Consider the following 64,272-nt stretch of genomic DNA (forward strand, 5'->3'; position numbering starts at 1 on the left):
GCTATTGAAGAAGAGACATTTTATAAAAGAAATAAAAGATGAGTAATGGCTAATTTATCTTATGAGGATAGTCAGTTGCACCCTGATGGTTTTTCTTTTTTTCTTTATCTTTTTGCCTCTGGTGCTCAGCTGCCGCCAGTCTCTTAAAGGTAATGCCAACCTGTGTTCTGTTTTTGTCCTTTTGTTATTATTAAAGCTTGCCTGACATTCACCTTCTCTGAAGACAAATAGACCCCATAATAAGATCAACATTTACATTGTATCCATAAAGCCTGGTTAAATAAGAGAGAGAGAGAGAGAGAGAGAGACCCTGGAGGCGGAAAAAAGGTTGTGTGTTTGCAGGGACGAATAGGGTGAAATGTGCTGGCTTTTTCTGCAGTAGGAGGTTGCATATTGGAATTGCTAATTCTGTTAGTTAATTATTTTTGAAAACCCTAATTTAGTAGCTAGGTGGTCTTTATTTGAGACTGACCCTCTGCTGCTTCCCATTAAGGCCAGATCTAATTTTAATTTATTTATTTTTTAAATGGTGGTACAGCTGGATCAGCCTTTGGCAACACATTTTGAGCAGAAGTTGAAGAACCAGCCAATGTGTTGCCCCCCCCATCGCCCCCACTGACTCCACCCATGCTATGACACAGTCAAAGGACTCTTTAACCCCTTCCTCTCCTGTGTAAGCAGCAGCAGAGGCTTTGGTAGACACCTTCCTTCTCAGGCATCCGCTGCTATTACCACATGCCTTGGTGTGTATATATAGGAATTGAGGAAGTTAGAAGTGGGCTCAGCTGGAAACTCTGCAGACTCTCCAAGGCAGTGATTTTCAATCTTTTTCATTTCACGGCACACTGAAAAGGCAGTAAAATGGTCAAGGCACACCATCAGTTTTTTAACAACTGACAAGGCACACCATGCTGTCAGTGGGGGCTCACATCCTCCATTGGCCCTACTAATAAATGATCCTCTCCCAAATTCTCGTGGCACACCTGGAGACCATTCATGGCACACCAGTGCACCATGGCACAGTGGTTGAAAATGGCTGCTCCAAGGTTTCAGACAGTGGTCTTTCACAGCTTAATGTGGAGATACCAGGAATCGAATCGCAGATCTTCTGAATGCAAAGGAAGTGCTTTAACGTGTTCAAAGGCTCTTTGCCCTGCCAACATTCTTGTGGGAGCAAGTAGAGGAGGTTGTGTAACAACAGAGACCCTGTGATGGAGGTTGACATCTGAGTCCAGATGGACGTCAGGTCATCGGTTGCCTATCCCACAGTGGCAACCACCACCATTTTGTTTTCAAACAAGGAAGAATTTCTCAGAAATAGCCACCATGCAGGACTTCTTGGGTTGGGTTTCTTCAATGTCTTAAATCTTTGGCCAACAGCCTATTCTATAATTGTTTGGCAGCGTTTTTAATGGGTTTTTTTTTAAATGTCTCCTCTTGTAATCATCATACATTTTAAGTAGTGCATCATTTAATCCTTTTTAAATTGTTTATGTGCAATCATTTCATTTGTTTCCTAAATATCATGTTTTGGGATGTTTTATTTTGTACTCCAGCACATGCCCAGTATCTTCTATTACTGTTGGTAACTTGGATGACGTTTAGCACTTCCATACAAAGCTGTCTTTAGGTGTGGGTGATAGAACACGTTGGACAGAGCTTTCATGCATGGCTGAGAGTATGTTTTACCATTGACTTGGCATGATCTCCAAAAACGAAACAGTGAGGCCATTCCTGAACATGTGCTTGCAATTAACAGCTAACAGTGTGCAGGGATTTCATAAATTCCTATTTTCCAAATAAAATCTTGGCATTGAAATGAAGTCCAACTTAGCTCCAGAAAGATAAGTTTTATAGTGAATGTCTTGGGATTAGATACTCGTATTTATCTACAGGAGGTTACACAACGATTATGTCTTTCACAATCACCTGGTTGTATCTATCCATCCATAGCTCAGTTGCGTAGCAGGCTTACAGCACAATCCTATGTACACTTAGAAGTAAGTCCCATTGTTTTAAATTGGGCTTACTCCAGTGGTGTCATTAGGGTTTGCATCACCCAGTGCAGGAGGCCAGTACGTAACTCCCGTGACGGAACTCCTCCCATACAGTGGGTGGGGCAACACCTTGGGCGGTTGACATGGTGATGCACCATCACCCTGCTCTCAGTCATTTTTTGGTTATAACCTTTGATGGAATTGAGGTATTTCAACATGGTTTGTTTCATTGCATCCTGGATGAAATTACATATCAATTGATGTATAACATGGTGGTATTATTAAAAAATACCAAGGTTTTAAAAATTTTGGTCAGTAGTGGTGTCACCCCCCCCCCGTGTGTGTCACCTGGTGCGGCTCACACCCGCTGCACTCCCCAGTGATGCCACTGGCTTACTCCCAGGAAACTGTGTATTGGATTGTAGCCTTAATGAATGAAAAAAAAAAAAATAGGGATGCTGACTAAACATGGACAAGGACTAGAAAAATTCAAGACTTCTGAGTTTAAACCATCGGTTTATCAAGTTTAGTATTGTTGACACTGACTGTTGTTGACGCTGACACTCTAAGGTTTCAGACAGGGATTTTTATTGCCCTACCTGGAGATACCAGCAATTGAATCTGGGGCTTTTGGCATGACAAGTAGAAGCTTGTTTATTGAATGATGGTCTCTTCCTTAAGAAAGTAGAGCCAGTCCTTAGTGAGCATTGGAGTTACTACTCTCATGGCTACTTTGCCCCCAAGTGCTGTTCTACAGAATTCTACTCCATACCACACACACAGCAGATCTAACAATGGAGCTTGCACAGGGTGTAGCAGTGATAGCAAAAGTTAAGAGTGCCTTGAAATTGGTCACATAGCTGCATTTCATGAAGATGTTCATAGCGAATTGAATTCCAAAGCATATTTTACCCTGAGAAAATACCCATGAGAATTGAGCCTATGTTTTTTGCCAGCATTGGAAAGAATTCCTTGAAGATTTAAAAGATCCCCATGCTATTATTGACAGACCAGGACAGAGCCTTGTAGGTGAAATTTTCACCATGGAGAGAGGTGAAAAGCCTTGTAGGGCAATTTTCACAATGGAGAGAGGTGAAAAGCGGTGTGCCCCAAGGATCTGTCCTGGGACCGGTGCTTTTCAACCTCTTCATAAATGACCTGGAGACAGGGTTGAGCAGTGAAGTGGCTAAGTTTGCAGATGACACCAAACTTTTCCGAGTGGTAAAGACCAGAAGTGATTGTGAGGAGCTCCAGAAGGATCTCTCCAGACTGGCAGAATGGGCAGCAAAATGGCAGATGCGCTTCAATGTCAGTAAGTGTAAAGTCATGCACATTGGGGCAAAAAATAAAAACTTTAGATATAGGCTGATGGATTCTGAGCTGTCTGTGACAGATCAGGAGAGAGATCTTGGGGTGGCGGTGGACAGGTCGATGAAAGTGTCGACCCAATGTGCGGCGGCAGTGAAGAAGGCCAATTCTATGCTTGGGATCATTAGGAAGGGTATTGAGAACAAAATGGCTAGTATTATAATGCCGTTGTACAAATCGATGGTAAGGCCACACCTGGAGTATTGTGTCCAGTTCTGGTCGCCGCATCTCAAAAAAGACATAGTGGAAATGGAAAAGGTGCAAAAGAGAGCGACTAAGATGATTACGGGGCTGGGGCACCTTCCTTATGAGGAAAGGCTACGGCGTTTGGGCCTCTTCAGCCTAGAAAAGAGACGCTTGAGGGGGGACATGATTGAGACATACAAAATTATGCAGGGGATGGACAGAGTGGATAGGGAGATGCTCTTTACACTCTCACATAATACCAGAACCAGGGGACATCCACTAAAATTGAGTGTTGGGTGGGTTAGGACAGACAAAAGAAAATATTTCTTTACTCAGCGCGTGGTCGGTCTGTGGAACTCCTTGCCACAGGATGTGGTGCTGGCGTCTAGCCTAGACGCCTTTAAAAGGGGATTGGATGAGTTTCTGGAGGAAAAATCCATTATGGGGTACAAGCCATGATGTGTATGCGCAACCTCCTGATTTTAGGAATGGGTTAAGTCAGAATGCCAGATGTAGGGGAGAGCACCAGGACGAGGTCTCTTGTTATCTGGTGTGCTCCCTGGGGCATTTGGTGGGCCGCTGTGAGATACAGGAAGCTGGACTAGATGGGCCTATGGCCTGATCCAGTGGGGCTGTTCTTATGTTCTTATGTTCTTATGGAATAAGTGGAATCAGATTAGGCCTCTGTATTTGGGATCATTGGGGGGGGCAAGGAAAATTTAAGGGCCATATCCTCGTAGAGAAAGCCTTAAGCACAATCACAGATGCAGTGGGTATGGGCACAAATAAAAGACTTCCAGGATCTTAACTGTAGATATCATTACATTACTAGGGTCCTGTCCAAATCTGACAGTCTAAAAATGCCACAGAAAGCTATTATCTGAATTTTGAATGTGTGATGTATCAAATATTACTTGAATGTTTGATGAATTTTGAATGTGTGATGGTTCAACCCCCTCCTAAATTTTGTCTAGCTCTAGGAACTATAAATCTGTATTTTCTGTGTGTTTCTTTGGTTTTGTCATGGATTTTAATTCCTGAAATGCAAATATTAGAACTGGCCTCCCATAAGGTAATCCCATGTTACTTGAATTGTTTCAGAGTGTACTTGTTCTTTGTAGGTTTTGATATTCACCTCATTTAGTTCATTGATGCTCCATGAGTGGCTGAGCATCAGTGCACTTAAATGGAAAGGTATCGTACAATTCCCAGTAATTCAGCATAGTGGAAGTTCTTAAAAATAATTGTTTGATATTGAGCAGAGTACTCTTCGTCCTTCTAAAGAAAGTTTAGGGAGAGAAGAACTGGATCACTGTAATGCTCATCTCTTATTTGAGGCAAGTGTTACAGGTGCCTGAGATTCAAGTTCTAAGCCAAAGAATTATGAAGTTCAATGACACCATTAGTCAAGGTCAATTAACTCTTTCTCTTGCTTTCAGTGTTTGTCTGCTAGTGATAAACAGTTTTCTTTTGCACTGCTCTCTTAGGCCTCCGTAACTATTCATCTTCTAGAAGCCAAGAATAAATGACTACTCATCAAGCTTTCTCATTAGATGGCTAATAAGGAGGCCCCACATTTACAATTAAACCGTACTATAATGATTTATGACGGCAACCAACTGGCTTTTTCCACGCTATTTATTGTGTCATGGTGCAACAGCTGGGCTGGCTTATCAAACATTTCCCAGTAGACCAATTGCTGATTGCATTTCAGAAGACATGCCAATATTTTTTAGCTCACTTTCGGCAGGCTTGCAATACTTAGAGGAGGGCCTTTGTTAGAAACTGTGTTAGGAGAGCAGCGGTCATCTCCTTGGTGGCGGGAAAGGCACACTCAAGCCATCTCTGATGACTGAACCATTGGCACTCTGTGATGTAGCACATCTGTGTCTCTTTAAGTACATAAAATAAGCCATGCTGGATCAGACCAAAGGTTCATCTAGGTCAGCATTCTGCTTTCCACAGTGGCCAATGATGCCTCCTGGAAGCAAACAAAGAGGGTACAAAAGTAACAGCCCCTTGCCTACTGTTCCCTAGCAACTATTCAGAGATGTATTCCCTCTGGATTTAGAGGTAGCATTCTACATCATGAATAGTAGCCATTGATAGACCCGTTTTCTCTGAATTTGCTTTGCCAGTTAGGATGGTAACGATCGCCACATTTTATGGCTGTAAATTCTTCCATTGCAAAGAACCCAACACCTGTAAAACACCATGCTTTCTCAGTGTTAGCAACCTTATAAATATCTCTTTGAACCCCCAAATGAAAAAGTCATAGGTCTAGTTTCAGCAGAATGGTGGCTTCCATCAGTGCACATGGTTGACCCAGCTCTCAAGCATACATGCAAGTGTGGATCCTCAGCGAGATGCATGGGGACTTGGCTTGCATCCAATCACTTGCATTGGAATAATTGGCAATGGCTATACTGGAGGGCTGTGGCTACGTATCACTCTCCCTCTCAATGTTGGTGGGAATTTACACTTGCATACCCTGATACTGTAAACGGTTTTTCTGCATTAAATTCTGGCTTCACAAGAGAGGGCCATGTGCCTACCTGAGATGATGCAGACGCGTGTGGCCTCTGGGAACCAAGTGCCTCTGGGAACTAAGTGCCAGGTAAGGCACAAGAGTTTAGCATCTGGGCGAGGAGAAGGCAAGGAGACCTCTGAGTTTTGGAGAAGGAGAGGAGGAGGAGCAGGAGGAGGAGGTAAGTGTACTCATTCTAACGCTTTGTCTTTCTAACTCCCTGTCTTCTAACCTTAATCTTACCTTTAAAGCAACCTTAAATCAAAATTGAAAGTTAGCACCTAAGGGAGGTACATAGGGCTACTCGTGAGTAGGAGCAGAGTCCTACTCGTGAGTAAGAGCAGAGTCCTACTCGTGAGTAAGAGCCCAAGGGTCAGGCATTTAAATCAAAGTTGAAAGTTAGCTGCACCTAAGGTAGCACTTAATCGAAGGAAGGGAGGAGGATAAAGTGGAAAGCAGGTTTTTCTACTTGTTTAAATTAAACCTATACTTAACCCAGGTTAAACCTAATCTAAGTTAGAACATAACCTAAACAGGTCAGTAAATTGGGACACAGGATCTAGAGAGCAATAAATAATTAAACAAACCCAAATAAAAACTAGCTTGAGGTTACAAAAACAGTCCAGCCTAAGAGAACAGAACTAGGAGGGAAAGGACCTAGGAAGGGCCAATTCCCAACCCATTAAGAGCCCCATTAGGCTAATCCAAGCAGTCCATTCAGGAGCCTGCAGAGTAGGTCACGCCCATCAGCAGCCATTTGCCTTCCTGAGCTTTAGTAAACTCACCTGGGAAGGCCAGCCCCCTTTCAATCAGGAAGGAAGGAGGGGGGAGGAGCCAGCCAGGAGTATAAAGCTAGGCGGGCCATCGCGTGAGGCTCTCTGCAGACGCGTGTGGCCTCTGGGACCAAGTGCCTCTGGGAACTAAGTGCCAGGTAAGGCACAAGAGTTTAGCATCTGGGCGAGTTCAGCAGCAGGGCGAGGAGGCCAGGGCCCCAGACACTGCCCTTTCTCTTCCCTAGAGAAAAGGGCTGCTATCCAGTGTACGGTTTTTAAAAGAACCCATAAATAAAACAACAACAACAAAAAAGCTATGCAGTCAGACAGCCAGCAGCAGGGTGGGGGCTATCCAGTGTTCTGCATCGAGTGCCACATGTATGATTATATGCCTCTGGGGCATAAGTCATGGGTGTGTCCTCGGTGCAAGGAGCTCCAGGCTCTCAGGGAACGCGTCCGCTCCCTTGAAGCCTTGGTGGCCGACCTGGAGAAGCGCAGGCAGCCAGAGGAGGACCGTGGGGAGACTTCCGGGGACGATCAGGCTTTGTCCCAACCTCAGGCGTGCAGCTCCTCGGCTGCCCGGGTGGGAAGTCTCGGGACTGGAGGACGTCATCCTGGAGAGGAGGGAAACAATCCCCTAGGGGGGATCCCTTCTCCAGGGGATGGGCCCGTATCCGAGCGCACTCGGGATACTCCTCGGCGGGAGGGGGGTCGGGGGCTTCTTGTAGTGGGGGATTCGATTATTAGAAACATAGAGAGGGGGGTTTGCGATGGATGTGAGGACCGCATGGTGACTTGCCTGCCTGGTGCGAAGGTTGCGGACATCACTTCTCGTCTAGACAGGCTGGTAGACAGTGCTGGGGGAGAGGTAGCGGCTGTGGTGCATGTCGGCACCAACGACGTGGGTAAGTGTAGCTGGGAGGTCCTGGAGGCCAAATTTAGGCTTTTAGGCAGGAAGCTGAAAGCCAGGACCTCAAAGGTAGCGTTCTCTGAAGTGCTACCTGTTCCACGCGCAGGGCCAGCTAGGCAGGCGGAGATCAGGGGTCTCAATGCGTGGATGAGACGGTGGTGTAGGGAGGAGGGGTTTAGATTCGTTAGGCACTGGGGAACGTTTTGGGACAAGCGGGGCCTGTACAAGAGGGACGGGCTCCATTTGAACCAGAATGGAACCAGACTGCTGGCGCATAACATTAAAAAGGTGGCAGAGCAGCTTTTAAACTGATCCCTGGGGGAAGGCCGACAGGAGCCGAGGGGCATCCGGTTCGGGACTCCTCATCCCTATGGGATGAGGATGGGGAGGTTAGAGAACAACAAGACAAAGGCAGGGTAGGAGAAGAAATTGGGAAAGGTAGGGTGAAGGGATGTGATAGACGGTTTGGCACAATGAGAGGATGCGGGGACAAAGGAGCAAATAAGCAGCCCATCCTGGGGCATTCCGTGTATAAATGCTTTTATGCGAATGCCCGAAGTCTACGAGCAAAGGTGGGAGAACTGGAATGTCTGGTGACAAGGGAAAATATTGACATAGTGGGCATAACGGAAACCTGGTGGAATGCGGAGAATCAGTGGGATACCGCAATCCCGGGCTATAAACTCTACAGGAGGGACAGGCAGGGGCGTGTTGGAGGTGGGGTGGCCCTTTATGTTAAGGAAGGGATAGAATCCAGCAAAGTAGAGATTGAAGGTGGGTCCGACTCCACCGTAGAATCTCTGTGGGTTAAATTACCAGGCTTGTGCAGCGATGTAATACTGGGGGCGTGCTATCGTCCTCCAGACCAGAAATCTGATGGGGACCTTGAAATGAGGAAACAGATCAGGGAGGTGACAAGGAAGGACAGGGTTGTAATCATGGGGGACTTCAATTATCCTCATATTGACTGGGTCAATTTGTGTTCTGGTCACGATAAGGAAACCGGATTTCTTGACGTGCTAAATGACTGTGGCTTAGATCAGCTAGTCAAGGAGCCCACCAGAGGACAGGTGACTCTGGATTTAATTTTGTGCGGTACACAGGACCTGGTTAGAGATGTAAACGTTACTGAGCCATTGGGGAACAGTGATCATGCTGCGATCCGTTTTGATGTGCACGTTGGGGGAAGAATACCAGGCAAATCTCTAACAAAAACCCTTGACTTCCGACGGGCGGACTTCCCTCAAATGAGGAGGCTGGTTAGAAGGAGGTTGAAAGGGAGGGTAAAAAGAGTCCAGTCTCTCCAGAGTGCATGGAGGCTGCTTAAAACAACAGTAATAGAGGCCCAGCAGAGGTGTATACCGCAAAGAAAGAAGGGTTCCACTAAATCCAGGAGAGTGCCCGCATGGCTAACCAGCCAAGTTAGAGAGGCTGTGAAGGGCAAGGAAGCTTCCTTCCGTAAATGGAAGTCTTGCCCTAATGAAGAGAATAAAAAGGAACATAAACTGTGGCAAAAGAAATGTAAGAAGGTGATGGGGAGGCCAAGCGAGACTATGAGGAACGCATGGCCAGCAACATTAAGGGGAATAATAAAAGCTTCTTCAAATATGTTAGAAGCAGGAAACCCGCCAGAGAAGCGGTTGGCCCTCTGGATGGTGAGGGAGGGAAAGGGGAGATAAAAGGAGACTTAGAGATGGCAGAGAAATTAAATGAGTTCTTTGCATCTGTCTTCACGGCAGAAGACCTCGGGCAGATACCGCTGCCCGAACGGCCCCTCCTAACCGAGGAGTTAAGTCAGATAGAGGTTAAAAGAGAAGATGTTTCAGACCTCATTGATAAATTAAAGATCAATAAGTCACCGGGCCCTGATGGCATCCACCCAAGGGTTATTAAGGAATTGAAGAATGAAGTTGCAGATCTCTTGACTAAGGTATGCAACTTGTCCCTCAAAACAGCCATGGTACCAGAAGATTGGAGGATAGCAAATGTCACGCCTATTTTTAAAAAGGGAAAGAGGGGGGACCCGGGAAACTATAGGCCGGTCAGCCTAACATCCATACCGGGTAAGATGGTGGAATGCCTCATCAAAGATAGGATCTCAAAACACATAGACGAACAGGCCTTGCTGAGGGAGAGTCAGCATGGCTTCTGTAAGGGTAAGTCTTGCCTCACAAACCTTATAGAATTCTTTGAAAAGGTCAACAGGCATGTGGATGCGGGAGAACCCGTGGACATTATATATCTGGACTTTCAGAAGGCATTTGACACGGTCCCTCACCAAAGGCTACTGAAAAAACTCCACAGTCAGGGAATTAGAGGACAGGTCCTCTCGTGGATTGAGAACTGGTTGGAGGCCAGGAAGCAGCGAGTGGGTGTCAATGGGCAATTTTCACAATGGAGAGAGGTGAAAAGCGGTGTGCCCCAAGGATCTGTCCTGGGACCGGTGCTTTTCAACCACTTCATAAATGACCTAGAGACAGGGTTGAGCAGTGAAGTGGCTAAGTTTGCAGACGACACCAAACTTTTCCGAGTGGTAAAGACCAGAAGTGATTGTGAGGAGCTCCAGAAGGATCTCTCCAGACTGGCAGAATGGGCAGCAAAATGGCAGATGCGCTTCAATGTCAGTAAGTGTAAAGTCATGCACATTGGGGCAAAAAATCAAAACTTTAGATATAGGCTGATGGGTTCTGAGCTGTCTGTGACAGATCAGGAGAGAGATCTTGGGGTGGTGGTGGACAGGTCGATGAAAGTGTCGACCCAATGTGCGGCGGCAGTGAAGAAGGCCAATTCTATGCTTGGGATCATTAGGAAGGGTATTGAGAACAAAACGGCTAATATTATAATGCCGTTGTACAAATCGATGGTAAGGCCACACCTGGAGTATTGTGTCCAGTTCTGGTCGCCGCATCTCAAAAAAGACATAGTGGAAATGGAAAAGGTGCAAAAGAGAGCGACTAAGCTGATTACGGGGCTGGGGCACCTTCCTTATGAGGAAAGGCTACGGCGTTTGGGCCTCTTCAGCCTAGAAAAGAGACGCTTGAGGGGGGACATGATTGAGACATACAAAATTATGCAGGGGATGGACAGAGTGGATAGGGAGATGCTCTTTACACTCTCACATAATACCAGAACCAGGGGACATCCACTAAAATTGAGTGTTGGGCGGGTTAGGACAGACAAAAGAAAATATTTCTTTACTCAGCGCGTGGTCAGTCTGTGGAACTCCTTGCCACAGGATGTGGTGCTGGCGTCTAGCCTAGACGCCTTTAAAAGGGGATTGGACGAGTTTCTGGAGGAAAAATCCATTATGGGGTACAAGCCATGATGTGTATGCGCAACCTCCTGATTTTAGGAATGGGTTAAGTCAGAATGCCAGATGTAGGGGAGAGCACCAGGACGAGGTCTCTTGTTATCTGGTGTGCTCCCTGGGGCATTTGGTGGGCCGCTGTGAGATACAGGAAGCTGGACTAGATGGGCCTATGGCCTGATCCAGTGGGGCTGTTCTTATGTTCTTATGTTCTTATGCATGGATCTTGGCTAATTTCTGAATAAATGCCAAAGTGATGGCACACTATAGCCCTTGAAGGACTGATTTGGCATTCCATGTTTTCTTAGGGGTTAGTCCTGGGGGTGGGGAACAGAAGCAAAATGCCAAGGATATCTGATCCAAGCAGGAAAGATAGTGTGAAGACATCCAAACCATCCAGCCAAACACTGCAAATGAAAACCACCCACCCTGAAATCTGGCCATTAGGACAACAAGTACATGTAACTTTAAGTATGGCCCACAACTGTTTGTTCATCACTCCCCAGCTGGAATTTTCCATATGCAGTTAAAAGCAGCTGTGTAAAGCGTGGCTCAACTTGGAACAAGAATTGTGGAGGCCAGTGGTACAGGTGTCATGCAAAGCTTAACCTTGCCATAATGTCTGTCTGTTTTTGTGCTTTGTAGTTGCAGCTGTAAGCACTTCTGGCATTGCTCTGCTACTGAGAAAAAAAGAGAGGTTTCCCACTAACATGGGGGTCATGCTGACCCTCTGGAAGGAAGCCTGAAAAGGGGGGGCATGGTTCCCCAACTCACCAGCGAACTGGCACAACCACCACATAAATGAGAACCCCCTTTTTTCTTGATGGTTGCACAATCCTGGCAATGCCATCGCCACTGTCTCTGCAGGTCACCACTCCCCTTAAGGGGAAATTCAATGTTTCCAGTTGTTTAAGGCAGTCATGATCCCCAGGTTGGGAAACAATGACCTAGAGATTTTCTGGTGGATTCCAACCTAACTTACACCACCTCTGCTTTATCCATTCTTGGCTTCATGGACTGGGTGAATCTCTGTTCAACTTTGCAACATGACAGCAACTGTTACCCAGTACATGCCTGATCTCGTCTGATCTTGGAAGCTAAGCAGGGTCAGGCCTGGTTAGTACTTGGATGGGAGACCGCCTGGGAATACTGGGTGCTGTAGGCTTATACCATAGTCTTTCGAGACTGAAGGTTGCCAACTACTTTGCAACATGGCAAGGTTGCAATGTATACTGTTGCAGTAATTCACGCTACTCAGTTTTCCCAAATGCCCCGATTAACAAAACATTTCTGGTGCTCGCAAGTCAATGATAACCTGGCTTGACCAAAAACTTTAGGACAACTCCTAATACACACCGATCATGTTGTGGAATCCTTCAGCAGTCTTTTGGTTTTCAGTCGTACTAACCGCCTGCCCTACTATTTAGTGTCCCCCCCCCCCCGATCAAGTTATTTTAAAAAAACACCCAACACCCAAACAACAGTCCAAAAGAAAACCTGCAATGCAAAGTTCATTGGTACAGAAGATACTCTTTATTTGTGTGTGTGTTTGTGTATCAATGTATATATACCTCTTTTTAGTGCATAATTCTATGTCAACTTAAATAAGACTCTGTAACACAGTACTTGAATAAATCCTCACATTTACGGCGCACAACTTAAAACTGCCTCTTATTTACACGGATTCACAGGAGGACAGAAGAGAAAAAAAATAAAACAACATGAGGACAAGTAACTTGACACATGACAACATGAATACAATTGACCAGAGCTTCACATCACACTTATGTCCATAATGATATGATATGTAGTGACTCCTGGTTCCATACCTTGTGATAAAGATATGGCCCCCCACTGTCTTGGGTGGGGTGGGGCTTGGAGAGATAAGAGCATGTGTGTGTATGACCCTTTTCAGACACCCAAAGTATTAACAGGGTTGGATTTATAAAAGGGATACCATCAATGGCTGCATATGCAGCTTACTGAAATAAACTGAAGGCATTAAATTTCACTTCTACTCCCTCAAATAGGTGTTGCTCCCCCTGCTTTGATTCTAGGGTGCCTCTGAGAAGTTCTCCCTTGATGGCAACTGAGCTCAGAGTCAACTCTAAATAAATATAAGCACCACTCTATATTTCTGGAAACAGCACACTGGTGCTTCGGAAGATCTCACAACTTCCACATGGTCCCCATAGCCCACTCTTCCACCTCCAGTGATCTGCACATATTTATGATATTTTGTAGCCCACTTATAGAGTTTGCGGAAGTTTTAAATGTTGCTAATTTTTGTATTTATCCTTATAACAACTCTATGAGGTAGGATGAGAGCCAGAGACTTTCCTGAAGTCATCCAGTTTGCTTCAAGCCTAGGTGTTCCCAAGCTTATTCTCTCTCTAATATAGCATAGTAGGTGCTTTGGTGAATATGCAGGAGGTCTTCCCCATTCATTGCAACTGAAGAACGGAGACCAAATCGGGACCTTCTAGTTAAGTGAATGGGGTCTTCTGCCTTCAGGGAGATCTGTGTGCCATTTGAGCACACAGATAATTAAATATGGGAAGCTACATAAAAGTGACAGCTTGTAATTGGGGGTTCTCCCGTTTCACTTACACACAATTCTGTACAATAAACTTACACACAAAAACCCCCTCTGATTTCTTGAGAATATAGACAACAAACACACAAAAGACTCCCTCTATGAGATTAAGGCAGTTTTGGAGAATATTGCACTACAGACAAGGATGACATGGATGCAAAATTCTCCTTTTATCACATTACATTGAGAATAAGAACATTCAGCCAGACTGCAATAGACTGGCTGATCGGAAGGACTTAGAATGGACAGGTGGGTTTGGTGTGAACTATCCACATAAAAGCTTCAATGTTTTGTTTTACAATATACATCTTTTTTTCCTTTTTGTGAAAAAATTAAAAAAACTGATAAAAATATTCATATACACAGAGGTACCCTTATTGAACCTGTTGCTATAAAAAGGCATTAAAAATTAAGGAAAAATGTTGGCAATAACCAAGTAATTTCTAACTATAAAGCTCATCTCAATAAGGCAAACTTGAAAAGACTGTACTATAAGATACTTGCTCAATGGTTGCAAAAAGAGGCTCCTTTTTACCATGAAGTGCACAACTGATAAACACCCAAATATAATAAACTCATGAATTAGGGTCCAAAAAATTAGGCTGCTATCTATGCGCACCCAAGGGGGCTTTGGATATCTGTTTCAAAAACTGCTCCTCCACTTTTGAAATTGAGGGTCATTTCAAAAGTATGTGGAATGAGGTATGAATGCCTGCTAGTGCCGGGGCTTTAAAAGAGTGGGGATGATTTCCGCAAGCAGTTTTGCCACAAGCAAAATGAGTTTCTGTTTCAGCTATTGCTTTCTACCCCTTTGCAAAAATGGTACACAAGGATATGAAAAAGACCTTGCTGGTAGAGACCAGAGCTCTGCCTAATCCATCTCCTACCTCCTGCAGATGCTTGCAAGCATGAAACTCTCCTCTTTGGGGATACTCTCTCCCCAACTCTGAGCATGGAGTTTCTAGATAGGCACCATAGCTAATAGTCATTGATAGTTCTATCCTTCTCATTCAGTGAAACCAAACAGAAGTGAGTTGGTGTCAGAAGATGAGGGGACATCTTCCCATTGCCAAGACAATGGGAGTGATGCTTCTTTGTGGCAAAGGGATGTGGCATATAAGGCAACAAGTCATTATCTGTGACTACTGTGCTGTGCAGGGGGGAAGAGGAAGAGATGCCTATACAGTGCAGGCATGCCCCATGTCCGCAGGGGGTTTTGTTCTGGAACACCCTGGGGTAAAGTGAAATGGCAGATACAGGCGAACGCCTTCCCAAACCTCCTAATCCCTTATAATCCCTTATAAGGCATTAAAAATGTCACTTCCGGTCATCAGGGAGTTGATGTAATTGTGTCCAGCCAATTATAGATTCTGGCCTCCACCAAATATAAGGATGTTTCTTTGGGGGGGGGGGGGGTTGGTAATATTAGAGGTGGAGAAACACTGCAACTGCTCAGAGAGCCAATATGAAATTGGGGCTTCAGATACAGGCACTGCAGGCAATCAACTTGACCAAACTACAACTCTGAATTCCTTTTTATCTGAATTTACATGCTTAAGGAGCCAGTTTGGATTATACTGTTGGATGTTTAGAGACGTGCAGGGGCAGGTCTCCCTCCCCTTCTCCTAAACACATGGAGGACAGTTTATCTGATCTGTTTTAAAGCAGCATTTAACATGTGCATTTGGACTCCCCCATACTATTAAGATAAGGCATGGTGGGAGGGGAAGCAGGAGGATGGCAGCTCAGACAATATTGACCTAACTAGTCCAGAATCTGCAGGTGGCAGAGAGTAAAAGAGAGCAAGCAAAGGGCATAGAAGTGGTCACATGATAAAGTCTGAGAGATCAGCCTTTATCATGTGGTTCACGGAAAGAACCATAAAGCAGTTTGTCAAGGAGGAGCAAAGCAATCTGTACAGGTACCTAACACAGAGGATGAGACATGGTGAAAACAGGGGAACCAACTCAGCTCAAGCTTAAATGCCAAACAGAAGCTAGAGGAATAGCAGCCAAGGGTGAACCTAGCTGGTGAGGGATGCTTAAAAAGCATAAGAGCTTCCAGTGGAGAGGTGCTTCACATTCCAGTACCTTAAATTGGGGGTGGGACATCTTACTAAAGAGTTGATTGAGAAGAACTGTTGGCAGTTTGCGTGAACTGAGTTGCTTGGCCTTCCTCAATAAGAAAGCTACACAGAAGTCTAAGAAGATGCTAATCACTGTTTCTTGTCCCTCCTCAAAAGACTTCAGGGTGCCATTTTAGCCTCACAACAAACCTGCAAATTAAATTTGGTAGAGGGATAAAGGGCACTAGTGCTCACTGAGGTAACAAACCTGTGTTGGGCTATGCTTCAGATCATAGCTGGAGTCTATGATGGAATGCTCCTACTTGGAAATGAATAAAATGAATATGTAATTTCAAACAGATCTTGCAGCAAAGAATAACTAGAACTATAGTGTTTTCTTTACACAAACAAGTTATCACTTAATGTCACAATTAAGTGATGTCTGCACCTAAGTGAACTTTGCCCCAACACATCCACCTCTTTGAAAGCTAGTTATCACTTGCAGAATTTGGTTTAAATGAAACTGTGTCAGGCTTACTTGTTTGTTTCTTTTTTCTTAAAAAAACAAAACCAAAAGCTTGAAATATTACCTTGGTCTCTCTGTTCCATACAAGGCAGCTGTTTAACAAATGCTGCTTATTCATTTATCCACCACCTTCACATTTCTCACTAGCAACACTGACACTTTGGTTCAAGACTGATGCCGGCACACCAAAAGCTAGTTGTTATAAAAACAACACAAATAAACTGAAATGAGAAAAATGAAAGCCGTCTGGGAATGTCATTGGAAAAACCAAGTGATCCGGTGGTAGGGAGTGGAAGATGAATCTTCAGCCAAAGAAATGTGGAGATGGTCTTCTGAGTCTGCCAACCCACTAGGACCAAGCTTGATCAGGAGCTTTGACAGTGACTTCACAGGTATTCCCAACTTTGTTTTACTGTGTATTGGCTTTTCCCTTCATATTTCTCTGACATCATATCGTTAACCAGTGCTGGAGCTGAAAGATGAAAAAAGATTATTCTGAATCATACAGTATGTGTGTTCCATATCCTGAAGTTTTTTGAAACTACTGCAACTTCTCCGGAGAAAAGATGTGACTCATTTGGGACCAGAGGTGTATCTATGGTGTGGCAGGTAGGGACACATGCCCTGGGCGCCCCTTGAAGGGGAGTGCTACTGAGCAGCAGCTTCCTGGTCGACTTCCATCTTCTGCTGAGCCGCAACAAAGCTGATTATAGTGCTGTGTCTGGGGGCTTGGCAGAAGCTATGAAGCAGTTTTAGAAGGAATGCGGGGGGGGCAGCAACATTGTGAAGCCACTGCCGCTCTCTTCTGAACCTGGTAGTGATGTCACTGCATCATGTGACATCACCGCTCAGCACTGCCCCTCTATTACACCTCTGTTTGGGTCTGATTGCTATTTGGTTCCTCCTCTTTTCTGGGAACAACACGAGAACTATTTTACAAATAGCATTTATTTATTTGTTAACAGTCTCAACAATTCTTTTAGAACAAGGTGTAGCTACACAAATCCTTGGTCTTTCCTTGATAATAGAAGTATTACACTATAGCAGAGTGAAGTGCTTGAAACATCAAATGCATTAAGTAAATATACAGAGGGACCCCATATCCACAGATCCTGTATCCATGAATTTAGTTATTCATCAAATCAGGACTGGGACTGCCACCCACTCGCGCACTCACATGTGCACCCCCTCTGGAGGACAGCTTTGCTCCTTTCACCTCTGAACGGGAGTCTGAGCTCAACAGAGGTCAAGAATGTCTGTCCCCAGACTTTGCCAGGCTCAGACGGAGCTGTATAACTCAAAACTTGTGACTTCTGGTTTCTCTATGAAACCAGAAGTCATGTGTTTTGAGCTATAACAGCTCAGTCTGAGCCTGGTAGAGGCAGGGGACAGATGTTCTTAGCCTCTGCTGAGCTCATACTCTCCTCCGGAGGGGAGGGGAACAGAACTCCCCTCACCTCCAGAGGGAAGGGGCAACCCCTGGATCACAGGGATGGGCATTCGCCTGTATCCATGGTTTCAGGCATCTCCGTGGGGGAGGGGGCACCCTGCAGTTAAGGGGGTATGCCCGTATATGAAGACCTAACTTATTCTTATGAATATTGTCAGAATGTTGACATCACCAAAGGGGACAGGAAAATACAAACCTTAAATTGTCTCACGTTCCCTTGCGTTACAAGATGGTGCTCATTCTCTGGCGTGATACAGTAAGCAATTCTCTGAAGGAGAAAAGAAAGTCCGTTTAAATAAATTATGCCTAGGGGCATGCCAGAATTATTATTATTTTTTAGTCCACTTGTTATTAAAAACTCATCTGAGTCAACTACTCATTTCACTGCTTCACACTTCAGTTGAAACAACTTCTATTGATCTAGCAGATAACAAATAATAACTTAAATAGAAAACTTTGGACACATACATTCTATGACATCACAGCAGCTCAGTGAATGGCTGGAGAATATCCACAGAGGTAAAGCAGCTGGTGGGCAAGCGACAACTGGTTGTGAACTAGTTTTATAGTACACTTGACAGTGAAATCAGAAATGGAGAACGTGGACTGCTTGTTGAGCTCTCTCTTTTTCTGAAAGGCTGAAACAGACTACAGGAGTTTTGTCATAAAGCCTTGCTTTGGTGGATTTCTTAAAAGCACAGAGAAGGAGGCTTCACGACAGCAGTGACACGGAAATTAATATGATCACACATTGTAAACATGCACAGTTCAGAAATAACTGGGAGTGCAATTGTAACATACAGTAATGCTAGACAGTTTGTTTTTCTCACCATAGAAACCAAGGACATCTAAAACTGGTTAACAGCATGATTTTGTATTTAAAAAAAATATGTAAACCATATATGTACAGATTTTGGAACCAACACCAGCATGTTCTAAGAAACTGTACCTCCTTTTCTTCCCTAATCATGCATTTAGCTGGCCAAAATCATTTGGGCTTTGGCAGAAGGGGAGATGGTTCAATGCCTTCCACCTTCTTGATTGAACTAGTAGTCCCCATATCTATCTTGACTTCAAGAAAAACAGTGCTAGCGCCATGTTTGTGGGGACTTTGGGGCAAAACCTGCACTGAGATGCCCTTGTTCACCCCCAGATAGCTCAACGAATAAGCCCACTGCCACCAATACTAAGGGTTCACCAGTTCAGCAGGACTTCTGGCTGGTATTGGTCCTCAGCAAAGCTCTATCATTTATGGATAGACCCTTGGAGAAAAAAGACATTGGTAGAGCTGATCATTGCCCCTCAAAGCCATTTCTGTCCAACGTTGCATATATGCAACAGGGACCAAATGTGTACACTTGTGGGCCGGGCAAAAATGGGTTAACAGGAAAGATTCTGAGTGTTTTGAGCACTAGAACTTTCAGCACAGGAAGTGGAGGTGAGTATTAAATCCTTCCTAGGAACAGCAAATCATTTCAAAGCCATTTCCAAAAGGTCACCTACCCACAAAAGCGGTGGTGGAATTAAAGAAAGCAAACTCTTAGCTTAACTCGGGCGATTTTCATTTCAAAAGAACATTTCTATGACATTTCATTAGTTGGCTACTCACTTGTTTAAAGGTCCCTTGAACCTTGAGTAATTTATAGACAATGTATGCAGGCACGAGGATCATTGACGAGGATGCTACCACCCATCCAACTGTATTGGCCCAGGATGGGAAGACATATTCATCGTAGGTCAGGGGCTTGAAATTGATAACACTTACTATTACCACAAACTGTTGGAAGAAGAAGAAAGTAAAGATCAGTTCTTTTTTAGCTACAAGTTCATCCGAATCAGAAGGAAAAAAAGATACTTCAGCAAAGGTCTTGCAGCATTGCAACTGAATGGAGCATGTGAAGATCGCAAGACATTTACTGGTCCTACATTCGTGCTCACTTCTATTCTCTAGACCAGCGGTTCTCAAACCTTTAAGCAACAGGACTCACATTTTTTTGAATGACAACCTGTCAGGACCCACCAGAAGTGATGTCATTAACCTAGAAGTGACATCACCAATTTAGGTTTCAAACCTAAACCGCATCAACCAAAGGTCCCATTACACAACACACTCATGCTGTTATTTTGCATAGCTTGGCATTCAAACATTCTAGCTCAGAAGTCAAAGCAGAATGCAGACCTGGATCCTTCTCTAACCACACAGCCCCTAGCCCCCCTCTAGCATTTCATCTCCCCACCTATTCAGGGCAAAACACCATGCCTCTCTCCCACCGGGAGCCCAGCAGCTCTGTACCCTATAATATCAGCTCTGTATTTTCAATGGCAGCTGAGCTAGGTGCTATGCAACCCTCCTGAAAGTGGCTTGTGACCCACCTTGTGGGTCCCAACCCACAGTTTGAGAAATGCTATTCTAGGCAAGGGGCCTAAGGAAGACTAGAAGAGCAACCTGCCAAGCCTTGAAAAGTGCGATACATCAGGCAAAGCTGCAAGGTACCAAGATCCAGTGCAAGTTCATTAGAGTTTAGTAGCTGTATCCAGTACCAAAATTCCAACAGTTTCTACGTTTTAACCATGGCATTCTTATTAAAAGTCAAAACACAAGCATGTAAATGGCAACATCTGAAACAGACAAGTCCCCAGCACAGAGAATTGTTTAATATTGATCGTCCAGTTAAATGCTGCCATAAAAGAAAGCCCAAAAGGGCTTTTTATTTGCCTATAATGGCAGTTATTAGGCCCATCATTCAGACATCGAATCCAAAGGTATTAGATCCTGAACTGACAGATTCTCTGGCAATGCACCATTTTTGAAAACAATGATAGAAGTCTAGGGCTGATAATGAGCCGAAGTCCACCTTCCCAGTTCCCCCCCCCCACTGGTAGATCAGAAAATGGGGGTGAAATTATCACAACAGGGAATGAAATTCTTTCCACTGAGCAGCTGCTGCCTCAATTCCCCTTTAAATGATATCATGCAGCATCATTCTGAGGTCACACCGTATTTTGTGGTTGGATTTTTCCTCTACCCACTCAATATTTTGTTGGGGCCACTAAGTATGTTCAGTGGGCATCAGGTAATAGGTTTTGGGAAAGAGGTAAGTATGTTACATTGTTTGAATTTACTAACTGGATACAGGTGGGACCATGGTATCCACAGATTTGGTATCCACAGATTTGACTCACCACTGATACTGAGGTCCACCTTTAAATGCCTTGTAACATGGAAAAAGAGCCTCAAATTTCAATTCCCTACCTTCACGTTGTTAAATAATTATAGTTTCATTCTACTAGATTCCATCTAGTGGCTAAATGTGGCTCCGCCCCATCTAGTGGCTGAATGTGTTATAGTGTCTATACCAATGTATTCTGGGGTGACAATGGAGGCACAAGAAGCCTGGAAGTGGATCAATCTATTTTTCTACTGATTTGGTATCCACTGATTTTTTTTATCCACTAGAAAATTTTTTATCCAGTAGAAAATACAAGGCACAATCTATATTTGGGAGCTCGCAGAGTAGACAAAACTGACTCCCTTATTTGCAGGATGGTCCCATTTTGCTTGCAAACCGATAGACACTCAAACACTCAAGTTTGTTATTAGAAGATATAACTTCTTGACTACAACCGATGCAAAACTACTACAAGAGTCTTTTCTATATAATCAAACTACCACATGATTTGGTTGGGTGAGACAAGACATTTTAGCAACATTTCTTGTGCCAGTGCTTCCCCTGAATTCTAGACTTTATTTCCCTTTTTCAGCAAGTAACTATTCACTCTTCAGAAATGCCACACTTCATCATTCCAATGTTACTAAATTATCAAAATCTCACATAATCCAAGAGGGTGGCACCCAAGTCTCGAAAGATTTCACATGACCCAAACTGTGATGCCCCAGTTTTGAAAGATTTAGGCAGTGCCATCTTGGATCACACAAGATTTTGTGCAATCCAAGGTGGCGGTGCCTGGGACAGCCGATAAGAGGGGCTACCAGGGCAATCCCAAGGCACCCTTTTGAGTGTGCCATGGTGTCCCAAGGCACCACAAAGCACAATTTGGGAACCTCAGCTCTAGCTCAGTCTCCTCTTATCTGCTCCATTCTCGTCTTCATTCTCAAAACCAGGGAGCATAGGGAATACTGGGAGCAGCAGCTGGTGTGCCACTAAGTAAGGGAGGTAGGTGGAGGTCATAGCCTGACCCTGTAGGAAAGTGAATGTAAATCGGTGATCTTATGGAGCTTGGTTCTGTTACCACTACTCAACTGTGCAGTTGTACAGAACTGAAAAGTTGAATTTGTATAGCTATTCACAGAAACACTGCTGAGAATCACAGCCAACTCTTCCACTGCCCTGCTTATATCTTCTAGAAGCTTACCACATCCACCATTCAATAATCTCCCTTCAGAAATGACCTCAGATCATAAGCGAGTTTAATGCCTTCACACTGAAAGTTTAATACCTTCACACTGACTTTGACATTTGGAAAATATTACCATGAAGTTTTGCTTTCTGTCTGTTCCTTTATTCTTTCTGGAAACATTTAGCAAATGCTGCTCCTCATTGTAATTAGGCAGGTTTCATTTCATGGCCCACATCTGTCTCTAGTTTCTAATTCTTTAATCATGTACATAATAGAAAGCTTACAATTAGTGCTGGTGAACATCTTCAGATTTGAGGAAGAAATTAAAAATGTAAATTTTTTGTTCCATGTAGAATATTTTCCATCTGTTAAAATATTTTGAAAATTCCAAAAGGCTTACAAAGTTTTCTTTTTAAATTTTCAGAACATTTTCAGAACTGCGCTATGGTTTCCCAGGCAAAAAGTTATTTTCGGTTGTAGTTTACTACTGATGCTTAAAAATCATGCAACAATGTAAAAAAGGAAACCTAATAACACAATAATTGCAATGTTTTTTTTCTCTTTCAGCTACCTATTCCTAAACCTGGGGGATAATCCAGCTTCTGCAAGATCCTTAAAATGTGTTCTTTTCAGAAGTGATGTATAAGAGAATTTCTGATTGTGTTCATAGCCAGGGGTAGAGCTGAATAGCATAACAACATAAGAAGAGCCCTGTTGGATCAGGACAATCTTGTATCTCACAGTGGCCCACCAGATGCCTCTGGCAGCACAAAAGACAACAAGATACCTGCATCCTGTTTCCACTCCCCAGCCCATGGCCTTCTGGGGTATCCTATTTCTAAAACCAGGAGGTTGCACATACACATCATGGTTTGTAAACTGTGATGGACTTCTCTTTGCATTCAGAAGGTCCCAAGTTCAGCATCTCTAGTTAGGGCTGGGAAAGGCACCAGCCTAAAATCTAGGACAATCTCTGCCTGTCCATATAGATTATACTTGGCAAGAGAGACCAATCAGTATAAGGCAAATTTCTAATTCAGACTGAAAAGAAAAGAATCAAAAAAGTTGCAAAGAAAAGCCAAAAGAACAAGCAAACACAATCCCTGTACAGTTGATGAATCAAATCAAAAGTAAGACATTTAAATGATGGCAGAACAATTACCAAAGGTTAACCTAGTAAACCTTTTCCTGCCTAGGAAGGAAGTTGAACGTGGTGGTGTCACCACAGGAAATGTCCTCTAGGACAGTGTTTCTCAATGTTTCTCTACCACTACACCACTTTGCATAATCCAACTACTGGAAATACCACTGGTAGTAACTGGCAATGATGCCACTGCCAGTTACTTCTGGGACTGGGAGGCCAGATGCAACACAACAAATACTGTTAAGGGCAGACAGGAGGGCTTTTTTGAGTATACGAAAGGTGTATGCTCGAGTTCTACCTGCCAAGCCAAGACGAGCGTCTTACTGCTGCTTGTCAGGTTGCATTGTTGGTCTCAGGCGGGGGGGGGGGGGTCTGGGTGTCCTGCTAGTACCACTGGACACCACCTTAAGTATTCCCAGTGGTACTCATACCACTAGCTGAGAAACACTGCTCTAGGGCAGTGGTTCCCAAACTTTTTCGCAACAGGATCCACCTAAAAAAAGTTTCACTTTACCAGCTACTCAAGCCTCTGTGGCTATAATAGTGACTGAGCAGCAGTACTCCCCCCAGGTGGCAGGTTGTTCAACCCTTGATGCACATAGTCTAATTTGCTCTGCAGTTTCACAACCCACCAAAAATTGAGTCGTGACTTAGTGGCGGGCTATGGACACTCAGTGGCGGGCTATGAACCCATTGCTGCTCTAGGGTGTTTCCATCAATTGCACCTCTGAGAACAAAAAGAGCATACAAAAGTACCTCCCTGACTAGCAGATTCATAAAGGTAGAGAGAGATGGTCTTTTAAGCACTGTGATGGATGCTGCTTACAAAAATTCTGGTATGATATTTTCCCAGACAGTATCCAATCCTAAGCACTAGATTCTATCATTTGATTGATTTTATATTCGCAGAACATGTTCCCATGACTACTGCCACTTTGGCTAAATAAAATGACTTACCAATAAAAAAGCAGGGCTTACAAATTTCCAACACAATCTCCAGTAGAGGCCTGGTTTGAAGCCCATCATCTCCTGGATGTCCTCACTGAATCTGTCTACGCCTGAAGATTGAACACATGCATAAGATACAGGGAGACAGCCAAGTTCATATGCACACACACGTATCATTGCCAACAGTAATCACCGCTTGCTTTTTGGTTGGTTGTACCATTTGGTTACTAATCCAAAAGATCTCTGATAAGCTTCACATCTAAATTATACCAGATATACACGTCTAAAGGCACAATTCTAACCCCTTATGTCAGTGCTTTCCAGCACTAGCATAGCAGTGCCAATGTGACATGTGCTGCATCCTGCAGTTGGGTGGCACTCACGGAGGCCTCCTCAAATTAAGGGAATGTTTGTTCCCTTACCTTAAAGCTGCATTGCCCTTATGTCAGTGCTGGAAAGCACTGACATAAGGGGTTAGGATTGCACCCTAAGTTTGGTATGATGTGGGAGAAGCAACAGAATGGTAATGCTGCAGCAGAAGCAGCACTGCTGAAAGGGAGGACTGCATGATAATTGGGCTCTCCCAGCTTGATAATTAGGCTCTTTCATATCCTGAAAACATAATCATGATTTGCACATTTTCTCTTCTGTCATTTGTGGCTAATGAGTTCCTATGAGAGAACAAAAGGGCTTATTTCTGGCCATCATCTGCTTAATTACATCACTTCCTGATTAATGACATCACTTCCAACCCTCAGGAGGTGCCTTTGAATGCTATTTGGCCCACTATATGAAAGGAGTTTGACATCCCCACCTTAGAGCATCTGAGTGATAGACCTGAAATTGAGTCAAACTTTTGACTCAAACTTTCTGAGTCAAACTTTGAGCACATTCACATTGAATGTTAGGGGGGGGGGGCTGATTGTGCTGCTCAGTTTGATTCTGCTTGCAAACACTGGAGCAGGGGAGTTCAATATTTTGAGCTCCCCAGCAGAATGCATGCAACCTCTCTACTGACCACAGTTTCAACTGCCTATGGATGTTAAGCTCAACTGACAAAGGTATAGCTTAATTACCTTCAATATATTTCTGCAACAATTTGCTTTTGTTGGTACTAAAATGTCAAGGGAGCCTTTCAGCCAAACATAAATTCATTCAGGTCATCAAGACACAGGAAGGAGGGAATGGGAGAGGAATGGCAGGGTAACTCAGAAGACAAGAGGTGGACAGAGCCATACCAGACTCAGCCCTGTGATCATTGCAAATTACCTGCAGCCATAACAAATTGCACTTTGCAGAACAATGGGTCAACAAAAAACATCTGTTAGCAGCCTGAGACAGAGAACTTGAATTTCTCTTTTTCTTCTCATCAGCAGAGATGTGGGGAATAGGGGAAAAGTAGTGTAATTAGGAAAGAAGGAAGTTCTAAGAAATGAATCTGGTCTGACTCATTTAAGTCAGAATCTGGCCTGACTCAAGGAGAGCCAGTTACATGGGCTACATCCAGAACCTAATTACAGTGGGCCTTTGGTATCAGTGGGAGAGCCATTTAAGGACCTTATGTGGAAACCAAATTCTGGGATGATAATAATAATAATAACAACAACAACAACAGGTATTTATATACCGCCTTTCTTGGTCTTTATTCAAGACTTTATTCAAGGTGGTTTACATAGGCAGGCTTTATTAAATCCCTTATTAAATAGGGATTTTTACAATTTCAAAGAAGGTTCTTTCTTTCAAGAACCACTACATTCAGGTGTTTCATTCTGATCTGGCTTCACATTCTGGCCTCCATCCTCCCACGCTCAGAGCAGATGGAATGGCTTGGCTTCAGCTTGTCAGCTGCTCCAAGGTCGCACGGTGCCGGTGGCCTCGAACTGGTGGCCTTGTGGATGTTATCTTCAGGCAGACGGAGGCTCTACCCTCTAGACCAGACCTCCTGCCCAGAGGAGCACAGAATAATTGAGGAGGGGGAGGCTGGAGCAGCATGGCAACAGCTTACCTGGGCGATGTGCCTCACCCTGCAAGGGTTGCCTCCCAGCCTCCCCAGAACACCTCTTGGATGTAACCAGAAACCACATCCAGTCACATCCTGGAAGTCCACTGTGGCCCTCCAGCTGCAGACTCTACATCTGTGGATATTCAAATCCATGGATTCCGAGCCTATAGACAAGGTCAGTCCACTGTATTCTAAAGAGACATTAAATCTTGCTTTGTGTCAAGCACAGTACAGAACAAAACAAAAAAATCCCAAAATAAAACCACTGCTTTCTCACCATTTTAACATCAGTGTTCACTTTGAAGTGAATGGTTCTGTACCTTGCTTGACACAAAGCAAGATTTACTGTTGAGTCTGTGGCTGGAGGGCCACAGAGGACTTCCAGGATGTGACCGGATGTGGCTTCCGGTTGCATCCAAGAGGTGATCTGAGGAGGCTGGCAGCCGCTTGCAACCTCTGGAGAGTCGGGCACATCCCCCTGGAATGGATCCCCCACAGATACCGAGTGCCCACTGTATATGTATGGACAGGGAACATCGGCCTGCAAGCTTCTGGATTCAAGAATAACATGCTTGCTTCTCCAACGGCGTATAAGGCAAAAGACCCCTAAGCTGAGTGTTCTGTTGAGGGAATGAATGCCAATTACCTGCCCCAGCAAAGGTGGATATGCCCTGCAATCACATGCATTTATTCTGCAAAGCAATGAGCAAGAGTGGAGCAGGGTAATTGAAGGTATAATGAATGCTGTGCTCCCAGCCTTCAGGTGGACAGCCAAAAACTGCCTCCCTCTCTCTTTCTTGGCAGGAGAACTTGTGATTACGAAGCCATTTTCCCCAGGTTGCCCTGCTGTGTTTAGTAAACTCTTTAAAGAGCTGTTACAATAAATACAGCTTCAAGCAAGCAATTCTAGCTCAGGTTATCTAAGGGCGCTCATTTTCATTTGCGGAAGAGAAGGGGAGAAGTCAGCCAGTTGCCTTCTTGCCTGCCTGCCAGGGAATAGTTAACACTGTGGGAACGGGGGGGGGGTTTCTTTGCATCTCTTTTACACTGCTACGCTGGTACGCTGTCTTTTACGACACAGTGTTTGTGTCCTGTGAGTATCTGACTGGCAAGAAGCATCAGAGGGCCAAAACATGGGCCCTAGACGTTCCCAAAAAGCTGGAAATGCATGACTGAGAGGAGGGTCTCACACTGTCATCTGGGTCAATAGCTCATGAATTTCAGTGGAAGAGGGAAACCTGTGTCTAGGCTGTATCACTGCAGGTTTGCATGATTAAATGATCTCCCATTTAAAAAAAGAAATCTGCAGCAGCCAATGTGGTGTAGTGTCAGAACAGAGACTCAGGTTCATATTCCAGTTCAAGGGACAAGTGAGAACTTCTGGATAAAAAGAGGAGATCCACACTGAGCTGCATCATCCCTACTACACCCCAAATTTTGCCTGATCCAGCCTCTTCTTTCATGGCCTGAGAATGAGGTTGGGAAATTGGGGTTGGGATTTCATGATGAACAGCTTTGAGCTTTGTGCCTTACAGCCAGTCACAGGGAGAGCCAAAGACAGCTTGTGGTCCGGGTAATACTACCAATAAAACAGCAATGCAACAAAAGGAATAAAAAACACATCAGTTAAAAAAATAATGTAAAAATGAACAGCAGACATGCAACGAAACCACTGCTCAGAGCAAAACCACTCACACTAGAACAGAAATAGAGAGCAAATCAACAACACCTTGCTGGAACCAGAATGCTTTAAGATTCCTGGGAGATACTGAAAAAATGGAAGCAGTCCTGATTTCACATGGAAGGGAGTAGCACAGAGCAGATGCCATTTGCCTTCCTTATCTTGCTTTCTCTAGTGGCCCATGGACAGAACAAGTGTCATGACCATGGTGGGCCTGTAAGTAAGAAGACCCAACTCCCTTCCAGTTTGCAGATGTTTACCTGACTGGTCACCTGGAAGCAATTCTTAGTTGCCAAAGGAGAGTGCCCTCAAACCACCCTGAACTAGTCCAATTGCTGAAGGGGAACAACTTCCACCTTTCTCCATGAAAAAGAAAACCGAGAATCAGAGATTATCCCCTTTCTCTTTTATTCTATGTGCTGTGATGTCAAGTCTAGTTATTGCTTTGGAAGAGTGCAGTTGATGAAGATTTTATGCACTCATAACATAACATAGGGGTTCTCCCTACTCACCATAAAACCAGGAAACTCCAATGGCTTCCATTAAAACAGCAAACAAGATGGATGTTCCAGCAGCAAATGTGTCCAGCAGGGTAAGCACATAGATTCCACCCTAAGTAATGACAAGGAAGGTCTGATGAAGAGTTCAGCACTTTCAGAGCATTCTCAAGGACTCTGATCTCTGGGTGGAATTTAATTGTTTTGCTCTTGATTTGGCAAATTGGCTGGTTTCAGCATCATGCTCCTATATATATTATTACTATTAACAGTATTTATATGCAGCTTTTCAACTAAAAGTTCACAAAGTGATTTACAGAGAAAAATCAAATGACTAATGGCTCCCTGTCCCAAAAAGTCTCACAATCTAAAAAGATGCAAAACACCAGCAGACAGCCACTAGAAAAGACACTGCTGGGGTGAGGAGAGCCAGTTACTTTCCCCCTGCTAAATAAAAGAGAAGAACCCACTTGAAAAAATGCCTCTTACCCAGTTAAGCAGGGGTAGCATCCCATTCCCTTGTTGAGGAAACCCTGGTTTGGGGGCCTTACTCTAGACCAGCCATTTTCAACTTTTTCCATCTCACAGCACACTAACAAGGTGCTAAAATTGTCAAGGTACTCCTTCTGTTTTTTGACAATGGACAAGTCATACCATGCTGCTGGTGGGGGGGATGACTCACATCCCCCAATGTCCCTATTAACAAATGACCCTTCCCCAAACTCCTGTGGCACACCTGCAGACCATTTGTGGCAAACTGGTTGAAAACTGCTGCCCTACACAGAAGAGCGTCATAAGTTTACTGTGGACTTGGGGTGCAAATGCTACTTCCTGACAGCTGTGTTTCCAACAAAGGACTTGTATTAGAAATTATCTGCCCCCCCCCCCCACAGTGGGCTGTGATGCTCACTGGATCACCACACCTCCACTCAGTGTTGGAACACTGGAGCTAGGGTTAGGGCACTGCCACCAGTATTGAAATTCAATAGTAGAGGGGGCCCCCTCATCCAGTACCTGACCTGTTCAATCCCGACACTACCTCTCCAGTAGGTAGATAAAACAGAATTGGAATACATGAGTCAGAGCAACTAAAACCATTACTAGCTGGTGCCTAAGCACATCACAGGCAGAATAAGGGGCACAGTAGTAGCACATGAGGACAGCTCCTTCCAGTGGCGGACCTCTCATTTAGACGACGGGGCAAATGCCCCTGGCGCAGAGCTTCGTGCACCTTTAGGACCCAGTGGAAGCCTCTCTGAGGCTCCTGACGAGGTCAGAAACTGTGCTTCCGGTTTTCCAGAAGCATAGTTTAAAGAGCTGGGGAACCTCAGAGAGGCTTCCCAAACACATCCTGGAGTCGTGTGAGATTCTGTGAGCTCCAGGTAGGGTGGGGTGGATTTGCACGCTAGGGGGCGGCGATATCCAGCTGGGGGGTGCCATCGCGGACTTTTTCCTCAGGGCATGGGGCTGGGGGGGGTCTGCCGTTTGCTCCTTTTTCCTTTAGAAAGAAAGGCTATAACTCAGCAGCAGAGCACTTAGTTTGCAGGGAGAATACTTACATTGGTTATGCAGAACAGTGCAAGCAGGAAGGTGGCAATGCAGACCCCAAGCGTGAACAACTTCCGGTGTATTTTCAAGATTTGGAAATCATCTGCTAACCCTGTGATGACCGCTTCCATGCCACCCATCTGAGGAGGAAGTCAAAGAGAGCTGCACCTTAACAGAAAACTCTCCTCCGGGATCATTTCAAAACACGTTTGCTGGAACTCCCCAAGGAGTCCATCTTGCTCCGCAATTCTCTCCCCAACACTTGCCGGCCCAAGCACCAAGATGGCCATGGGACGTTCATGAGAACATCAAGATGGACACAGCCATCTCCTGCTGTTTCTCCTTCAACCTCTGGTAATCAACAGTTTCCATTTTAAGACAGCTGATTGTTTGGATTGCCTGTTCTGTTCTTTCACTGCCAAGATTTCAAGCAGATTGGATGTGTTTCCTCTTAAGGTTTAGAGTGCAGACATGCAGTAGAATAAAGGGCAATGAGATGGTAAAAGCTTGCCATGGAAGAATAGACTGTACCACTTGGAAATATAGGTGAATTAATTCATTGTTGATTTACCTAATTTTTTAAAACACACACACACACACACACCCCTCCGCACAAGCAAAAAATTAGCACAGCAGCAAGGACAGGGCTGAGATAGGCCTTTTGTCTTGGACATGCCAATTCTTTACTTGCAGGGAGTTTTACCCATGGGCAGTATTCAGAAATGGTATCTCCCATTTATAACGGAAGTGGTGGTATAGTCCATTCTACCGCTCTGGAATTCTACTTCATGAATAGACTCCGTTCCACCCGCTTGCTTGATTGGCAACGTAATCTCTGCACATTTGAGAGTCCTAGCAGGGCACTAGAGTGGGAGTTTGTCCTTCAATTGAATAAGGCAACTGATAGGTGGATACTCACGGAACTGTCAATACCCAGTGAAAGCAGCATGATAAAGAACACTACTGCCCAGAAAGTTGACCCGTTAAGGGTTGAAATAGCTTCAGGGTAAAGGATGAAAACTAATCCAGGTCCTGAGGAAGAGAAGAAGATGGGGTCCATTCACAAATGGTGATAACCATCTCTCAGCAATGCTAAATCAATCGACTGCAATTTGATAAAAATCCATTTTCCCCCATTTAGGCCTCGATGGTGCAGAGTCTCTTAGTAACTTTCTGACTAATTTCTCTTTGAAATTTTTCTGCCAAAATTTTTTCACCTTGATATCTGTACAAGAATGTCCAGGCTCCCCCACTGGTTCTAGATGTTGTCATTTCTGATATCAAATTTGTGCTCATTTATTCTTTGGAATGGAGGATAATCTGGGAACTGTGGTACTGCTATTCAAGTTAGTACAACCCTCTGTGTAAGTATCCCTTTTCTACCCCATTTTTCTTCCTGATTAGAATGTATATATGCTACAATGCAAAGCTTGTAATCGGTCCATAGGTGTCACTGTAGGGCCGCCTGTACAGCTAACAGTAGCATAGCAGAACCAAGTGATGAAATAAAGCTCCTAGAATTTTATAAGTGTGAACTAAATGGACTAGCAATCAGCGGGCAGCCAGACCACATCGTAAATTTCCTGGCTTTCTAAAACATGGCAATGGAAAAGCTCCTAGAATGAACAAGTGCTATCCCATCGTTAGTCTGCTTGGGAACAGGTCACAGACATTATCAGAGTTCTGTACTGCATGAAAGCTCTTTTGTGAGTACAGCCAGCTGCATGCATGTCAAGGGTATTGCCATGTTGACATTTAGGGAAATGGCCAGCAGGTGCAACCTAGCTCACTCCCTGGTTGTGATCAGAAAGTGGGGTTCTACATACTAATTAACCAGGGACTTCTGTGGAATTCTTTCTAGACCTTACAAAGATATATAGGCTCCTGGAGGTTAAAAAGAAGGGTTCTGGAGGGGAATGAAGGCTTCCTACCTTCAGTGGCCACATCCTGAATCTTGACTTTATACTCATGAGCCATGTAGCCCAAGATGGAAAAAATGGCAAATCCTGAGATGAAGCTGGTGACACAGTTGATTGTGCTAGTCATTAAGGCATCTCTAAAAGGAATCAAGACATGATAAAGAAAAATTGGAGAACAATCCAGCATCGAACTAAGTGAAGAACCAGATGCGCTCTCACGATACTACTAGCCTTTCAATTCACTCCTTCCTGAGAGAGTAAAAATGGGTGAATTAAGGAACATGTACTTGGACCACTCCTTTTGGCCCAGGAGCCCCCGTGGATAAGGAAAATCATGAACCTTTGAATCTGTGGTTTTCTGGCTGACCCCAAGCCTCTGAGCCTGACCAAAACACAGCCCCAGTCAGGTCCAAAGGCTTTATGAAACCCATTTAGGCCATGCGCATCTACCCACAGCCTCTGTGGGCTTCATTAGAGTCCTTTAAACTTGACTTCTGGTTTTCATTGAATTTAAATGAGTCTGGGAGGCTTTCTGAGACTACGGGTGGCCTTGGCAGGCCTCAGAAAGCCACCTGGACCCATTTAACATGATTTTCATGAGCGGGCACGTGTAGCTTCTTGGGCTTCAGAAAGCCACCAGGACCCATTTAAATGTGACTTCTGGGTCCCACCAAAAACTGGAAGTCACATTTAAATGCCCATGGGCTTTATTCTGAAACCCACAGAGGCCGCAGGCTTCAGAAAGTCTCCAGATCCAACCAGAGCACAGCTCTGCTTGGGCTTGGAGGCCCCAGTTCAGTACCTGGAGATGATAAAATCTGCTGATAACCTATGGATAACATGGGCCCCTATATATATAAATGGATATACATTTAAAACCATGGATTCTCCCCTCTTGTATACTAGTGTATGCACATTGAATTAATAATTGTTTGAGGCTGCAGTCCTTTACACACACTTACCTGTGAGTGACTCCCACTTAACTCAGTGGGGCTTACTTCTGAGTAGACAGTCATAGGACTCTGCTATAAAACGGTTTTCATTGGGCAAGGCCTCTTAAAAAAATTTTTTTTAAATACACAACCAAACTCAAGTTGCACAGCATACCTGTAACAGTTGTTATCAAACTTATTATAGCTGGCAAATGCAATCAGGACTCCAAACCCAGCTCCTAAGGAATAAAATATCTGTGTGGCTGCATCAATCCATACCTGCATTAAGAGAACAGAGAACCATTTGTGTTTAATTGCCCTAATACTATTAACAACAAAAACCACCAGCATGATTTTATTCTTCCAGTGAGTTAAAACAAAAGGAGATGCAGGAGATGGCAGCAGTAGTGTAGCTAGAGGGAGCAAAGCACTAAGTATTGCTGGTGCCAGGACATGCTGGGTAAGCACCCCCCCCCCGACTTGCTGTTGGAACCATTCTGGGTGGCAGGCCAACACCAAACTAAACAGCATTTCCTGTGTGTTACCATCATTGCCCATAATGGCTTTGATGGTGTGTAGGAAAGACGACTTACACAGCGCTGTATGGCACCTGCAGTGCTTACCATTCCCTTCCTCTAGCTATGCTACTGGGTGGAAGCCAGGCTGGATATAGCAAAAGCAACACATTCTCTACCTTCCCATCATCCTCAGATTAGCACCAGGATGGACCTTCAAACCAAGAATAACTAGTGATGGGGAACTCCTGTGACTTGCATTGGATCAGTTTGGAAATTATCTGAGCAGGCTCAATATCTCAGTTTATTTCTGAAACAAGAGGAATTCAGCTCCCTACCCTGCTTTCCCACCTCCTCAGTATACCCAGCATCAAAGCTGTGATTTACAACTAGGGACCATGGAGGTGTAAGATGCCCCATTTTCCTTAAATGTCTGCTTGGGATATAGATCATTCAGAGGGGGAATTGTGGGAAAAACATGGCAGCCGCAAGAGGGAACACAACTGGAGGAAAAAAACATTTTCTGGAGGAAAAATCCATTATGGGGTACAAGCCATGATGTGTATGCGCAACCTCCTGATTTTAGAAATGGGTTAAGTCAGAATGCCAGATGTAGGGGAGGGCACCAGGATGAGGTCTCTTGTTATCTGGTGTGCTCCCTGGGGCATTTGGTGGGCCGCTGTGAGATACAGGAAGCTGGACTAGATGGGCCTATGGCCTGATCCAGTGGGGCTGTTCTTATGTTCTTATGTTCTTAACTGCTGCCATTTTTCACATATCTGATCAATTCTTCCTCCCACTCATCCCCAAACCTTACTGAAATCTCCCCTACCTTCTCAATTTTCATAAACCTGCTTTCTATTTCTTTTTTATATATAAAGCATACACTTTTATTTTTCATAGAGTCATCTGTGCTAGACACCACGTGCACTTTCAAGTCAGTCTAACTTTCTTCCCGCACAGGGATTTATCTTTAACTTAATGTGCAGGACTGCCAATGCTGCAATCCTTGAAATGTTTACTCTGCAGCAGGGTCTGTGTATTGACATCAACTTCTTATGCCGCCTCCCAAACTATTTTGAGTTTCTTAAATATTTTTCCAAGAGGTGCCAGCAAGTCTCTCCCTCTGAGCTTTAGCGTCCTGTTGCTGCAAACATTACGACAGCATCTTGGGAGAGCATAATCTTGCGCAGACGTTAATAAAATCACAAATGCACAGAGTAAGGAAGAGAACACAATACGGGGATCCACGGCTGCAGAAAGTGTTTGCAGGAAGCTCCTCATGGCAAACAATGAAAAAGAGGCAGAGAGAGACACTCTTCCTGTCACAGACTGCTGATATCTCCGTTTTCCTTGAGGAGTTATCTCAGCAACAGAAATGCTTCAAGGACTAGACGGCTGCATAGTGACAACTCATTCAATGCTGGGCAGCCAGTGATGCTTAAACATCCTGCTTGACTCTCAGAGACAAGGATTCATTATGTATTTTTCACTTCAGATAGCTGCAGCTGAGAACATTCTACAAAAGTGGTTTTCAGCTTGACAAGAGCTGGAATCCACCCCAGATGCCAGCCAACAACAGGAAACCATTCATTTTACTATGTAGATTGGCGGTTTACCCTGTAGATTGGCAGTTCCCAAACTGTGTGCTTCAATGCACAATAGTGCCATGGTGAACTCACAGAATGTCCTGGCCCCTTCGAGTTACTGGCTCTTCCAGGCACCTCCATCTTGGATTGCGTGATTCAAGATGGCAGCGCCCAGGGGAGTTGGACAATGATGTTGCTGCGACGCGGCACTGTGACCACAGAGCAATGTGGCAAGCTTGGGAATCGCCACTGTAGATGGCTTACCAACAGATGAAGTAGTCCGTTACTGCTTTTACCTATTCCGTTTGCCCAACGGTTTGTTGCTATTCTATTTGCTGCTTTCTATTATGGCAGTCAATTTTTTTAAATTGAAGTATGTTAAGATGTCTTGAACGTTATTTAGCAGAAAACTGGCAGTCAGGTATGAATTGTTTTTTAAAGTAAGTAACTGATCAGAGCCTGGTCCCAAAAATGGAATAGGGTCCCCACCCCCCTCATTCCAATCATTTTTCCCATATTGCATGGAGACAATGTAATAATACAGTATCACTCAGTGGGGGAATTGTGGGGAAAACATGGCAGTCATATGGAGGAACCTAACTGCTGCCATTTTTCAAATATCCTGATCAATTCTGCAACCCAATCAACCCCAAACATTATCAAAATCTCCCCTACTCGCTCATTTTCATCATTTGTAAATGGGATGATGAAAATGGGGAGGGGCGGAGTTTTGGCATCCCTACTCTGTGTGTTTGACATGCCCTAATCAATAACCCAGGCATAATCTGTCCCTTCACATGAAGAATTTCAGATCACTGAGTCAATGGCTGTGACAGGGAAGGATCCTCCAAAGAACCGAAATATCATTTCAGAACTTCATTGTAAAAACAAAGCAAAAAAGCACTCTGCAGCAGGATGTGTGGCCTTTAATCGTGAAGGTGGAAACAGACCACTTACCGTGGGTTCTTTTAATCGTCTGAAATCTATGTTGAGGTATGCTTTTATTCCATCATATGCACCTGGTAGAGTTAGGCCATGGATCAACAGCACAGACAACACAACATACGGCAGCGTGGCTGTGATCCATACCACCTGGAAGGAAATACCAACACAGGCTTTATTGACCATATGTTTGGCAACAAAGAGTTGGCTGTTGCTGTGATCACATTGGACACAACTGCTTCTTAAAAAAAAAAAAAAGGACACAAGCAACTATTGTACTGAACTTTCCCATTTTATTGTGAGAAACCCTTACAGGAAGTATTGGAGGTCTTGTAAGAACAAAATTTAATCTAGTCACCACATTAGAGCAGTGTTTCTCAACTAGTGGTATGGATACCACCAGTGGTACTTGAGGTGGTATCTGGTGGTACTTGCAGGACCTTGGATACCTGTCATCCAGCAGCAAGACCAGGAACACGATGCAACAAACAGTGGTAGGAGCCTCAGCTCGGTGGGCAGAGCTCCATGCTTGAAAAAGCCTTCCTGTCCACACTGAGTCTCTTACTGGTGCTTGTTGCATCACATCTGGCCTCCCAACCCAGAAGTAACTGGTGATGATATAATCACCAGTTCCTTCTGGTGGTACTTTCAGTAGGTGGACCGTATAAAGTGGTACAGTGGATGACAAACCTTGAGAAACACTGCATTAGAGCTATGTGTGTATATTACACACAAACACAGAATCATGGAGTTTTAAGAGCCTTCAAGGCCCTCTAATCCAAACCCCTGCTTGAAGCAGAAAAAGTATCTCTAAAGCATCTTCAAAAGGTGCCTGTCAAACTCTGCTTGAAGACCTCCAGGACAACCCACCACTTCACTCTGTAATTGGTTCCATTGTCCAACTGCTCTTACTTTCCAAACCATGTTTTGTGAGTGGCTGCCAAACTAAGATCAGAAACTTAAGGGATGAAGCTGGGTTTTGAACAAACTATGGTTTGGCATTACATCCAAACCAACAAGCCATTGTTTGAGTACTGCTCTGCTCTTGGAGAACTCTTTTTGGAATAGCATCTTGAGCTTCTTAAGGAAGACTGAGGAAGAGTGAAACTGAACCACCAATGGTTTGCCTCGACATCTGGAGCACACATCACTGTTTGAAGTCTGAACTATTAGTTCAGTGAGAACTATTTGTGGTTAGTGCAAACCATAGTTTGATGTTGCATCTGAACCAACCCAAAACGTTGCATTCTTCCACTTTCTTAATAGTAACTTTAAAAAAAACAAAAACATTTTACTTGCCATACCTTTCCTGATGTCTTCACTCCTTTCCACAGACTAAAGAAAAGAACTATCACTACCACCAAGAGACAAAGTGTTAGCTGCCACCGGGGCAGGCCGACGTCTTGAATCCCATGGCTTTCGTGAAGGTGCAGGACTCGCCGTCTAACCAAAGAGACAGAACAGCAACAGAGTCATATTATTTTGAGCAGGGAACTGTGATAAGAACTCCTCACTGAGGAACCTGAAAACCAGGAAAAGAAACATGGGACAATAATATGGTTCAGTTGACTGCAGGAACAGCAATAGTTTCCTAGAAAGGAGAAAAGGTAGGTTGATTTTACCCACCATTTCTGGACCAGCCCAAAGTGAGCCAAAAGTGAGGACCTTCAGTTCAGTCCTAAATAATACTGGTCTGCCTTACGGGACTGTTGTAATTATGCAAATGTATGCTCTAATTGAGTACTGTTTTAGAGAGCACTATTACAAATATGATTATTATAAGGGATGCCAACAGAAGAATGAGGTAGGCCCTGAATTACTTTCCTTGTGTATCCCAGGTCTCCTTTGTCAAGCTGTGCTGAACATGCATTCTTTATGACGCTGTTAGAAGGATATGAAGCCTAAACAGGAAGCAGAATTTAAAAGAGCATGACACAGCTTGATGGGATGTGCCCACTTTGTTTTCCAGCTTTGGTCTTTTAGATGAAGCCAGGAAAAACAAACCTAGTTCTAAATACATGATGTGGAAATCAAAGTCCTGCTGATTTCAGTTACCCACACAATCATCTTTAAGTTAGGGATAAAAATATTGCAGAGTAACAGCTTCATTCTATCTAGGACAGTAGTTCTCAAACTTTTCAGAGGTCCTAGAGCAGTGATTTTTCAACGACTGTGCCATGGCACATTGGTGTGCCTTGAATTGTCCACAAGTGTGCCACAGGAGTTTGGGAGAAGGTAATTTATTAGTAGGGTCATTGGGGGATGTGAGGCCCTCCTATCAGCAGCATGGTGTGCCTTGTCCAAAAATGGATGGTGTGCCTTTATGGTTTCAGCATCTTGTCAGTGCTCATCCTTGTAATGAAAAAGGTAGAAAATCGCTGTCTGGCAGAGACGGCTGCCAGATATATATGCAAAGGGGTGTGGCTAAAATGGTGACTGAGTAGCAGTGCTCCCTCCCAATAGCAGCTTATTTAACCTTTGATGCAAATGGTCTAATCTGCCCTGTCCGTTTTGAGAACCACCACAAATTGGGTCACGACTTACTGGTGGATCCCAGACCCACAGTTTGAGAATCACTGCTGTAGAGCACAGGTTCTCAAACTTCTCAGATGTAATATTTGTGCAAGGGCAGGGAAAAAGGCAGTGATGCAATCCCCAGAATCACAATGCTGTGGGAGCAGGGGGCTTTTTAAAAACTTAAATGACCTGCTGCTGCGGGCTGTGGGAAGCCCCTCAGAGCCTCTGGAGAGCTCCTTGGTGCTTGTAGAAAGCAAAAATAGCTATCATGACCCACTTCTGGTTTCGGAATCGCTACTCAGAAGTGGGTCGCTACTCAGAAGTGGGTCGATAGCTGTTTTCACTTTCTACAAGCCATGGGGAGCCCTGCAGAAGAGTCTACGAGGCTCCCTGTATCTCCCACATCCTGGCAGCAGGTAAGATGAGTTTCTAAAAAGCCACCCTGCCCCCACAGCGGTGCAATCCCAGGGATCGCTTCACTGCCTTCCCCTTTCCACTGTTCCTTAAGGGGGCAGAGGCCAAGGTCTTCAGGCTAGGGCATCATGATGTCTCAGTTTGAGAACCTCTGCTCTACAGGGTTGCTGTCAGTGTAGACCAGGGGTGTCCAAACTTTTTGGCAGGAGGGCCACATCATCTCTCTGACACTGTATCAGGGGCCAGGGGAAAAAAGAATTAATTTACATTTCAAATTTCAATAAATTTACATAAATGAATATATTAGAGATGAAGTTTATATGAATGAATGGTCTTGCAAAAGCTCAAAGCCTACAAAAGTTCTTTCACAAAGCAAAACTGACCTTTCCTTTGCTGCCGCTGCTGCATCACAGGCATGAAACAGCAAGCAGTGGAGACAGCCCTTGTCCTATAGCTCATATGAGAGGTCGAACAATCTCCCTCATGCTGACAGCACTTGCGTTGGGCCAGTGCAGGCTCCAGCAAGTCTCTAGAGGGGCAGAGCCTCCTTAGAGGCTGGGGGTTCCCCGTGGATCAGATTGGGAGTACCTGAGGGCAAATGGCCCTCGGGCCAGGGTTTGGGCACCCCAGTGTAGTCATCATCATCATCATTCTTTTTTTATGGTCACAGACCCAAAATCCCTGGTGTAGTCAATCATTGGACTTAGTATAAGGCAGATCTATATGTTTTCCTAAGGATGTGTGAAACCAAAGCCTTTCTTTTGGGGCAGGGCTGAAGCTCAGAGGTAGAGTCCCTGCTTTGCATGCAAAAGGTTCCAGGTTCAATCCCTGTCATCTCCATGTAGGGTTGAGAAAGATCCCACCGCCACCAGAACACTGGAAAACTCTCTCTAGCCTGACAGTACACAGCTAGATGGCCCAATGGTCTGACTGTATAAAGCAGTATCCTCTGTACGTTGTGTTGATCTCTAGATGAAACAGCTTATTGTAAGGTAGAACTGTGCCCTGATTGTACCATTTCAGACTGCAAGGTCTGCCTGATGGGGTCTGAAGATTTTAGAGGAAAAGGCTCGACAAACCCACGACTTACTCATAGAATTCAGCTGCAGGTGTCACCTTGTACTTGGAATAAGGGCCAAAGATGAAGGTCGAGCCGTTTGTGCGTTTGGGGTCGGTGCAGTTTTGGCTGTTCCACAAGTTTCCGCATTTCGTCCAAGGAAGCTCCTCCATTGTGAATGATGCAAACAGATAATACAGAGACCAAGCTATGATAACGTTGTAGTAGAAACCCACGTAAAGAGCTATGAGTATCACAGCATAGCCTACACCTGAAGACAAAGGAAAACCAGATTACACATGAAGTTGTACGTGACACAAAACACCATCAGGATCCAGTAGCGTAGCTAGAGGGGGTGCAAAGCACTAAATTTTGCAGGCACCTGAATGTGCCGTGCAGGCAGCCCCTCCCCCTCCCCTTTGAGCCATTCCTGGCAGCGAGAGCAAAACGGAAGCGTTTGTACCCCCTACAGCTACGCTCCTTTCAGGATCCTCTTCCCAGCAAGAGCTGTTCACTACTAATGATCTACATCAGGGTGTCCAAACATTTTGGTAGGAGGGCCACATCATCTCTCTGACACTGTGTCAGGAGCTGGGAAAAAAGAGAATTAATTTACATCTAAAATTTGAATAAATTTGCATATATGAATTTATTAGAGATGGAACTTATATGAATGAATGCAGGTCTTGCAATAGCTCAAGGCCTATAAAAGGCCTTGCACAAAGCAAGGCCGGCCTCTTCTTTGCTGCTGCTGCTGCATCAGAGATGTGAAACAGCAAACAGTGGAGGGAGCCCTCATCCCACAGCTCATGTAAGAGGGCAAACAGTCACCCTCACATTGAGAGCAGTTGCATTGGGCCAGCACAGGCTCCAGTAAGTCTCCAGAGGGCCAGCGATTCATTGGAGACTGGAGGCTCCCCGCGGGCCTGATTGGGAGTCCCCAAGGGCTGCAAGTGACCCCTGGGCTGGGATTAATGGGGACCCCTGATCCACATTATCAAATACAGTTGCCCCTTGGTATCCATGGGGCAACTGCCCCCCCCCCCCCGCCACAGACACTGAGATCTGGGGATACTGGGGTCTGCTTTTAAAAGTCAAACTAAGTCAATTAATAGTCTTTCCCATCATAGCACTGTAAAACTGTGCTGTTTGCAGGGCTACAAAATTGTGCAGGGGTAGACAGAGTGAATAGTGGGATGCTCTTCTCCCTCTCACACAACACCAGAACCCAGGGGACAGCCACTAAAATTGAGTATTGGGGAAAGTTAGAACAAACAAAAGAAAATTTTTTTTGCTCATAGTGTAATTAGTCTATGGAAATCCTTGCCACAGGATGTGGTGATGGTATCTGGCCTAGATGCCTTTACGAGGGGATTGGACTGATTTCTAGAAGAAAAGTCCATCACAGGTTACAGGCCTTGATAGGGTTTGTGCAACCTCCTGGTTTTAGGTATCCTCAAAATACCAGGTGCAAGGGAGTGACACCAGTATGCAGTTTTGTGTGAACCCGAGGCATCTGGTGGGCCCTGAGGTATTGGTAGGTGAGATACATGAAGCTGAACTAGACAGGCCTTTGGTCTGATCCAGTGGGTCTTTTCATATGTTCTTATGTTCTGCAGGGCACTCAATGGTGCTCCAGAAGCCACTTTCAGTTTGCGCTACCTCCCCCAGCCCTGGTCCACCCCTTCACGATCTGGACATGGCTTCTGGAGTGCCACTGGGTGCCCTATAAATGGCATGGTTTTACAGCGCTGTGGTAAGAAAAGCTATTTACTGACTTATTTTGACTTTTTAAAAACACTTTTAAACATGGACCCTAGCATCATGGATAGTGAGTAAATGTCCACAGATGCCAGACCCACAGGTAAGGTACTTCCACTATAAATTCCCTCAAATGTCCATGAATATTTTTTTTTTTTGGGGGGGGGGGCTTTTTTTTTTGAGAGGGAGAAGAGGGGAATGGTGTTTTTTGGTTTGTTTTGAGGGAACTGTACATATGAAGCTGCCTTACAATGAGTCAGATCAGGAGTTCATCTGCTTTGTATTGTCTCCGTTGGCTTGTAGAAGCTCCCCTGGGTTTCAGACAGGACATTCTTAGCCCAACCTGGAGATCTGTCAGGGATCAAACCTAGGACCTTCTGCACACAGGCTCTACAACTAAGCTATGTTCCCTCTCTCCCCATCCCCCCGTAATGTTGAACAAAACCAATCCAAATCCCATCTGAAAATGCCAAGGGAATGGAGCAGAATAACTCCTTATTACATTCGGAAGTTAACTTCTGGGACTAAAGGATGCCCATTAAATCTGAACACAGTCTGATATTTACTCCAGCTGTGTCCCGCTCAAGGGGCTAAAATCAGTCCTCGAATCCAGTCATTTGAATAAGCACTTCCACTCTGATTGCAGGGTGCAGTCTCAGTGCCAACCCTTATGGGACAACATCATTAACACCAAACCCCGGATTTAACAACACTACTGTTTATAGCGAAAATTAGCTGTCTGTTTTTGATGCTTGCTGTTGGAATCTTTTTGGTCAACCAATGAATTATACTGGACTACCACTCAAACTAGAGTTTGATCATTTTTTAATCAAATATGATTTTGTGAGGTTTCTCCTTTTCTTTTTTCCTCTTTGTAGAGTTCTTTTGTAAAAAATACTGGGCCCTCCTTACCCATATCTGCAGATGCTCAGCACAGTTTTTGGAAGGCCTCAGACGCATCCGGAAGACACTTTGAATTTGCGCTGGAGACTTGTGTCTGGGAGGTCCTCTGAGGCACAATCACAGATTTAATTATCTGCAGAATTTGGTGTCCATGGGGGATCATGAACAGACCCCTCCCTATAGATGATGAGGGTCTACTGTATGATCAATTAGAGAGAAACTGTTTGCTTATTCAACTGAATACTGGCCATCTTTACATAAGAGCATAAGAAAAGCCCTGCTGCATCAGCCAAAGGCCCATCTAGTCCAGCTGCCTGTATCTCACAGTGGCCCACCAAATGCCTCAAGGATCTTTGCCTTACAATATCCTTTCATGCAAGCATGAAAAGTGTGCACCATCCCAAGGACTGCATTTAAAACATCTAAGTAGAAAGCTTGGCATTTACCTTTAAAAAGTGGACAGATTTTCCATACAGTGGCTGCTCCTTCTCTGTTATACTGGCCCAGAGCTAGTTCCATATAAAATAAGGGCATCCCAGCAATGATGAGGAAAAGGATGTAAGGGATGAGGAAGGCACCTGGAAACGCACAATCATATGAGAGAGAGAGAGAGAGAGAGAGAGAGAGAGAGAGAGATTAACTGAGTGGCTGCTCCAAGGAAATTAAATGGTAGAAGATTCTGGGCAGACAAAAGGAAGCACTTTGTCACACAATTTTTACACAATGCATACACAGGGAAGAGGAGATGCATACAGTGGGCCCTCAGTATCTGCGGGGGTGGGGTGGGGTGGGGGAATTATGCAGCTGGGTAGCAGCAAGAGCTCCAACACTTGACTGAGAAAATTCATTGGGGTGATCTGAGCTTCCCTGGGAAAACAAACTCTTCTATCAGGGCACAGCTCATTTAAATATCAAAGTGTAAGTAGAGTTAATGGGGGATGTTCAAGATCAAAGAAAATAGACTTGGGCAGATTGCAAGCATCCGTTTGGGGAGTTTATCAATGCCGTGGCACCAAAAAACAACCAGATGTAAGTTATTCAGGGGATTTCTGGATGTCAGACTGCTTTTGCCATGGATGTCTTTCACAAGTGTTCTCTGTCTTACTATGGGGAGAAGGGTAGACAAAAGCCTCCTTCCTTAGAAGTGAAGAAACAAACAGAGAGCCAAACTAGATGTCTCACCAGATGTTTGCTTTTTCATTTCTAACAGAATGTGGTCTAAGGACCTGGCTGTCTGCCAAGCATCCAAAAAGCTGGTGAGGAGGGAACTATTGCTCTTTCTTGACAGTGGTGGGCCACACCATCATGATGGGATTGTAGCCCCTGTTCCGTGGCTTCTCCTCCCCCTCTCCATTTAGCCAAGCACATTCACACTATCTGACCCCACTGTGAATGTCCTTGGCTAAATCGAACACATCCAATCACAATGTTAAAAAAACTGGAAATGTTTCCCTTTATGACTAAACATAGGAAGTTATTCCAGCTCGTTCCAGGACTGTGTTGTTTGGAACTTTGTCCTGCCAGGTGATGCCGAGGATGCCTCGGAGGCAGCGCATGTGGAAAGCATTCAGTTTCCTCTCCTGTTGTGAGTGAGGAATCCATGACTCACTGCAGTACAGAAGTGTACTCAGGACGCAAACTCTGTAGACCTGGATCTTGGTATGTTCCGTCAGCTTCTTGTTGGACCAGACTCTCTTTGTGAGTCTGGAAAACGTGGTAGCTGCTTTACCAATGCGTTTGTTTAGCTCGGTATCGAGACAAAGAGTGTCGGAGATCGTTGAGCCAAGGTACACAAAGTCATGGACAACGTCCAGTTCATGTGCAGAGATTGTAATGCAGGGAGGTGAGTCCACTCTGAGCGACCCGCTTGGAGGCAGGCTGTGCAGCATGGCCTTTCCCAGTTTGAAGAGATACTTGGCCAACAGACTGAGGCAAAGAGGCAAAGAAGGAAGGCCCATAGCCAGGGAGACAGAGCAGGGACAGACTGCACTTGCTCCCAGTGTGGAAGGGATTGTCACTCCCGAATCAGCCTTTTCAGCCACACTAGACGCTGTTCCAGAACCACCATTCAGAGCGCGATATCATAGTCTTTGGAGACTGAAGGTTGCCAACTACTACTAAGAAGTTATGGATAGATAGCAAAGCAGGATCTGAAACCACCTTTTGATCAGGCTGGTTTGTTCAAGCTAAGCAGAGTTACAGTAAACACAGGTTTTCTAAGTTTTGAGACAGGAAACACTGGTCTATTCAAAATTGGAAATGTAGGCTATCTCCTCTCATCATGAGGGAAGGGCAAGGAGAGGAAAGGAAGAAATGTCTGAACACAAAGCTCACCATGGCATGTTATTCTTTAATTAAATCACGCTTTAGTATTATGTTTGAATTGGGCCAACATCGCTTCATCTCACATGCCACGTGGAGTTAGTGAGAGGATAAAATGGGACAGACCCATGTATGATGGCCTGGGCAACTTGGCAGAGGGGTGTGCTACAAACTATAGTTAAATAAATAAATAAATAGTAGAAGAATTGTGAATAGAAAACATTCTATTTTCACAGATCTCACATGTACCAATGAAGAACTCAAGTATTCAACATGCTGGTTTAATATCAGCACTGCAGTAAGTAAATAGATGGCAATGGAGCACATGGGAGAACACTGATTCTCAATGGGGTTTGTATAAAGAGCTTTTTCATTCATGTTAAGGTCAAGAGACCATACAGTAAAACTGAGGTTATTTTTGATCTGTTTGAAGATATTTTATTTGAGGAGACTAAGGAACGATTCCCTATACCATAGATGGGAATACTGAGGCTGAAAAGGAGTGGTTTGCCTAAGGATACCTCATGAGTTCATAGCATAGGCAAGAGCTGAAGTGGGAGTCTGGATTTGCAGGTTGGCCTCATAGGCCTATACACACTTCCCTGAGCGTAAGCCCCATTGAATTTAATGGGTAGGCATGCCTTCTGAGTAGGCATGCCTACGATTGCACTGTTAGCCACTACCACAGGAGTTCCCAAATGGTGTGTCACAATGCCTTGGGACAGCGGTTTTCAAACTCTATGGGAGAGTTTGAGCTGCTCTAAGTCCTTGCGGGGGTGGAGGGAAGGCAGTGATGCGATCCCCAGCATTGCATTGCTCGGGGGCTGCAGGGGCTTGGCAGGACTTACCAGAGCCTCCTGCAGCCTCCCGGGGGTGTGGGTAGCACTGTGCGACCGTCTGCAGGGCTCCCCGAAGCTTAAGAAGCGAAAGTGGAGCAATCGCGCCCCGCCTCCGAAAAACCGGAAGTGGATTTGTGTTGCTAGTTTGGGGTGGGTTTTTTTCCCCCCAAGTCGGTCTATCAGGATGTTTTACTACTTTCTTTTTTTAGCTTGCCTTGCCTTGATTTTCAAAGCAGAAAAAGCCAAAACAAACAATCCAGCCCACAGCGGTTCTAAAAGTAGCACTTTTAGAGCTGGAGGAAGAATCATCTTTGAATTTTTATATTGTTAAAAAAGGGGGGGGGAGGGGAGAGCACTGGCTCTTATTGTGTCAAGGTGCGCTTAAAACCTCTTAAATAAGCTTCAGGAGTCTTTCAAGGGGATTAATGTACAAGCCAATAGGAGGTCGATGATGGAAAATCCAGCCAAGAGCAAGATCGGAATGTGAATACAAACACTCAAGGCTCCTCTTCCTGTGCAGCAATCAGTTGTGTTTTAACTTGTAAGTGGTGTTTCTGCAGCCAAGCAACAGGAGTAGAGAGCATCCCTGCTCTCTTAGGACACAACGGATATCTTGTAGAGGCAAAGGGAATGTCTGGAAATCCAGCATTCAATGTTCTGCATTAAAAATAAAAAAATTAATACCAGATATTGAGGGTAGGGAGGAGGAAGGAATGGAATCAAGGCATGATGCTAGAGCAGAGGGGGTTCTTTTCCTTCTGGGAGCAGCAGCAGAGGGGATTTCAATCGGGAATATGGCACAGAAAGGAAGAATTAAGTCATACTCTGCAGATTCTCCCATGAAAATCCTGGGAGGGTATTAGGAGACCGTTACTGCTTCAGAATAAATGTTGAAGGGTAGGAGAGGATTCGGAAACTGAACGGGTTGGCAAGTGGTCTTCATTTAGAAGGTTCTAAGTTTGATCACCAGCATCTCTCAGCGAACATCTTCCTTCCCCCGGAGACCAAGCTGGAAGGTCTGGTGGAGAGGGTGGGACTGCAGCAGCATACCTAGAAACCCCAGAGCTAGGGACAGTGATGTCACTCTGGTTCTCCCTGGAGGAGGAGGTGCTGACAGCTTCACGCCCCCCCCCCGTTCCTTCTCCTGTGGAGGCTCCCCCTTGAAGGGGCATCACTTAAAGGGGGCACCAGTGAGAAGAAGGAGGAACGGGGGTGAAAAGCATTCTCTGGAAGAACCATAAGTAAAGCAAGGCAGTCATGTGCCTCCCCAGCATAGCTCCGGATGCAGGTGTCCCTCAGACTCTGCCCTTGTTGCACCACTGGATGAGAGGGACACATGCCTACTGGTCAGTCAGCCAGCCTGTTCCTGCCCCCCAGTCCAGGTAATAGGAACTAAGACTGGGACAAACATTCTGTGGCATAATCGAACAGTCAGTCAGGCTTTTCCCCTGCCCTTTTCCACCTCCAACTCACTCTTGCCCCAGACTTGGAAACAAAGTGGGGGAACTGAGTGGTGGAGCACCTGTGTGACGGAGGGGACGCCAAACTTGCCACTGGACACCCTGGTGCGGCCTTTGCAGACAGAAGCGTAACTAGGGTGAGACTGAGGGGCATCTGTCCCAGGCGCTATGTCAAGGGGGGTGGGCATGTGGCTCCGCCCTAGTTATGGAGGAGGGGCTGGAAGCTTTGCACTCTCAGTTCCTTCTTCTTCAAAGGGAAGTCTCCACAGGAGAAGGAACAGGGGCATGAAACTGCCACAGCAAGTGCCTTCTCCTCAGGGGAGGACCTGAAATTGACAGCCTTGCACCGTAAGCAGAGCAAGGCTGTCACTTCTGAGTTCTCCTTGGAGAAGGGGGCACTGGCAGCTTTGCATCCCGTTCCTTCTCCTGTGGAAGCTTTCTCTGAAAGAGAAGGAACTTGGTGTGCAAAGCCACCACAGTGAGTGCTCCCTTGTCTGGCGAGAGCCCAGAAGTGATGTCACAATGGGGCAGTGACATCACAGCGTCACTGCCCCAGGTGCCAAAGCACTTTATTACACCTCTGGCTGAAGATCCCTTATTGCAAACCTCACCACTCCACAGTGTCCTTGCATTTCAAACATTGTGAACGAGCCACTGTAATCCTCTCCTGAAACCCAAGTTTGACACTCCCCTCCTCAGGAGGATGCCTGTTGAGGTGCAAGGAGTGATCTCATGCTCCTACTTCAGTCTCCTGAACCTCCTCCGACCCTCCTACAAGGACTTGAGATTTCCTACAAAGTCCAAATGCAAATTCTGCACCGGCTGCTCTTCTTTGATCCGGCAATCTCTTTCCAAAGCTTTGCCTGAACAATTCCTGCCCTTGTTATTCCAATGCACAGTGACCATTCTGTCAGATCAAAGCATTCATTTGCAAGTCGAAAAGCAACAATCAGGAGACCCAGGAGTGGGAGAAAAAGTTTCAGCCTTTTTGAAAGGGCGCTAGAGACCTGGGAGCGCAGAAGACAAATTGTTGGATTGTACCCTTTTCAAAATTAAATGCATGTTTCTCCCTCCAAAGTTTGTATTGCAGCTGTCTTGACTTCACGGTCTTTTACGAAATAGTATCTGTTTTATTATTTCTTCCAGAAAACAAAATCAACAACAACAAAAACTGAACAAATAAATTGTTACCTTATGCACTGTTGTGTCATTCAGTCACTGGGCCAATTTCTTGTTTTTGCAAAAGACAATATACAATCTCTGAATGACACAACATTCTTTATCAAATAAAAAGTCCATGCTACTTAATATTGAATAGCTCTGCGTAACTCAATAGTTTGCATGCATTTATTACTGTCAGAATCTGGTCCAGTAACTGGGCAGGCCGGGCTTTCTTTCTTCTAGAATCCTATCAACCGTGGCCCCAGGAGCAAATTGGTGGTCCAGGGGGTAAAGCTCATGACCTACAGCACAGGCATATGCCATCAGCCATGAAACTGAGATGACCTGCACAGACCCACATCTGAGTACACATCAGAGTTTCTATCATGAACATGTCAAGTCAACCAACAGAGCTGCATAAAGATCTAGTCAAAGGGAACTATTAAATATACCCATTTTACAGATGTGGAAAGATGAGGCTGAGATGGAAGCAATTAATACAGGGAGAGCCATTGCATTGTTTTCTTTTCAATTTGCGCAACTGTCCAAGCGTTTTCAGCTCCATGAACGATTCTGCCCTTTCTCCCTTCCTGTGTCTCATCCCTGGGGTTGTCTCCCAGAACACCTGTAAAATGTTCCCCCACTTACAATCTACAGATTCTTTCTGAAAAATCATGAGGCCTTTGGAATCACACCTTACAGTAGGGAACGGGGACTAAGTTTACATAGTTGTAGCTGAAACAATGGCATAAGCGTTGTCCTTCTCTTCTGCCTCCATCCCTTTGTTGCCATGCCTGGCTCAGGGTCCAATCCTATCCAATTTTCCAGTGTAGCATGGAAATGTAGCAATTTACTGGTGTAGCATGCATTGCATCCTGTGATGGGAAGGCAGTCACAGAGGCCTCCTCAAGGTATGGGAACATTTGTTCCCTTACCTCGGGGCTGCACTGCGGCTACACCAGTGCTGGAAAGTTGGATAGGATTGGGCCCTCAGTCTCTACATCTACAATGTAAGCCTCTTAGGGCATAGTCTTTTTACTTTATGTAACACACCATATGTGCTGGGGGAGAGAAGGCCCTCTGGGTCGCTGCCAGTCTAGCCTCAGAAGGCTGTGGAACACAGAGAGTCTCCACCTCAGATTCTATGAGTAGATAGATTTATATGGAGGAAGGTGTCCTTCAGGCAATAACCAGCACCTTGAATCACACCTGGAGATAACTAATGTAGCAGAAATAACAGAGATGACACATGATCATAAAGCCTCACCCCAGTCAAGACCTGGGCAACAGAGAATGGAATCACCAGCACCTTCAAAAGTTATCTGGGGTAAGTTTTGTAGCAGTTTGGCACTGAAGAGTCGTGAAGACTGTACATCCCTTTGCTTTCCTTATTCCAGTTTGACTGCTCCATCTTGTGGTCTGAAAAAAAAGCGTGCAAAGTTCTATAGAATGAAAGGAACTAAACGCAGGGGAGACCGCAGGCTCTTCCATTTCCCCTTCATGCTGCTAATATTTGCCAGATTCAAGCAAACACACTCTTCACTCTGCAGAAAACTGACAAGGAAATCTCTTCCTGTCCTTCACCCAGGCATTTTTGGCACCAGGTACCAGGAACAGGACTGAATACTATATATTAAAAGCAAACACACTAAAGGGATGAGTGTGTGTGTGACAAAGACCAACCAGTCTGAAGTTAGTTTCCTACTCTAGATGAAAACTGCCTTCACCTGCTCCACCCTGAATCTTGTTGCATGCTGGAAAAGGAAGCTGTGTTCCCACCCCAATTGTGTGTGCATGTGTTTGAAATACAACTCCAAGCTCATTAAGTGACAATAAAGCGAGGCTACAAACAAGGAAATGATGTGTGGGACATCCTTTGCACCCTGCCCCAGGTGCTGTGATCCTTACATGAGGGACTGAACTATCATGAAAACTACCCTGAACCTAAGGTGACAAAGATGTATGTGAATCCCATATAGCCTGCTATCCTGGGGAGTTCCGGATGCCTCCCTTGTAAATTCCCTTAGCTACACCACTGGCAACACCACCAGAATGGTCCTGATGCGATGAGCACAGGCCCCAACAAACTCTGGAGTTGTTCCCCACCCACCCCCAAGCTGACAAGGAAAATATATTGAGCCCTATGGAAAGCAAAAATGAGCCCACATGTGACTTGTGAGTAACTCGTGAATATCAAAGGCCGGGCAAAGGGGAACACAAGGCCACCAGAATGATCCGATCTAATGAACGTGGTGCTCAACAAATGCTCCAGAAGGCATTCCCCCCCCCCATAGCAAGAAGGATAAAATCAGAGGCTTGAGCAACTGGTAAAGTGAAACTTATTTTTAGTCTTGTAAAACTAGGTGGGTCCCAACAGAGTGTAATTTTCAAAAGTGGGTCCTGTTGCTGAAACATTTGAAACCACTGCTTCATTTTATTGCTGATAGTTTGATAGTTTCTCATGGTTGGTTGATTACAGTTTTCTTATTTGTATTTAAATAATAATAATCATCATGCAAGCCCTTAGTTGTTCACAAATGAATAATGATATTTAACCTTTAGATAGCACTTGCTGAAAATGCAAAACAATTCACAAATATTGTCTTGTGTAAGGCAAGTATGATTATCCCCATACTGCAGATGGGGAAGACTAAGGCTGCAATCCTAATCATTTTCCTGAGAGTAAGCACCAATGAACAAAATAGGACTTACTTCTGAGTAGACCTGGTTAGGATTGTGCCCTAAGTAGCCTACCCAAGGCCACCTGGTGCATCCATGAGGCAAGATTGAAAGTAGGAAAGTCATGACACACAGCTCAGGCCCACAGGCACTGAATTACACCAAAAGGCATGACAGAAATATATTAAATGCATAAATAAGAATCAAGGATAGGGGAGGAGGGAATGAAGTTCACTCTTGAAGTCTTTGTGAAGCATAAATATTAATTATTATTATTATACTTCTTGAGATCTGATGTCTGAGGCAGCTCTCCATATCACCCACTGAGTTAGACTAGTCCCTGGCCATGTCAAGGTGTCTCAGATCATAGGTTTGGTGCTTTTAAGGAGACCCAGGGGATTGGGATGGAAAGCACAACCTTCCCTTTGACAACCTTGGTCCTTCCTTGCAGGTCAACCTCAGGCTTTCAATTGCCAACCCATCCCTGTGGGGTTTTGCTGACCTTCAAAAGCAGCCCTGAGGTCTACCTGGCCTAGCATTCCATTTCCTTCAGAAGCCAAACAAATGCTTCAGAAAGAAAGCAGGGTATGAGGACATTTACTCACCCCTAATGTTTGCCCTTCAGTAACTATTATTCAGAGTTCCCACTTAGCCATCATGGCCAACAGCCATCAACAGTCCTCTTCTTCTCCATGGATGTCCTATTTTAAAGCCATCTGATCCAGCAGCTACCACCATATCTTGCATCTAAGATGCACGGAGAGCCCTGGTGGATCAGGACAAAGCACAATCTTGTCCAATATCCAGCTTCTCACAACGGTTAACACAATTCTTTTGGGAAAGCCCACAAAGCAGGAGATGAAGGCCAATGGCTGCAATAACTCATGCAAGGAGACAACACGGCCAACCTAGTTTAAAGAAAGTTGGGAGAGAAAGCCCTCAGAAGTTGCTTGCAAAAATTTAGTTTTCCATGTTTCTAATTTGTTTCTCTTTTCTTAGAATTTCCACTTACAGAGGCCAATGGATTTAGGGGTTTTAGCCAAAACATCACGCACAAGTTGTGAATTTGGCAACTTATGGCTGAATTTTATTGCCGGAGAAGTTGTCAGTCACATTTTATACGAGTATCACTGCAAGCCAAAATTTCTAGAGCAAACTTTGAAGACCCAGAGAGTTTTGCCCACAGTCTTCCACATACGCAAGCAGCCTGGCCATGTTTGCTCAAGGGTATATTTCCGTGACGTTCAGTAGCGCCTAAGTCTGGTTTACACATTCGGCCACAGAATGAGATGATAGCATACTCAGGGTATAGAAAAGACTGTACCACTTCTGATTGCATGTAGGAGATTTATTTTCCCATGTTCCTCCACATAAAAAGCTCCCAGCAAAGAGAAACCTAACCCTTTCCCTGCTGTGCAAGCTTTTTTTCTTTTTAAACTTTTTTAAGCTTAAAGGTCTCCTTTAATTTTTTATCTAAAGGAGTATTCAAAATTGAATACTGCATATCAGTATTGCTCGAACTGTGGGTCATGACCCAACTTCTGGTGAGTCTCCACAAAGCCTTCAATGAAAGATCAGATGGAAAGATCAGATAACTAATTGCATCAAGGCCTGACACTAATCAAAACTGTCCCACCAAAGCGTTGAGCTCCTGCAGTTTACAAGCTTGTGTAAATATAGGGAGAAAAATGTTCAAGTGTCTTTTTTCTGGTGTGCTTTTCCCAAATTCATCAATTATAGGTAGTGGGGACAGGTGAAGGTTGCATCACATAACTAACAGCTCAATCATGAGTTGCCTATTGCGTTGGTACTGCCGTGGCACCAAAACAGCTCATAAAGTTAGGTGGGTCCCAACGGAGTGTCATTTTAAAAAAGAGGGTCCTTGTGCTAAAAAGTTTGAGAACCACTGCTAAATATGATTTTCCCTTCTGCAGTCTGAAGCAGTAATGTGAAAAAATAAAATAAAATACTTTCATCATCTCAACTCTACTATCTCATTCAGTCATGCATACAGACCACGTATAGTCACACATACAGATTCTTTATAGCCATGGTCCTCTGTACCCTTACAGAGGAGTAAATTGCACTGAACACAGAGGGGCTTACCTCTGAACGAACATACAAAGGGTTTGCATGTCCTTTGCATGTTCCTTATTTCCAAACTCAAGTTCAATGAATGTGACATGTGTGATGGAAGGAAAGAGGTTAGAAATGTGACAGGCTGAGGAACTATTCTTATTTGCATTTTCTAATAATAGTTCCTTGGGAGCGAAGATTCCCTCTATAGTGCACAGGCTAGCAGAGCAGAATAAGAACTTCAAGAACAATAGAGCTCTGGCAGAACAATAGGAAGCCTCTGAGCACATGTCAAGCAAAAGGTTTTGTGAGTTTCTTGAGTACCTGCTCATAAAACATTTCCTAGGGAGCAAGAGAGAGTAGAAAGCGCATAGAACAAGAGCCCCACACAGAAGGGTCACACACATCAATTTGAATCAAGTGGCAGATAGCACTGAACTTCAGGAATCTGTGATTGCAGCTGTCTGAAGACAGACTATTCCCTGTGAAATTCCCCATGCAACTACATGCTCCACTGAATGCATAATTGGAAATAGCATGTTTGATTTTTCTGAGAAAGGAGCACAGCAGCTGTGAAGGACCTGATCCAATTCAGAACTGTGGCATGGAGGAAGCCTTTTTCCCACACGGTGGTCCTAATCTAGATTGCTTCTCTCTCTTCCTCTGCAAATGCTATTTGTTCCAGGTAGAATGATCCCATTGGCAGGACCATTGCAGAGGAAAAAATTTAAGCCCCCTCTTCTTCTCCCTATGCCAGAGGTTCCAAAAGTGGGTGTTGCAGCACCCCGGGGCGCCACAGCGGATTCACAGGGCCACCACAGGATGTCCCCAGCGGCCCCTCTTGCCAGCTCTCTTGGGCACTGCCAAGTTGGATTGCACAAAATCTCTTGTGATCCAAGATGCTGACACCCAAATCTCACAAGATCGTGTGAGATCTCGCAAGAATTGGGCACCACCGTCTTGGATAGCACATGATTTTGCGTGATCCAATATGGAGGCAACTGGCTGGGCTGAAGAAGAAGAGGCTGCAGGGGCATAATAACCGCAATCGGTCTGGGAACCACTGCCCTATTCCATAGTCCTGATCTGGACAAGGAGCAGCAATTTGCTACAGGAAAACCCCCATCATCACATCACATGTCACGTAACAGGGAGTTTGGCTCTTAAATGACCCAAGAGCCAAAAGATCATTTAGTCCATTATTGGCAATAAGAGCCCCTCCGAACACTCCAAGCAGAACAAGCCAGACAACCTAAAACCTTGGAAGGCTTCCATTCCAAAGAAAAAGGTTTTGCTTTCACCTTTGCCACACTTTGGGAGGGGGGGGGAGAACTGCAAGGACCTGTAGAAATAAAGCATTCCAAGGAAGGCCACGTTGTCCCAAGGAGGATTCCATCCGTGACCGGCAGCAGTACAAATGACAGATAAATACATAAAGCAGAGAACAAAGCCCTAAGATTCAGGAAATTTTTCTTTAATGATCCTCACGCTGCTAACTTGGGGGGAAAAGCCAGATCTTTCAAGCCCGGGCGGCTGAAGCCAAAGCGTCCGGCGTTTGTGGCATAAAAATAAACGGCCCAGATTCTCAGCGTTTCTGGAAGAGACCAATCAATCGTCTTATATCCAGAACTTCAGCATGAGAACAGGCCAGGGTTTTTATAAGCGGATTAATGTGGGTCAATGATAGTATCTACCACCATGTAGCTGGGCGCTCCATATCCATCATCTTGGTCTTCTCTCATACAACAATCCTACTCTGCAAAATTATCATCATCACCCCCATACTGAAGCCGGGGCTGAGACTTTCTTAGGACCACATACCGAGTTCATGGCAGGGGTGTGGTTCCAAACAGGGAAGTCCTGGTTCACAGCTCAGTCTCTGTGCCACTACACTATATCAGAGCTCTCAATATCGCCAGCTGTTGAGCTGAGAGGCCAACTATCAAACCTACAGCTGGCTCACGCATCCAGGTACATGATCTTACTATTATTATTTATATAGTGTTAATTATTCATGGAGCTTTAAGAACTATGAGACCACCGTCCCCTTGGAGCTTTAAGACCACAATTCCCTGCCCTGAGGAGCTTACAGTCTAACACTCAACACGGGGGAGGGGACAACAGAGGAAGAGGAGGGGAATTGAAGGCAAAGTAAACTGGGAGAGAATATTGATTTTTTTTTTTTACTTAAACTATTTCAGCCCTGCCTTTGCCCCTGCTATACAGCAACCAAGGTGGCTTGAGGCAAAAAAATAAATTACAGCAACACAATCAAACAGGAAAACAATACAATACCAACAGCACAACCAAACAGACAAAAACAGGAACCTAAATGAAACTGTGCAAATAATCAAAAATGGCAGCATGAAACACAAACACAGTGCGGAGAAAAGCAGTCAAAACCAAAGCATTATGCAAAGAGGCAAACGAACGACAGAGATCTCAAGTAGCAGCTTTAGGTCCCAATCCTATCCAACTTTTCAGCACCGGTGTGGCCACAATGCAGCCTCGAGGAAAGGGGACAAATGTTGCCATATCTTGAGGAAGCCTCTGTGACTGTCATAAGAAGAAGAACACAAGAAGAGCCCTGTTGGGTCAAGCCAAAGGCCCATCTAGTCTTTCTGGTTCCCACAGTGGCCCACCAGATTCCTCTGGGAGCAAACAAGACAACAAGATCCCTGCATCCTGTTGCCACTCTCTTGCATCTCACATTCTGAGGTAGCCTACTTCTAAAACCAGGAGACTACACATGCCCATCATGACTTGTAACCCGCAATGGACTTTTCTTCCATAATCTGTTCAATCCTCTTTTAAAGGCATCTAGACTAGGTGCCATCACCGCATCCTGTGGCAAGGGGTTCCACAGATTAATTACATGCTGGGTCAAGAAATATTTACAGTAAAGTCTGTAAGGAGTTGGGCCAAAAGCTTTATGGAAAATTGGGCATTGAGAAGAAGGACGTTCAAGGAAGTGAGAGAGGTACAGCATGAACATGTTGTGGGAAGTAGTTCCAGTTGGCATAAGGGAGAATGGGTGGAGACGTTTGAGGGAGCTGGAGACATTCAGGAGGAAGAATGAAGGTCAAAAGAGCTCATTGCCTAAGTTCTTCTATAGGATCGAGTGGCCTTGGTCTGTCTCAAAAACGTGATCCATCTAGTACAATGCATTCTACAGCAACATGCAGTGGTTCTCCAAGGTTTCAGACAGATGTCTTTCCCATCCCTACCTGAACGTGCAAAGACTTGAACACTTCTCCATGCAGAGTATGTGTTCTACCCACCACTCAGCTATGATGCTTCCTCATCATGCAACTGCAAGACACTAATAGCTTGCTCACATCTGCTCAGTCACCCTCCCCCCCAATTTTTGCAGTGTCATGGTATGACTTTCTTGTGTGAATCAGCCATCACAAATAGGAAACCATCTCACTTGGCCTTAAATGAAATGCTTTCCGGTAGGGTCCTTTCACATGTGTAGCTACCAGTCATCAAGAGAAAGAGAACCACAAGTAGAGAGACCAAGGGATGTACACCCATATGAACATTTTTTTTAAAAAAAGATAGGTCGGTCCAAAACTGCACTGTTTCCGAATGCCACCAGTCCAGAATGCTGCATTTTCCAAACCTCTTTTCAGTCTGCAGCCGTTACAAGTGAAGTCTAACACAGGTCATTGCATACTGTAAACTGGCTTTCCAGGGCACATAACGGGTATTCCCAGCCTCAAAAGCAAACTTGGGGTTTCAGGCCTCTCATAATTCAGACGCCTCTAATCGCATTCCTTCAGGAACCATGAAACAGCTTTCTCTTCCATTGCCTCATTCCCTCGCAGCCAGACTTCTACCCCTGCATTTCCACAATCATGCCAAGAGTTCTCCATCTGTTTGCCATGCTCTGTTCCAGTGTGGGATTGGCAGGGGCCCAAAGAGGCTCACAGATGAAGGGACTCTAGTAAGCAAGCAGAGGGGAGTTTGCTGTTGCTTTCAGTTCCAAGGCTCAGGTGTGTGCGCGCCTCTTAAAAGGGGTGTGGGAACATGATAGAGCAGAGTTTCCCAAACTGTGGGTCACAACCTGATTTTTGGTGGGTCGTGAAACTGACAGGGAAAATGTATTCAATCCTATGGAAAATGAAACTGAGCCATACATGTGCATTTACTCATGAGTAGGCAACTGTTCCTTGGCTCCTATCAAAGGCAAGGGAAATGCAAGGCCACCAGAATGGTTTTGATCCAATGAACGTGGAGTTCAAACAATCCAGAGGACGGGCCCCAAACCATCGCACAAAGAATAAAAACAAAGGCTTGAGCAGCTGATAAGGTGAAGAATCATGAAGCTAGGTGGGTCCTGATAGAGTGTCATTTTAAAAAGTGGGTCCCGGTGTGAAAAAAGTTTGGGAATCAGTGTGAGAGAGGTTTGTAAATGCCTGATGTACAAAATGTGGACCAGGAGAAGTTACTCTCCCTCTTTTACAATGTTAGAACTCAGGGGCCATCTAATGAAATTGTTGGCAATAGATTCAGGACAGGCAAGAGCATAACTCCTGCTTGTGGGCTTCTGGTTGCCCCCTGCAGGAAGGAAAAAAAAAAAGCTTTACTTAATGGATCTTCATCTGACCCATCAGGGCTTTTCTTACAAACCTACTACAGACATAGTCCAGCAATGGCAATATCTTCAGCTTGAGGAGCAGGCTGGACATTCTCTCTAGCCAAGCTGCTTGAGAAACCAGAGCTCCATGGCCATGGTGCCATCACAAAAGCCTTTGGGGTGTCCTCTCGTTTTTCAAAAGGTGCTTTATCAGGTGGCCCAATAAAGCCTTTGCTGTCCTCATGGTGTGAGCCTGCACCCTTGTTGCCTGGACTGATGCAACTCTGTGTAAGTGACTAGTCCTCATGGCCACCTGCACTTTCTGCAATGTCCTTGAGCAAGCAAATCCTTTTCTTAGCATTACATTCCTCACAAATGCAAGGCAATGCAATGTAAAATTGTGTGTTAGAGGTGAAGGTTAATTGTGCCTTCTCTTGTTCAAAACACCAAACCAAACGTGTGATCAAGTCATCAGATGAATCAGAGTGAATCCACCAGAGGAGCCTCTGAGGTGTCAAAGTGAACAAGCAGCCTGGTCCTGAACAGGTTTCCTCAGAAGCCAGTCCCACAGAGTTCACAGGGCATTTGTTTCTGGTCGATGTGCATGCTTCCTTGGAACTAAGGGCTCAATCCTAACCCCTTATGTCAGTGCTTTCCAGCACTGACATAAGGGCAATGCAGCTCTGAGGTAAGGGAACAAACATTCCCTAACTTTGAGGAGGCCTCCGTTGAGTGACACCCAACTGCAGGATGCAGCAGATGACCCACTGACACCGCTATGCCAGTGCTGGAAATCACTGACATAAAGGGTTAGGATTGCACTCTAAGTCACAAAAAGAGCTGTCTTTTTGCAAGTCTGCCTGCATGGGAATATCCACATAATTATGCAGGGCTTGCTTCTGAGAAAGCTGTCTCGGATCTGCTTATAACCATATTTTTAACAGCCTGCAAGTCAAGATCCATAGATAAAAAGACTGCACATTAAGTACTGTAAAAACATAGCAGCAAGACTGAATAATACTTAGATTGCAGTCTTATCCACACTTACCTGGGAGTAAGCCCCATTCACTAGAATAGGACTTACTTCTGAGTAGACATGCATAGGATTGTGCTCTCAGAGAGCACCTGCAATGACCATGAATTTCCAAACTAGATCAAATACTGAGATCAACAATCCTTTCCTTTCCTTTGAGCTAACTAGAGAGGCTTTATAAAGGGTTGCAGACACATTCACAGAGGGTTCTATCAACAGCTATTAGTCACAATAGCCACCCTGCATGTTCCCAAGCACAGTAGCTCCAAGTTTCAACAGCAAACAGAGTGTTCCTCTCTTGTGTTCCTGAAACAAAATACTTTTGGATGGCACCTGGGGCACAGTTTTGCTTGTCATCCATGAATGAAAGAAACCTATGCATGCTTACTTACAACTAAGTCCCGCTGTGTTTAATAGGGCTTGTGCCCAAGCAGCCTGGGTGGTGTAGACACATGGCCAAATCAGCCCCAAAATGCTAGAAAATGTATGTTCATAACAATTTTCTCCTTTTTCCCCCCTTCTTTTTGTTCTTTCTTCCTAGTCAAGTCAAACAAAAGAATATCTAGTGGGCTTCTAATGGTCCTGCCTTTTCAAAGCAAGTGCTCCTATTTGAGCACAGATTTGGAAAGAGATTTAGGCTGCAATCCCATGCACGATTCCTTTGGGGGGTAAGCCCCCTCAAAACTCCAAGAGACTCACTTTCAATGAAGCAGGCAGCAGATTGTACTGACTGTCAGGGTACAATCCTAAACTTACTTGCTTCTTCTAGAGGCAGTACCATGCAGTGGACAGAGACTTGGACCCCAAAGACCTGAGTTCAAATCCAGCCTTGGGTCAGCCTTTGCCTCTTAGCATAGCCTAAATGGAAACAAGGAAAATACCTGTGGGGCACCAGTGATCAAAGGCTGGGAGTGATACACGATCAATGAAATAAAGTCTCATTGAAGAAAACCGGTCCTACTTTGGAGTTCTCAAGTTTAGAAGTGAGATGCCAGTCACTGCTTACTGTTTTCACCCTTCCCAATAGGTCAGTCACTGCTGGACCCACTCAGGGTGATCAGGTGTCCTCTTTTTCCAGGACATGTCCTTTTTTTAAGCCTTGTGTCCTGGAAAATAACTTAAATGCCCTCCTTTTCCCTGTAAGTGGACCCCTGCAGGCAGCGCAGAGTGTTCTTGTAAAGAATAAATTATATGTAATATAGCTTTAAATTTAATAATGAGTAATGTAGTGTTTGGATTAAGCACATGAGATCAGTATATGTTTTTAGTTTTTCTTTTGTTATGACCTATGTTTCTCTTGGATGTCCTACATTTTGGGGTGCCTTGTCCTCTTTGGTGGTTATGACTTCCAGTCACTCGAGTTCCACTTTTAAGGACGATGCCAAGAGATTGCAATTCACACCGGAGGTCACAGAGTGAGTCCGTGGCAGAGGCGGAGAGATCTGAACCCAGGTCTTCCCCAAGGGGGTGTCCAGAGCTGCGCACCTTCCCTAGCTCAGCAGCCCAACAGGGGCGATGCCAAGAGATTGAGAGCCACACCTGAGGCCACAGTGTGAGTCCCTGTGGCAGGGGAAGTGGGATTTGAACCCAGGTCTTCCCCAAGGGGGGTCCAGAGCTGCCCACCTTCCCAAGCCCCTAAGCCTACCGGACAGGGGTGATGCCAAGAGATTGGGAGCCCCAGAGTGAGGTCCCATTCACACTTTCCTGGGAGTAAGCCCCACTGACTATGACGGGACTTACTTCTGAGTAGACATGCCTGGGCTCGGGCTCTGCGTCCGTGGCAGAGGCAGTCGGATCTTAAACCAGGTCTTCCCCCAAGGGGGGGGGGTCCAGAGTTGCCCAGCAGACCCACCGCCCACCCCTTCCCGGTGCGCAGGCACTTACCCCCTCCGTTCTTGTAGCAGAGGTAGGGGAAGCGCCACACGTTGGCCAGGTCCACCGAGAAGCCGATGACGGAGAGGAGGAAGTCGATCTTCTTGCCCCAGGTCTCCCTCTGGGGCGCCGCCGCGCCGCAGCTGCCGGGCTCCAGGAGGCTGCTGCTGGTGTACTGCACGCCGTTCTGCTCCTTCACCAGGATCAGCTCCACGTCCTTCTTGGGCGGCTGGGCGGAGGGGCAGTCCCGGGGCGAGCCCCTCTGCTGGCTGCGGGGCTGCTTCATCCTCGCCTTGAACATCCCTGAGCCGGAGAGACCAGGAGCGAGTGGGAGGCGAGGCTGGCTGGCTGGCGCAAACGGAGGCGCCCCCTACTCCGCGCTCTCCCCAGGAGGGCGCAGTGGGAGGCGGCCGCGCTCCCAGAGCGCAAAAGGAGGCGGAGGAGGAGGGCGTGCAAATGCAGCGGAGGGGTGAGAAGGGCAGCGCAGCGCCGCCCCAACCTTAGCCTCCTGCTGCACTCAGTGGCCGGAGCTGCTGCTCCAAGAGGACAGCGCCGTCTTCTCCTCTCCCCCGGCCAGGTACCGTCTGAGCCAGTGGCGTAGCTGGGGGGGCAATGCACCAAGTTTGGCAGGGAGCCTCAGCGTGGCCCCTCCCCTTCGGAGCCATTCCAGGCGGGGAGGGAGCAAAACGGAGGCGAAACTCCCTCTCAAACTCACAGCCCAAGCCTAGTCTACTCAGAAGTAAGTCCCTTATAGCCAATGGGCTTGCTCCCAGGAAAGTGTGCATAGGACTGCAGCCTCAGTGCTTTGCACGCTGCGTTGAGGCTCGCTGCCAAACTTAATGCTTTGCCCCCCTCTAGCTACGCCACTGGTCTGAGCCCCTTGCCCACTCCGTACCTGCCAGCGCGCTCCTGCTGGGCCACCTCCTGCCCTCCCCTGGAACTGCTTCCCCGGCCAGTGTGCGGAGGGAAAGCCGTCAGCCAGCCAGCGCAAGCGGACTTCTCTGCGCCTACTCCGGCCGGGACGTTCAGTGCAAGGAATGAACTCGTGCGGAGTAGCTACTTCGCCTTGACCAGCCTGCGTGAAGCTCCTGTCTCTGGTTGTGTGTGTGGACGAGCACACACGGAGAAGAAAATCCCTGCGGGGAACTATGACTGCCAGCGTGTTTACTGAGAATTAAGAGCCCAGCCCTAGGCAGGTCTACTCAGAAAGTAATTCCCACTATGGTCAAAGGGGCTTACTTTCAGGTAAAAGTGGACAGGATTGCAGCCTAAGGCTGCACTGCTATCCACACGTTCCTGGGTGTAAGCCACACTGAACACAATGGGACTTACTTCTGAGTAGACATGCCTAGGCTTGTGCCCTAAACAGGCAACCAAGTTCTCAGCAGTGAAACCTTTTCGGGGCTCAGTTATATACCACTCTAGGCCAGTGGTTCCCAAACTTTTTAGTACCGGGACCCACTTTTTTTAAACAACATTCTGTCTGGACCCACCTGGGTTTACCTGACTTAAAAAAAAAAAAAGATTTAGCAAGAAATACTTTATCTACTTATAAGTAATAATAATCAGAAAAAAAAGACACTCAAACATTTAGCTCTCTATATTTACACATACTTGCAAACTTCAGGAGCTCAGCTCATCGCAGGGCAGTTAGCAGCTATCTTGCAAACTGCAGGAGCTGAGCTCTTTACACAGTAATTAGCAGCTACAGTATCTGATTTCTGAATAGCCTCAGGACTTGAGGCAATTAATTATCTGATCATTCCATCACCCTCTGGTGACCCACCCAAAAATCAGGACATGACCCACCAGTGGGTCCTGATGCACAGTTTGGGAACCACTTCTCTAGACTAATTGATTAGACTATTTCTTTTGCAGTAACAGCTCTGTTTTGCCATCTATCCTCCTGCTCATTGATCATCTTGTCTCTGCCCCCCCCCCCATGTTCTCTATGCCTCTCTCACTCATAAACAGAGGATAGGAATTGATGAACTGCACTGAACCCGGCTCCCGAGTCTCTCACATGCATTCACTCTCACAAGCACATACAAAATACAAACTGTTGCACTCTGAAAATCTGAACTTTCAGAGTAATTCTGAAGAGCCACATTATATTGGCTCAGCTTCTCTCTTCCTAAGAATCTCTCTTGGGATGGCCACATTGACAAACTTAATGTGCTGGCATATCCCCTCCCCCGATTGTGCATTAACACAATCAATGATGATTCTATGTTGGCTCACATCAGCTCCTTGCTCCAGTTATCCAGAGAGCAGACCAAACCACTTGTTTTATGCATGCAGAGGAAAAAAATTAGATGATGCTGGATGGACAAAAAGCAGACAGATCCAGCAGGATAAAAGTATACATTGCTGTCATCAGGGTTAACTTTAAGCCATTTGGGGCCCTGTACCCAAGGGGCCTCCTCTGGGGGCTGGGGATAAGAATAGGCCCTCAGTTTGGCTGTACTAAACAGAGGCGACTAAACACCCACTGGGTAGGTGGGACTCAGCCTGGGAAGGCAGCTCATCTGAGAGAAGGAAAACTCTGATCCCAAACCTCCACTGCCTTGTTGCTGCATCCAGTTACGGAAAAGGCTTCAGGAGTCAACTTCGAGGCAAAATTCAGAGCCGGAATCCCTGAGGCAGTTCATGGCTGAACACAGTCACGTTCTGGCAACTCCTGCGACGCCGCTGGAACCAACCGTATTGGCCTCTGCCTTTCCATTGGACCATTTCAGCGACGTGGAGAGGAGGGATTTGCTGCATGGGAAACACTCTATCCTCCATATCTACTTTAGCCAGGCTTCGCGCACTGGAGAGGACACTCTGTTCCAGAACCACCCTTCAGAGCGCGATACCATAGTCTTCCGAGACTGAAGGATGTCAACCTAAGGGGCCCCTGGGCTAGGCTGATCTGCTCTAGTCTTGTATGCAGTTTTGTATTAAAATGTGCTTAAATCCGTTTGGTCCATTAACTCCCATGCACACATTTTGATTGCTTTCCATTTTACCATAGAGACATATAGTCTGTAATACATTTTATTTATATCTCTACAATTCTACAGACCTTGGCTGTGAAAAAAATGTTTCCATTTGGGCCCCACAGCTCCAATTGTGCTCCACAGCTCCTAAGGCTGGCCCTGGCTATGACATTGGCTTCAGATACACTTCAGTGTTAAAATCTGTACTCTGAAAACGGAGTGAGGGATCAGAAAGAAGGAAAGTTTTTTTTTAAAAAAAGAATCTAGTAGGATGGATGGAGATGTGTCCCATCAAGAGGATGAAATCCCATTGATTCCAGTGCAATGCGAGTTAAGCAAGTGGCTGGGCCTTAAAAGGAATGGAAGTCACCTTTTTCCTTGGCTTGGCCTGTGAGCATATTCAGGGGGTCATTACTCAGGGGACTCCTTTGGAATGCAGAACAAGTTCCATCATAGCAGAAGAAAAACACCTTGCAGTAAGACTTTGGCATGTTCACTGACCTTGAGTAGCCAAGGAATGCTGAAAGTGCAGATGGGGGAAAAGAATAGAAAATGGCAGCATAGATGGAGGGGGAATGGGTCCCGCTCCCTAAGGACAGCATGAAGGCTGGGGAGATGAAACATCCTGGTGCCGGTCCACTTGCATGTACTTACAGCAATCGCAAGTGGCTGAGTGCCTTTCAGGGCAGCCCACAGACATGGCAGTGGTTCCTACACATTTGGGGGACTCCCTAAGCATGCAGAAGCCGATACCAAATGAAAAGAAAAGCGGGGAGAAAAATAGCCTGATGCTGACTGAGCAGGAGCCACTGAACGTTGAGGTGACACTTAGGA

General features: G+C 45.3%; 1 protein-coding gene across 1 annotated transcript; it reads right to left on the reverse strand.

Annotated features, from left to right (window-relative positions):
* Positions 1 to 16,703: 16,703 nt before the first annotated feature.
* Positions 16,704 to 60,743, reverse strand: SLC6A2 (solute carrier family 6 member 2). Its single transcript, XM_066637958.1, has 14 exons — positions 60,470 to 60,743; positions 42,880 to 43,011; positions 39,803 to 40,040; positions 37,086 to 37,224; positions 35,797 to 35,931; positions 32,911 to 33,014; positions 31,816 to 31,940; positions 30,804 to 30,916; positions 29,896 to 30,024; positions 28,352 to 28,451; positions 24,166 to 24,266; positions 19,315 to 19,482; positions 17,902 to 17,973; positions 16,704 to 16,727 (listed from the first exon to the last, which is right to left on the reverse strand). Exons 1-14 carry the CDS (start codon positions 60,741 to 60,743, stop codon positions 16,704 to 16,706), a joined length of 1,854 nt encoding a protein of 617 aa, XP_066494055.1.
* Between the last annotated feature and the right edge of the window lie 3,529 nt (positions 60,744 to 64,272).

This window comes from Tiliqua scincoides, chromosome 9 (assembly GCF_035046505.1).
Source record: "Tiliqua scincoides isolate rTilSci1 chromosome 9, rTilSci1.hap2, whole genome shotgun sequence".
In the NCBI taxonomy this organism is placed as follows: Eukaryota; Metazoa; Chordata; class Lepidosauria; order Squamata; family Scincidae; genus Tiliqua; species Tiliqua scincoides.

Excerpts from the sequence above, each read along its gene's own strand:
- SLC6A2 (XM_066637958.1), bottom strand. The coding sequence starts at position 60,743 with ATGAAGCAGCCCCGCAGCCAGCAGAGGGGCTCGCCCCGGGACTGCCCC. Across the intron at positions 30,025-30,803 it reads CACTGGGTATTGACAGTTCC|ATGGGTGGCATGGAAGCGGT; the intron begins GTGAGTATCCAC and ends CTTCCTCCTCAG. Across the intron at positions 28,452-29,895 it reads CACTGTTCTGCATAACCAAT|GGTGGAATCTATGTGCTTAC; the intron begins GTAAGTATTCTC and ends GTCATTACTTAG.